This window comes from Sciurus carolinensis, chromosome 6, assembly GCF_902686445.1.
Source record: "Sciurus carolinensis chromosome 6, mSciCar1.2, whole genome shotgun sequence".
In the NCBI taxonomy this organism is placed as follows: domain Eukaryota; kingdom Metazoa; phylum Chordata; class Mammalia; order Rodentia; family Sciuridae; genus Sciurus; species Sciurus carolinensis.
Genome location: NC_062218.1, coordinates 5,100,040 through 5,170,914, shown reverse-complemented (window position 1 = coordinate 5,170,914; position 70,875 = coordinate 5,100,040). Strand labels below are relative to the sequence as shown.

Sequence of the window (70,875 nt, the reverse complement as noted above, 5' to 3'; positions counted from 1 at the left end):
GCCAGCTTCCTGCGGGCACACAGGGCCGCTCTTGATTGCATCCCCAGGGGTTGGCAGGTGGTCGGGCTGTCAGACAGAGGTGCTGCCTTCTGCTTCCCTCAGGCCTGAGGCCTCCCTCCCTCGGCCTTTCGTCCCAGGTGCACATGGTCAGGTGCTCCCAGACCCAAGTCCTCCTCTGTGCCTTGTGGACCCTGTCACTGAACTGCCCTTGTTAAAATCTCTTTGTTAAACTCTCCTCGGACCATCCGCATGTGTGGGGACCCTGACCCCATCTCCTCTGGCTCCATGTGCCAGTCGTGGGTAACCAGGAACACAGCCTGGCCCTGGTGCTGCCTGATGCTTTGGGGCTACCCAGGCCCTTGTTGGGATGTCTGCAGAGATCTGTGACCCTGAGAGGCCAGGCGTTTGGTTTGCCAGCAAATGACACAAAGCTGGGAGCTGAAAGCAGCGCTCCTCATCTTATGGGGCTGGAGTCAGAGACCCTCAAGCGGGGCTGGGAGTGCGGTTCCTGGGGTGGGTCCCTCCTGGCCTGTCCCAGCCTGGAGCTGCCCGTGAGCCTCGCTCCTGGCTCTCTCCTCATGTGGCTCCAAGCTCTTCTGTCCTGACATCTCTGGTTTGACCTCTGCCTCCCTCTCATGACCCCGACCTGATGCTGGGCCCTTGGAACGATTCAGCACGAACCCCGTCTCCAGCCCCGTTGATCCTCGTGAGGTGGCAGGAGTTCCATTAGGACATCCTTGGGGCACTGTGTTCTATTGCCACACCAGGCCAGACCTGTGTCCTCGTGACCCCGTGTTGGCCCCTGTGGTGGCCACAGTGTGTGCCCTCCAGTGGGCTGCAGGCCTTCCCTCTACTGGTCTCAATGTGGATTGTTGGGCATCTTTTTAGATTCATCCTGATCACGGAGAGTTCCACGCCTTGGTCGCCTGGAGAAGGACGCTAGGCCTGAGCCTCCTCATTGGTAAACGCGACCTGTTCCTGGCAGTCCCCGGGCCAGCCTGAGTCCCTGGTAGGAGACGGGGGACCTGACGAGGTGCGTTGCTCACACCTTGAACTGCACTCTTGGGACGACTACAAGCCCTCCCGGGGCCTCTGGGGTAAGGCAGCCGCCCATTCTCTGACGGCAGCGGAGCGGCTCGGTCAGGTGTCCAGGTGTCCTCGCCTCCGCTCCCCACCGTCCCTCTCTCCCCTCTATTTTCCCCTGTTCCTCTCACTCCCCTACCCTGCTTCCCCTGCCCCCTTTTAAGTAAAAAGTTGCTGGAAATCTACTGTTTTTCCTACTGAAATGGAAAGAAAAGAGCCCACATAAATAGAGCGTCAGGATCTCAAGTGGGCAATTCGGGCCCATTCTGCGTGAGTTCTCTCACGAGTTCTCTCACGCCCAGGCCCAGCAGCCGGCTCCCTGCGGGGTCTCTTTGTTACCATGGGTCCTGCCGTGTCCTGCATGAAATGCAGATATGGACTCTGTGACCCCAGGTAGGATCAGAGCCTTTTACTGATGCATCCCTATTTCCATCCAGGGTTCAAAATGATGGAAAAGGAAAAGGAGCTTTTGAAAGAAATGAAAAAAATGGGAGTGAAAGTAAATGATAGGTCGTCTCCTGTAGGCTATTTTTGCATAGGTCTTGCTTGTGTGGCTGCCTGGCTTCTACTTGTGGTTAAAAAATGCCAGTCTTCTGTTTGAGCCTTGGGATGAGAAGGCACCAGCAGACCCAATGAGCCACAGGCCTCCACACCCAATGACAACATTGAATGTCACTCAGCCTGAGCATGGGGTCTCTCCAGTAGAAACTGGGAATAGCAGTTCTGGGAGAGACTCTGATCCCACAAGTGGTTTGATTACTTGACATGATTCAGTGTCTTGTTTAGTCCTGGCCTGGGTAAGCTTTGGGAAACACTGCCCGGTGCCCGTGCCCGCAGTAACGGACTGCCAGCCTCAGCGGGCGGGGTGGACTCTCCCATCTCAGGTGCCCGTGCTCAGCTCCCTCTCATTGAGACGTTCCCTATTTCTGTTGAACTCTTCTCCAGGTCCTACGGAAGCTCCTGAGCAGGAGACAGGTGGAATGGGGCGGAGCCCAGGCCTAAATTCTGGCAGGCGGGTGAGAACAGACGTGGGTCTGTTCCAGGTTGGGGCGGATGTCACGTGCGGTGAGGGAGGGGGCTTGTGCTGGGAGAGGTTTGACCTGCTGTGGTAGAAAGAGGCTCTGGAGTGGCTGATCTGTGTTTGCCCCAGGCTGGTGGGCTGATGGGGAGGACCAGGGAGGCTTGCTCCTCAGAGTCTAGCAATGATCCTGGGGTTATGGATGATGCAGTTACAGAGCTTTGAGAAGACAGATCTTTTTATACCCGGACTCTCTTACCTGGTGCTCTAATTGCCCCAAGACATCTGCTCCCAGTCAGTCTTGGAGCCCACCCAGGAGGCTGATGAGTCAGGGCTGCCAGGAGTATCTGCAGGACCAAGTGGCAGGCCTGGGGCTATAGGCCTGTGACATGGCAGACATTGAAGTGCTTTGAGCAAACTAGCTAGAGAAAAACCCAGTTGAAGGGAGAAGGTGCACTGTGGCAGCTGCTGACTCACTACCCTCTGGGAAGTCACCCTGGGCCTTTCTAATAAAATGCCTCTCTGGGTCCTTAGACCAAGTGGAAACACGAAGTCCCCCCTACTATTTTCTCCCCTGACGAAGTGTCCAAGTTCCCCTTGGCCCTGGGGAACTGAGCCCTGAGGGGGCCAGGCAGGGCAGGTCTGGGTTCCTGCAGCACATGCTCGCCTAGAGGTGCCTCCTGTGCCCTTCCCCTCCCAAGGAGAGGAGCACTTTGAGATGGAGTCTAACTGGGCTTCTGGGATCCAGGCGAGATGCTCAGGGGGCAGTAGGCTCCTGGGGGTGCAGGTGGTCCGCAGATCACACAAGAGGAGGGGCTACTCTCTCGGCTGGAGGCAGATGGAGCTGGGATGTGGGCACTGGTGCACATGTCCTTGCTGACAGTGCTGCCCAGAGTGGCTTGAATGGAGACCGAAAGATCGATCCATGGCCTGAACTCTGAAACCTGTGACCTTAAAAAGAGTCTTTGCAGGAATAATAAAATTAAGGGTCTCCAAAGGAGCTTGTTCTGGATTTTCTATGTGGGTCCTAAGTCCAGTACCTTCTCTTCATCTGAGTTCTAGGTCTCAGGGTAGGGATAAATCAGGACAAGATCGTGAGGTTTGCCTGGCTCAGCCGGGTCCTTGCAACCAGGCATCAGCTGGGCTGTGCTCTTGGCTGGAGCTTGAGTCCTTATCCTAGCTCACGAGGTTTCTGGCAGAATACAGACCCTTGAAGCTGTAGGACTGAGGTCTCCGTTTTGCTGGCTCTCCTGGGTGCTGCTCCAAGAGGCCCTGCAGTGCCCTGGCATGTGGCCTTCTCATGACTTAGCAGCTTCTACCTTCAAGGACAGCCGAAGAATCTCTCTCTCTTTCTTTCAGTGCTGGGAAATGAACTCAGGCCTCATGCTCGGCAGGTGCTCTATCACTGAGTTACAACCCTAGCTCAGAACAATGTCTTTTACTGGCTCATCTGATTAGGTCTGACCCACCCATGGTAATCTCCCTTTTGACTGACTCAAAGTCACCTGATTAGGGGCCTTAACTACATCTTCAAAATTTCCTCATCTTTGCCATCTAATGAAATATTTTAGGTGAAATCCCATTATTTTTTCCATTTGCTATTGGCCTGCCCCACTCAAGGGCCGAGGGTTGTACAAGAGCATGTCTCACTAGAGTCACCTTCAGGTGTGGGTGTGACCGACACACCTGCGGTATCTGTCTTCCTTCCCAAGTTTGTTCTTGGCAAATTTTCGCTTTCTTTCTGGGCCCCTTCCTTCCTTGCCTAAAAGCATTGCACCATTGGGGTCTTTGCTCCCAACAGAAGAAAGTATCCATGTCACTAGGACCCTGGCACACAGAGTTGCAGAGCTTTAAAGAGAGAAGCTCAAAGAAATGACTTTCAGGTGACCAGATAATCTGCCCATCCCCAGGAAGGAGTTCTGTGGGATTTGTTCTTGCTTCCGCTCTGCTCACTGTGGTGTGGGCGGCAGTGGGTCACTTTGACCCTTGGACGTCTCTCCTCCCCCAGGTGTAGACACCTGTCTTCTTTGCATGTGGACACTTCTAGTGACCTCGTGTGAGAGGCAAACGGGTCAATGGGGGTCCAGCCTAACCTACCGCCTGGGGTGGCTCTGAGCTCCCCTCCCTCCTGTAGCCTCCCCACAGCCCAGCCTCTCGTCCTCAGCATGCCGCAGGGACAGGGCCACTTTGGAATGCTGTGTGCAGAGAACATCCAGTAAAAAGACCCAGTGTTTACCTGTGGCCTTCTGTCCTGAAGCCCAAGGACTTATGAGACAAGGGGTGCCCTGCTCTCTGCTTCTAAGGTGTATTTGAAGTAGAGCAGAAGTTCCTAAGAGAATAAATTTTAAACCCTGTTCTACTAGTAGACAATAGTGATATGTGGAAAGTCTTATTAAAAGAATAAGAATGAAAAAAAGTAAGGACCAAATCGATGCAGAAGAATAGTTATCTAGCAATTTCTATTTTGAATTAATTATTATTATTCTTGCCAAAACAGCATTTATTATTATTCTTTCCCAAACAGCATTTTGGCATGACATGAAGCCAAACATAGACATTTTCCATATGCCTGATAATTTTGGAGTTAGCAGTTCTCGTATCCTTCGAGGTGTTAGATGATGAAGAGTGTGACAGGTGGAACTGGACACTAAATTCTGGCCTAGGTCACCTGGACCCTGAGGGGGCATCCTCAAGGAGGACACTCAGGCAGGGCAAGCGGAGCTCCTGGGCTGAGCTTTGCCCTGGTGCACAGAGGAACCTCGAGGACTGGTGGGTGAGCTGTCCAGAGGGCTCCTGCGTGCCTCTGGATTGGATGCTTTGGAAGCAGGAGGAACTGCCTCTCTCTGTCCTTTCCCTGGATCTCATAGCCTAATGTAAGGCCCTGTGGAAGTACTGATCATGCCCCAAATGTGAAGGGAAAAAGAGAGAATGTTTCCATATAAAGCCATAGGTCAGCCTGAATCATCCATTCTCCCTATATATCCATCCACCATCACCCTCTACCACCCATCTACCCATCCACCCATTCAGTGACCCACCACCCATCCATCCACCTGTCCATCCAGTTCATCCCTCATCCATCCATCCATCTCCTACATCCCATGTGGTTTCTGTCTGACTTTTTCCACCCAGGCAAGATAAGCAAAAGGGTCTTCTTTACTGTACCAGCTCTATGGGAGAAGACTCTAAAGTAAGGCAAATCTGAACATACAGAAAAATAAAAAATGACCAACCAAATGAACCAGGAACCCCTAAGAAATTGAATCAAAAGAATTATCCCATTTGCTTCTTACCCCCAAAGACACACTCCATAGCAATATGACCCAAGAGAATCCAAATTTCCCCTTGACCATTGTTGCTATTTCTTCCTAGTAAGGGTTGGGAACTCCTTTGGAATAATACAGGAAGTGACATTATTTGAAGAGGTAGTGGTTTGAGTTGCCCTTTGAAAGTGGTTCAGTGTGTTTCGGATGTAATTCCCCAGCCTACTGACAAAGACCCTGGCTCATTGTTGTGACCCTGAGAGTAACTAATCTTCTGGTGTCTGTGATGGACTAAATGTGTGTGTCCCCCTAGCATTCAAATGCTGAAACCCTGCCCCACCCCCAGCCTGTGTGATTAGGGTGGGATACAGGGGCTTTGGGAGGTAATTAGGGTTATTCTGAGAGGGTTTAAGACTTGTGATGGGTTTAAGACTTGGGTCCCTTATAAGAGACCTAAGAGTGTTTGCTTCCCTTCGCTGCTTCACCAGAGGAGAACGTAAAGATGAGGAAGGGGGCCTCCACCAGACAGTGAATCTTTTGGCTCCTTGACCTTGACTTTCTCAGTTTCCAGAACTTAGAAATCAACATCTATCATTTAAGCCACCAATCCTTTGTACTTTGTTATAGTAGCCAGAACAGACAGAGTCTGACTAACAAAATCAGATTTTCAGCAAATTTATCTCCTCCATGGACAGACTGAAACACTATATGAGAGACCATAGCTTGACGTGAGTGCTTTCTGCCCACTGGGAGAAGTTCTCCCTTCCTTTCATTCTTTTTCCCGTGAGGTACTTTTTGGCATGGTGGTTTAAAATAACAGAAATGTGCCTGCAGAGTTCTCAGGAGCAACCCAGCTGCCATCAGGGCAGCCCTGGGTGTTCCTGGGCTGTGGACTGTCATAGTGATGTCAACCTATTTCCTGGGCCTTCCCACCTGTGTCTCTGCTTCTCAAAATTTCCTCTTTCTCTTGTAAGGACCTGCCTGCCACTGGATTTAGGGTCCAGACTAAATCCAGGGTGATCTTACCCTGAGATCCTTAATTATATCTACAAAGACTAATTTTTCAAATAAGTCACATTCACAGGCTCTGGGTTTTAGGATTTGGAAATATCTTTTCAGAGGCCACTATTCAGCACATGTATACGTATATGCACATACACATATAAATTACGTATTACATGTGTATCATGTAAATAATTACTCATTACATGTGATTCTTCCTTCACCTCCCAAGGTCATGCCTATTTCTTAGCTCCATCCCACATATGTGTTTATGTACATATATTTTCCGAGGCAGTAACAGGCCCCCATCTCTGCCCCAGCATAATATATTAGCTGAGGTCTCTGGACTCTGAATGTAACTTTCTGTACCTTAAAATATTCTGAAAAGTGAGGCCTTTGGGTTTCACTACGTCCCTCATCATGGAGATCCTTAGTGATAGCTTCATGAATAGGCTAGTTCGCAACCTTCCACGTGCTGGGATAGAAGCCAGTTAGAACAGGCTCTGAGCGGAGGCCTTAGCCTGGTAGACCTGACCAAATTCAATGACCGGCTTCTTCCCAGCTCTCTGGGGCCCTTTCCAGTTAGTTTATTTAATAAACAGTGACACGAAAATGAGATGTCAGAGCCTTGCTTTCTTCCTGATGCTCTAAGCTATTGTTTACCAAGCACAGCTTCTATTCCCAACATTCGAACAAGGTCCAGACCTGATCCTTGGATGCTGTGGAATCCAGGGCTCCTTGCAAAAGTGACAGAGGACATAGACCCTTCACAGGTGTGAGTGAGGGTCCCAGGAGACCCTCAGCCACAGAGAGGAGGAGAAGGAGACAGCACTGCAGGGAAGTGGGAGTTATTCTGGAAATTCATAGGCTTTGTGGAAAAGCAACACCATCAATTGCAGAAACCAGAATAAAGTGAGAAGAAAACCCTTGGAACAGTGAACATAAGATCACAAACCAGCAGAGTGTGCGTGTGTGTATGTGTGTGTGTGTGTAGAACTCGGTGAAAGTACGAAGAACTAGCTAATCCCTGCTATTAAAAAGAGGCAAATGTTGGAAAGTCACAGCTCAGAATATCCCTCTGAATTAGAGATTCAGACCTTGTTTTAGGATCAACTTAATGTAATGTTTTAGTGACAAGGAAAAGTAATTGACCATGTTTAAGTAAAATCAGATTAGAAAAATCAATTGCATTTACTGCTCGCTTCCCGTCTATAGGCTGCGGGCCACTGTCTGCGAGATCCATCTTGCCATGTCCCCTGCAGAGATGAAAACAGAAGATGGCTCCAGAAGGCCTTGGAGCAATTAAAGACTTAGCAAGTGTAGGAAAAGAAAGAGAGAAAGGCTTCCTGTAGGGAAGCTTGTTCATGCTGCTTAGAATCATGTCATTGGATTTCACCTTTGATATTATTTATTAGAAAATAATGACTCGAACAGTCTTTTAAAAATGCTCCGAGATAGATTACAGAGTCGGACTTTCAGACTTGCCATGTCCTGACCCTGTGGCCTCTGTCCTGGCCAATCACGGCACGGTGACACACAGTTCCTCCACCGGAAGACTGAGCAAATGAAACTCATTTTACCTAAATTCCCTTTTGGCAAACATTGCATGTGTACACCTACCTTAATCTCACCGCCATTCGCCCCTGCTTGAGTAACACTAGCCTGTTTCCAGGGGCACGTGCATTTGTGCGGTTGGAACACCAAGGGGCAGCGGGCAGAGCCATCAGTAGTGCGTGTGGTTTCCACCGCCGCTGTCCTACCAACTCGGGCACACCTTCAGTTGTCAGCGTCAGGGTCCAGGCTCTGCCCTCTCAAGTCCTTTACTGTGACCTTAAGAAGTAAATGTCCATGGACACAGTGACCGGGCCACCCCTGCCAGCTCCCAGGCGCAGTCGTGGCTGGATTTGCTCCGGGAGAGAGTGAGCGGGCACACTCGCCTCCATCACCCCTAGAGTTCAGAGTCGGGGCTCTGCTGGTGGTGGGCCTCCTGCCTCTGCCAAAGGAAAGGGTGTGAGTCTCCCGGGATGGAAGGAACAGCCTGAAAGGCGGCCCTAACCGGCAGCTCCAGGGGTCACCTCACCCACACCAAGTCTATCTCTTTACCACTTCCAAGATAATGCACTGAGTCTCAGTTGCACACAGGCACCAGACTGCAGCTTCCCAGAATCCTGTCTTGTGGCAGCAGCCTGACAGCAAGTGATCACTTTAAAACTCATCTGGGAAGCAGAAATGAGTGTGTGGGCTAAGCTCCTCACCCATCTCTGACAAGAGGAGGGGGATTCAAGGCTGTTTGATTCCCGACTGGTGCCTGAGCAATACTGAAATAATGTAGTCAGATTTTAAAAGAAACATGTGCTTTCTGTCCAGAGACTGTCCTGAGTATTGACAAGGGTTAAGAAATCTCTGATAAACAGTTTAAAATAAAAATTGAAACCAACTTACACACTCGTGTGGTACATGAGCTGAAGCGCCTTTGACGTAAATTATACTGAAGAGTTTTGAAAACTGTCACTTCCTGGAATTGCTACTCTGCACATTTTCCAAAGAAGTATCTCTATAATTCAGGAGCATTTTATTGTGCTAAGCAGAATATTCCAATTATGTTGAGAAATTTAGTGGGAATCTTGGGCAAACACGTTCACAAACCTTTACGGCAGCAGCAGAAGAGAACTACATCACTCAGTTCGGTGGCACTTCATTGATTTTTATGGAGAATCCCGGCGACAAACTTCAAAGTTTTCACTTGGCAAACCACAAGTGAATCAAAGCAGGAAAGATCAGAGGGCCCCCAGGGCAGAAGGCCACCCACCATGGACCACAGAGGACAGCACACTCGGAGAGCCGAGAAGTCCTGACAGTCACCAGGCAGAGACCAGGCAAGCACGCAGCAGGCATTCCACAGAAAGACATTTATTGGTTTTCAAGGCTGGCTTTCCAAAAAGGCACTTCCCAAGGGGCAGTACCTCGAAACGGCCGACTCATGCACCCACCGTCGCCAGATGCTAAACATTTCCTTCCTAGTTTACGGCACATGCATTTTGATTTCCCTCCTGCTGAGGATTACAGAGTGATAACTGCAGCAAGAGGCGAATTGGCAGTCTCAGTGTGAATTGCGCTGATGGCCTGAAAGTTGACAGCAACCCATGAGAGTTAGTTAGCATCCTACCAGTGTCAAAGTGACCACAGCATTCATGACATAGAATCACATGGGTGAACAAGGCAAGTGGCAAAGAAACCCAGCACGTGGGCTTACAGCAGTTTCTGCTTCAGCTCAATTAATGGCATTACCAGTGATTGCCCAAGATCTAGAGCTACAAAATGATGGTGTGTCTACAAGCAACACAGCTTTAACTCTGCAAGAGAAACAGGGCAAGTTGGCAGTGGGAAGCACCGGGTCCGTGTTTCCTCCCTGACCTGGCTGGTCTGCCTTGCACCTGACCTTTCCAGCCATTGCTGCTGGTCTAGCCCCGCTACGACCTTGAGATAAAATTCTGCTCCTCTTTGGACCTCGCTCTCTTCAAGCACTCTGCTTTGATGACGACTATTTGGCCAGCACACTTTGCTCCTGTGTTTCTTCTGGAACCAGACAGATCACTTATTGCCTTCCTGAATGTCAACAATGTTTGTTTGGCCATTCCAGTTCACTGGCCGTGTTCTCGGGCCAGATGGACCCTGGGGATGAGTGACGCTCAATACATGTGAACTGGAGGCTGCAAAAACTGGAAAAATAAGACCTGTAACTAAGGAGAGAGCCGCATATCATTTTAATGCCTTTGACTGCAGAGCCTTGGCACAGGCTTAGCTCTGAGCATCTGCTTGCGGTTTCCCAGGGTTGTTGCAGTGGGATCTATGCCTGTGTGCCTACTTGCTTTCGGCAGGGAATGGATCACCTCAGTGTTTCCCAGATAGCCTGGAACACCTGTGACTGCACTGTCCCCAGAGTGGGAGGAAGGTGCATGCTTGGGAGTGGTCCACAGGAACTGCCCAGTGACCTCATGAGGAGTATCATGAAGGACCAGCCACAGCAAGATGGCGACCTCAGTCACTTGCCCCTCTCTGGGGTTGTTTCCTTCAGTGTACAGTGCATGAAGTTTGGCCAAGTGGCCTTCCAGATGCAGTGGCTCTACCTTTCCTGTGGTTTAGACAGAGTTCTCCTTCCCCAGAAAGAAAATCTCATTCAAATCTGCTGTTCAAAGGGTTTTGATAAAATGGTGACATGTAGTCCCCACATATGGAGCCAGATGCCGCCGTCTCTGCCCTTTGGGGTTCTCTAGGGAAACCCCAGCCTCTCCCATTTCTGTACCGGCCCTTCTGCTTCCCTTTGCCCAGCTGTGGCTCCCATCTGACCCCCTCCATGAGGTCTTCCTGTGGAGGAGGCAGGGAGTCTCCGGGCCAGGGCAGCCGGGCACGCATCTCACTCACTGCTGTTTCCTGTGTGTCCTAAACTCCTCTGATTCCCCACCTCCGGCAGGGACTATGGACTGCGTGGAGAACCAGTCAGTAGGGACAGCTGAGTGACAATGTAGAGGTCTGCGGACTAAAAGCAAGAACGTAATTACATGGTAATTGCCTTTTAACCACTATAATTGTTCATCCTGAGCAGGTCTCCAAGTGTGCTCTAATTAAAGCCTGTTATCATGATATAAATGTCCTGGTACCATGAAGATAGAGCATTAAGTTCAGGCGGCGGCCTCTGCTTTCATGAGCACTTTGGTCCTATCATTTGAGTTGAGCTTGTAACAATCTTGTCGAATTTACAGCTGAGGAAACCAAGGTGCAGGCGGGCAGTGTGACCTGCCAGAAGCACACGGGCAGACTTCGGCTTCAGCCTCTCAATCCTGGGTCTCTTTCACTGGTCTGTAGGTTTATCTCCCGAAAAATAAGGTTGAATTTTGATGATGGGATGAACTTGGTTTAGGCCTAAAGCCTGGTGTCTGTGAGTAATGGATTTTGGAGATTGTGACCTTCATGGCAGTACTGTGTCATTTAAGGGGTGGGTAACAGTCCTGCAGCTTCCTGAGGACTTCCTAAGGTATAAGTGGTTCCTGACCTTGTAGACAGCCAGCTGATAAACCCATCGGAGGTTCCCCTTGGCCCTGGCAGGCCAGGGAGAACATGCCCAGGAGCCAGGCGGTGGCGGCGCGTGCGAAGGCTGTGGCAGGGGCTGGGGTAGGTGCAGCGGGAAACACTGGTCTTGGTGTTTTCTCTTCCTTTGGATCGGCAGGTTCTGGCTTGAGGCGCGTTCCAGCTGGCAAATGAAGATGGTGAGATGTGGACCTCTCCCTTGCTGTCTGTCTGAAGAGGGATCCATTTCTTGGCTTTATGGGAACATGAACCCAGGCCACAGGGCCTGACTCTCCTTTCCCACGGGTTCCACAGGTGGGCATGTCCCAATGTCCTGCAGAGGGGAAGAAGGAGGCTTGTGGCCAAATGTAACAGCCTGGGTCTGACCGGACCAGTGTTCTTGCCTGTCATGATGTAGGATGCCACAAAGGGAGTCAGAGCAAGGAGTGCTTCATGTTATTTGTCACTGCTTTGAAAATCTGAAATTCCTTCTATTTAAGTGAAAAATTGCTTTTCCTTCACCGAAGAATTGATTTCTTCTGTAGGTTTCCAGCAAACCTAATGGAAAGGCTGAGCAAAATAACCAAATTCCAGGTGCACCGAAAGGCTGAGCTCCAGCTCACATCTCCCTGCCTGGCTGTCGGCAGTAATGGAGCCCATGGGGGTGGGGACCTGTCTCCTGGCAGCACCTTTCTGTCCTGCCTACTGGAAACAACGGCAGACCATTTTCCATCAGCTGATAAAAAATAAATTGACTCAGCATTGGATATATACTTTTTTTTTTTTTTAAGTTGCTTTCAATATTATATTACCTGGACATTGCTAAACTCAAGTGCTCTCCTGAGCCAGGAAGAAGTCTCTGCCTAGGTCTTCAAAGTCCACAGAGTAATTCCATCCCAGCCAACAGTCCCAGGGGCCAAAGACCATCAGTCCCCCGCTGGTTTCCAGCCTGAAGAATTCCACCTCGGGGATCAGATAGGTAATGCCACAAGTGCACTGTCATCGAGTGTCCTGACCACGGTAGCTCACAGGGAACCTGAGCAAGAGGTCAGGTGTTCTCAAGTGTGTCATTTTAGCCTGGATGCTGCATTTGTGTATACAGGGCAAATGAGGAAGGGTAGGGAAATAAAAGCAACAATAAAGGATAGATTTTGTTGATCCCCAGTCAACCTGGGAGGAGCAGACCTTGTCAATTGAGGCGAAGCCTCTCGGGTCCCCCAAACCCTTGAACAAAGCGAACAGCAACCTGAGTAGCCAAACTTCCGGAAGAGCTGTTGGTGACCACCCAGAAGCAGTCTCTTCCTCTCCCGCAGGAGAACGTGAGTGGTCAGTGTCGGGTTCGACCAGTCCTCCTGCAGGGCTTTCAGCTAGAGTCTACTCAGCCCTCTGGCTGCCCCTTGGGACTGTATTGACCCGTGAGATTTTTGCAAAGACTATGGGTTCCTAAGACTGCAAATCCTGGCTGTGAGGTGCTGCTCCTGAGGCACAACTTTTGGTGTTCGCGGCCTTTGAGAAATTAAAATTTTATAAAGCAGATTAAATATTTTAGATGGAAGGCTAGCTCACAATGATTGGATTCTTGAGTCAGTGTATCAGGTATGCATGATTTTATTTAAAATGTGTCCAATCAGATTTTCCACTTGGAATGAACATTTTACCTCTTTCTGCAAGTAGTTATAAACAGTATTCCCTCATTTCATGGAGTTTCTTAGAAAGTTCTAAGTAACTTAACAGAAGAGAAAAATGGAACGGCGGGAGATTAAATAACAGGAGGTTTACACCACACGAGGTGCCCGCGTCTCAACCGTGGGGGACACACAGTGACTACTGGGGGAGGAAACAGACCCGGCCATGCAAGTCACGCACGATCACTCCTTTGGCAGCTGCGTCCCCGTCACAAGCGCACACAGTCCAGCGTGTCAGATGACGGCCGTTAGTGGGAAACTGCCTTTGCTTCTAGTGACAGGGGCACCAATGCACTGTCGCAGGCGGAAGTGCCTCCTCATCTCTGCCAACGCTGCCGTCTCTGTCACTGCTGAGCCCCAGGGGTGCACCTGGTGTGCCGGCCCTCGTCCACCCTGGAGGCTGCAGCGTCCCTGTCTCTCTCTTGTGGAAGGGCACTGGTTGATCTGGGAACAGCAGCACACCACAGAATCAGCATAGCGAGCAATGGTCACCAAGTGGGCAGCTGAAGTTTTAATTCACTAGAACCTGGCCACATTAAGTCTGTTTTCATGAGCCGAAGGTCACAGCACGGATGAGGTCTAAATGTTGTCGCAGCAGACCAGAGGCCACGGGAAGAAAGACATGTCTTCAGGTTGTGTTGACCTGCCAGGAAGAGGGACACAGATACAGAGCACAGCAAAGGGCCGGCCGGCCCGTCGTGGGAGGTGCTCTTGGGAAGTAGGAACGGCGCCATTGACCTGGGGCTGCAGCTGGCAGAGCACTGAGGGTCCCGCCTGCTCGCTGGAGCTCCGGTCATGGGAGGAAGCGGGGGCCATGTGCTGGGAAGGGCGGGGGGCGGGCTGGGAACGTCACCATCTGGGCGGTGGACAAAGCAGCTTGGAGATGACCATTCACTCATCACTGAAACGCCATCCTGAGCGGCCTTCGCTCCCTCTCTCTGTCAACAGGCCTGTTCATTAATGACCTAACGCCTCCTCGGCATTCGGGATGCAGTTCTGGCTGGAGTAGAAAAGGATGGAGGTGAGCAGCGGTGGGGGGTCCGGGAGTCGGTGCGGGGCGCGGACGGGCGGTCAGCCGTCAGACACGGGCGGGGTGACCCAGCCGTACTTTTCGTGAGTCTTCACCAAACTCTTAAAGGTGGCTTCTGCCTCCTTGCGACTGAAGGACTTTTTTGACTTGCCAGCTTTTCTGCAGATCCGTCCCTGTGTGAGGTGAGAAGAGAAAGCAGGTTAGAACTTCAGCCCTAGCTCCGGCTCCCCCAGCTCGGCCCAGAACACACACGTCGCGGGACCTTCGGAATTGGTGTGCCCTCTCGGCTGCCTCCGGGCTGGGCAGACCCGCGCGTTGCAGCCTTGGCACAAAACGGACGGAGAGCTCGGGGCAGGCCAAGCTGTAGGGCCTGCAGGCCATCGTCACAGACCCGCGGCCTCGGCTTCGTCCGAATATGCTCATTTCATGAGGCACGAAGGCGGCCTTGGCCCCTGTTCCCCAGACGGCGGGAAGGACCAGCCGTAAGGAGGGAGCGTCAGCTAGGACCCAACATGACCCTCAGCAAGTGAGCTTCCGGCTTCCTCCCCTCCCTCCACAGAAGGCTGGGAATGATGGTTCTAGTTCCTCTTTGATGGCAGTGGGACGGGTCCATTTGTGCACAGATGTGTGGATCTGTACATTCATAGGCGGATCTGAAAGCTCTGACTTTTAAAATCAAATAGTGAGTTCCTGTCACTCATGTCACTTTAGAGACATTTGTGTATTGCAAGGCCTGGGAGGTGGGTGAGGGGCAGGGGCAGGGGACCTCCCTGGCAGTGACAAGAGCATGCTGTTCTGAGGACCGAGAACTTGGTTCTGCAGGGGTGAGTGTCTGGTCCTACCTCAGGTGGCACAGGAAGGCTCTAGACCAGGAGAAGGGAGCTGTGACAGGGTCTTGGAGAGCCCCGGGGCAATGTGGCGTTTTGCATCAGCAGGCGCGAGCACACAGAGGACAGTCAGCAGCTGGGGCAGTGCTGGCCCTGCCTGGCTCCCGTTTCTCCAGCTTCAGTCACCCCTCGGGCAGCCTCTGGATGAGGTCACCTGAGTCGCCCCTCAGCCTCGGGGGTGTCCCTCCCCGCCTGAGCCTGGCCTAGGCTTAGGCTTCCTAGGGATCTGCGTGTTTCCCTGAGCGCCTCATGCAAGCATTCCACACAGGGGGCAGAAACATCCCGAAGACCTGGCTGCATCTCAGCAACTGACAAGGGCCCACGAATGGTCCCCGACCGCCTCCTGCTGTTTGTGGCCTTTACTCACGGCCTCCGCATTCCGAGTTATGATCCTGTGTGCGAGCGCAGCTGGGCTCTGAGGGGCCGAGTGCACCAGGCCTCAGCACTCCCACCTCCTACACCACACTGCAGCTTGCCGCCCTGGACAGGCATCGGCGGCAGAAGCCACCTGGTCCGTGTGGCCGGAGACAGGAGTGTCCCCCAACCCTAGCACTCCGATGACCTGCAGTGGGAGAAACTGGTCCGACTTCTGGATCCTCTGGCAAATGGTGCCCGAACTTGAGGCCCTGGGGACGGAGGGCTGTCGTGTGCATTTGACTTGGGCCCGGGCTCCTTCTCAGCAGCAGTCTTTGCATCAGTGGACAGACAGAGCCACTCCTGGCTGGGTGGGGGGCAAAAATCCAGGTGGGGAAGGGACACCTTTGAAGGGGCTGCTGAGTTCACATCAAACGTCCTGCGCAAAGGAGCAGGAAGAAGAGAGGAGAGGAAGGGAGTCGCTGGCTGCCGACGGCCGGAAGTGCCCCGTGTCCCACAATACCTGGTTTGGGTTTCGTCACTTTGTGCCTTGCTGGTTCTGCATCACATGTGACAGAGGGGACTGCTGAGAGGTACCACGTCCATAACCACCTACGTGTGGCTGAGAGGGGCCGGGTTGTGTCATTAAACACACTGGGGATGTTGGTGTCCACTCCCGCGTCCTGGAGGAGCTGGTAGCAAGGGCTGGAATTTTGGATAAGTGCGCGTTTTCAGCCCTCCGACTTTTTCTCTCAACGCTGAGGGTCTGGCATGGTTGTGAGCTGACAGCACCTGCAGGAGCTGGTCTGCGTGGCCAGGGGCAGGAGTGTCCCCTACAAGCAGCGGCTCACAGGGATCTCGGGTATTCTGCCACTTTTGGCAGGAACATACACCTTACCTGTCCTTTGTGAAAGTCCCAACTGTACAGAAGCAGCAAACAAGACCCAGAGGAATAGCCAGCTCGGCTGCCCTTTCTTCCCGAAGAATCATGACAAGCCCAGTTCCTGTTAGTGTGGCAGCCGGAGACAGAGGCTGCCCTGGCCCAGGACACTCAGCTGCCCGGGGGAACTCCCAGCCCGAGCTCCCCACACTTCAGTTCACAGAGCCCCCTTCGTAGACGCCTGTCCTCTCTGGAGTGGTCATTCCAACGTGGCACACGGTGTCCCAACCCTGTAGGGTGACTGAGCCTTTCCTGTTGAAATGCTCCCACACGTCCAGGGCACAAGAGGGAGACCCGGCCCTGGTGCCCAGGCTGCTGCTGGTGACCAGGGACTCTCCCTGCTTCACACACGGCCTCCTGAAATTTGGTCTTTTGGGGATTCACGTGTGGGCAGCAACCGGGAGGAAATGGGATGTGCGGACACAGCCGGCGAGGCTCTCTTGACATTCCCCCACCTCGTGCGTCCCTGAGTGTCCCTGAGCAAATGCTCGGAGTCTTGGACGCTTCCTGCGGGCGCTCCTGCTCTCCACCCACACACTGTGCTCAGCGCTGGGAGGAAGTTCCACCCCAAAGTGGCTTTGTGCCACCACTCAGAGTCACGGCACTTGGGAAGTCAGAGTCCTCTGGGGCCCAAGAGTCGGAGGGGACCGTTGGGTGCTGCTCCACTCTGATCTTCCATTTTCCCCTCTAGCCTTGTGGGTCAGCCACCATTTCAGGGTGACATTTCTCTACAGCTAACGCGCCGCCCTGGCCCTCATGGCTTGCTCGTTTATTCAGCGCCTCGGTGCTGGGGGGCCAAGCCAGGCTGCTGGTGGGCCCTCGGGGGGAAGAGGGCGGATGCACCCTAGCTGCTGGGGCTGGGCCTCTGCACTTGGGTACTCTGTGGCGGGCCCGGCAGGGGCGCCCTGAGCTGTGACGACGAACTCGTGTCCCCACGGGGGGCAGACTGTCACGTGTCCCCACAGGGGGCAGCCCCTGGCTTGTGGGGCAGAGATGGTACAGACCAGGGACACCCAGCCCTCGGCCTCTGGCAGGTACCTCTGTGGTGCCCCCAGGAAGGGGCTGGTGGCTGGCACTGTAGGCCTCTCTAGAGAAAGGAGTCTGGTCCTCACAGAACTTTGAGCCCACAGGGTAGGATGGGTCCTAGCTTAGGGCAGAGAGGAGAGGAGGGAGGAGGGCAGAGAGGGGCCTGGGGTCCGTCTGTCAAGAAAGATTTCTGTGTGACGGCACTTGAGCTGAGCCTGGAAATCAGCCCCCACTACAGGCTCAAAATAGTCTGCTACACTCTGGGGACGATGAGCAGATGCTCAGTGGGTTTGGGGATGGAATGTTAAGGCTGTGCGTTGTGTGCCAGGTGGGGGAGGAGTGGCAGAATTCAAAAGACCTGGCTTCGAATTGCTTTCGGACTGTGTGACCTTGGGTAACTTACTTAACCTCTCTGAATCTCAATTTCCTCATCTGTAAATTAAGTGTATTAAGAGTGGTATACAACACTGGAGTTTCATAAGGAATTGATACATTGAAACATGTAAGATGCTTGGCCCCTTGCCAGGCTTAGGGTGAACACAATAGACAGGGCTTTTCACTTTTTTTTTTAACTATCCTGGAGGGTTGTTTCCTTTTGTTAAATCTACTTTATTCTGCCTTCTTGAAAAAACACAAAATTTCTGACTTTTCATGTACTATTGTGATTCCATTTATTTGGTACCAAAAATGTCTCCAGGCAAATCCAATATATTGTATTTACATGTTTAATCTCAGCCTTGAAGTCTTGTCCATTTCGAATGGTTGGCATTCATGTGTCCGATCCCGTATCTCTCCCTGGATTAGATTTTTCTTTTACTCTCCTTGCGGACATGCCCTCTCGGTGTGTTTGAGTTTCATTTGCCTGTGAATTACAGGTGTGCCGTTTGGAGGTCCCTGAGTGTCCTTCCTGGGCCTGGATGCTGGAGTGGCTGCTGGTTCTGAAGTCTGACAGCAAAGCCCTCGGCAGCCCTGGCCCCGCGCTTTACACTCGGGCTGTGTCGATTCAGACTCGCATTCACCCTGGCCTGGGGAGAGACCGGGAGCTCCCGGCAGTGCTGCCAGGGGCTCCCTTGGGAAGACACTGGGCTTCCTCCTTTGTTTTAAGAGCACACATTAAAGCACACATGTGGCCACAGAGGTGACATTTGGACAGCAAGAATGGAAGAGAGACTGTCTGCAGTGCAGTGACCACAGACCAGAGCCCAGCAGTGGCTGGAGGCAGCCTCTGGCTCAGCAGAGGGGCCCCAGGTACATGCACCAGGTTGGAGGGTGGCAGTTTGCATGGGGAGAACTTCAGGCTGGGGCGCTCGGTGCCTGTCATCAGGACTCTGCCCAGCAGGCACCCACACTGAGGAGGCCGGGAGGGCAGAAAGAGGCAGGGACACAAGGACAGTGGGGCAAGCTCTGGAGCAAGTGTGCTGCTCTGGAGCGAGCATGGGGCTTGTCCACAGTCAAGTTCCCCGTGGTTGTGAGTCCCACCGCCTGTGGGATGGTGGCTGACCCAGGCTCAGCTCCTTCCTGCTGGGAAGTTGTCAGAGGCACCTTTGCACACAGACCAGTGCAATAGACTTTCATCCGCCTCAGGGCTTGCTGCACATCTGAGCTTCCCCTAAGTGACTTATGGAAGGCTGCAGAAGAGCTGGGGCTCCTCACTGGGGCCCCTGAAGCCAAGGGTGGGGCACCCACAACACCTGGCAAGAGCTGTGGAGCTGCCTAGAGCCACCAGGGCGGGTGTTCCAGGAAGGGCCGGAGGAAGGCACACAGACCTGGGTGGCCACTTCCAGGAGGGCCAGCCTCCCTGCTCTCTGGCCCCCTCCATTGTGCTGCGGTATGTGGGCTCTGGCCCTCAGTTGGTGCTGGGCGGAAGCCCCTGCCCAGCGTGACTTTGGTTTCTTACCTTATTTAGACATCCATAGCCCCACCGACAAAAGTTTCAGATTTTGAGGCATTTTCAATCTCAAATTTTTAGTTAGAAATATTCAACCTGTAAATTTTATGCAAATATTCCAAAGTTCAAAGATTCTGGAATCAGAAACACCTCTGCTCCAAACATCTTGGATCGGAATTTCAACCTGTATCTTTTTGGAGGATGCAACTCTGCCCGCATCAGGAGGGAGACTCAACAGAGAGCTCTGCACCCCTCCTGCAGAGTTCGGACCTGTCCTCTGCATAGAAGAGCTTTGGGTCAGTTTTCTTTGGGGATGAGTCATTTGGGAGGTGTTATGGCCAGTTGGGTTTGGTGGTTTGTCCAGTTAGGTTCTTGTCATGGTCCAGAGAAGGTGGATGGGGGCATGGAAGAGGTTGTGGGGAGAGTCCAACAGAGGTCACGGTAGGACCATGACCCAGCTGTTTAAGGGCACTGCTTAATCTTCAGGACAACAACAAAAAAATAATGACCAGCATGCAAAGCTGCTCCTCTCAACAGGAAATGTCCTTTGGCAGAACATTCTAGAAATTTTCTTTAAGAAATCTTAATCACAGATTCTCTGTTACACTCTCTAAAATATTTTCCTACTTATTAGCTAACTCATGTATTGTTTCTTAAATTTGTGAAACTTCTCAGATGACAAAGTCAGCTACCTGGTTTGGGCCAGCAAACAAGTTTTGTCTAGATTTTGATAATGCTCATTAAAAATGAAAGTGAAATGAAATCTTAGTTTTGATTTGCATTTCTCTAATTGCTAGAGATGTTGAACATTTTTTCATATATTTCTTGATCAACTGTATTTCTTCTTCTGTGAAGTGTCTGTTCAGTTCCTTAACCCATTTAGTGACTGGGTTACCTTTATGTATGATTTATCACAATGCATAAATGTATTCTACTGTCATGTATAAATAATTAGAACAAATAAAAATATATATTAAAAATGACAGTGAAGTCACTTTCCTTAATACTATCACATACTAGTCCTTAAGTACTAGCAGCACTGAAGGCACAGTTCACAGAAACTCACAAAACATGAGCATCTCTCCCCCATGCCTGAAAGAAAGTTCCAGCAATCGTCCAATCTGCTTTGAAACAGATGGCATTTCTTACAGGAAGCAGGCGGCAAAAGAAACTTTTTGCTAAAAATGTAAATGACAGCAAATGATTATTTCAAAAAAAATTTTTTGGAGGTTCCACTAATTCTTACACTTTTGCTTAAGCAACTGGACCCTAGGGAGTTTCATTGGCAGGACTGTGGAGTGACAGCAGAGGACCACTCAAGTGCACTGTGTCCCAGGCATGGTTCTCAGGACAGGGTGAATCCTCCCGCCTAGCACCCCAGGGCAACCCTTGGCAATCACCAGCCTGTTTACAGATGAGGAAACTGAGACACAGAGATGCACAAGAGGCCTGAAGTCACACTGCTAGCAATGGCTGAGAGCAGGGGTCAGCGCAGGAGTGTCTGGCTTCGGAGGCATCTGAATCCAATGTCAGGCCAGCCCTCAGAAGCAGGGGAAGGGTCGCTGATGGAAGAGAAGCCAGACAAGACAGTGACCGCATGCTTTATACCCTACTGCCGCCAGGCTTCTGCCCCTGCACGCAGGACCTTCCCTCACCAGGGAATTCCTTCTGTCCCTCTGTCCCTCTTTTCAGCATGTAACTCCCTCCTGCACCCTATTATTTACCAGTGGGGTGCACCTGGAACTTGTCGGGATGTTGAGTCTGCCTTTGCCTCAGCCTCTGGGCTCCTGCCGTGCTGCCTGGGCTTCCACGCACACCTGGACTGATTCTCGGCCGGCAGGCACGCCCTGGCGAGGCTCTGTCCACTCAGGGCCCTGTGCCGAGACAATGGGCAATCTGTCTTTCATTCTTCGAGGCACAGAATGCAAAAGGAAGATGCCCAGCCGAGGACACCGTGTTCCGTTTCCAAGGCTAAAACATTATCGAGCACAACACAGCTCCTCCTTCCGAGTTTTCTCCTTCAGAGACAATTCTGCCTGACATGGAGGGTTCTGGAAGAGTCCTGAGCACACCCCCTCCCAGGGGCAGACCCGGGGGATGATGCAGACGAGGCCCCTGGCATTTCCGTGAACGCTTGCTCCTCGGCTCGGCTGCACTAAGGCACAGTGAGCGCTCTCCTGGTGTCACCCTGACCCAGGTCGGCGCTGCCCGATCCCACGCAGTGATGTGCAAGGAACGAGGCGTTTCCTGGCTCCGCTGCCCTCCTGGCTCAGAATCGGCCCTCTTCCTGCACGCGGTCTTCCTCGGGGCACCAGGCCCTCCCTTCTCGTTGGAGCAGAGTCTGAAAAGGAGACTCGGGCTCCTCGCCCGCTGCCCCCATTCTTGGTGCCTTTGGCTCACTGCCGCCCTCCTGTTCCGGAGGGTGTGACTCTGCTCTGTCCAACCTGTGGCCACCTGTGGCTGCGAGCCCGTGGCACCACGGCTGCCTCCTACTGTCCACTTGCCTTGACGGAGGGGCGGGACACAGGGTCCCCCTGGGTGCTCTCCTGGAGCTGCATGCCAAAAGGCAGCAGGGTGCACCCAGGCCGGGCCTCCGTCCCTCCAGGGGACACGCTCCGAGGCGCCAGGGAAGCACAGTGGGCAGACGGTTGTCAGGGAAACGAGATGCTCTGAGAGTTACCCGCTCCCCGCATGCATTCCAGACAGAAGGCGTCTTCGCCTGCGAGGACCACTCTTCCCGCGTGTGGGCACGATCCACCTGCAGCCCTGAGTTCCTCCTGCCGTCGGCTGTTGACTCGACAGCTGTCCATCATCCGGCAGGTAGACACCTCTTCACTTCACGGTTCCCACTCTTCAATTCCCTTCATGCAGGTAACAGTTATGACAATGTCTTTAAGGGAAACACCTCCCCCCAAAATGAAGGAGCCCAAGATTGCACCAGGGACATGATGGGGAAGAGGGCTGGGTAATGAACGTGTCAGAGCAGAGGGAGCCGCAGCCTCCGCTCTGCCCCAGCCAGCAGGAGCCGGTGAGCCTGACGAGACTCCGAATGCACTCGTTCCAAGAAACTGCGACAGGAGGGATGAGCCTTCGCAGGTGACCAGGCGACACGTGCACGGAGCTCTCACTCTGCGGACGGTTTCCCTTTGGGTGACATTTCACGGCTTCCCTCCCCAAGCAATGGGACGTGTAATGACAGAAATTTCACACCGCGGATCGCAGCGCAGGAGTTGACACATGCAAAAAGAACTTCTGCAGCATCAGATAAACAAAGCTGACGAGACTGCAATGGGAAGTTTTGAGATCCGTGTTTGGGAGAAACTGAAGGGTGAAAATGTTATGAATTGGGCATCGACTACATAAAATTAATATCATTTTCCCTCGTGGTCTGTTCTGCTGTCGAAACACAGCAACAAGAAGCCTGCACGGATTACTGACTGCACCGACTTCACTACTCCACTGGTTTTCTGAAGAGGGACGGTGAAATTCCACTTCTGCCCACGACTTGCCGAACGGCGGGCTGCCTGGTTCCAACGGGAGGGCTTCTGGGGACAGAGCGGGTGACTTGAGTTTGGTTTCCTCTCTTCAGGCGCCTGGTACGGATGGAACCCCCGCCGTGGGGTGTGGAGGAAGCCTCGAGAACAGGCCTGGTATCGGCTGTTTCCCCAGAGCCAGGCGGATGCACGGAGCGCCCGCTCTGACTTTGACGCATGCACACCACGTTCCGGGACACTTGGCGTGCACAGCTGCAGCCTCTGCCACTCAGGTGATGCCAGCTTTGCTCAGCCTGATGGACACTTGCACCCGTCAGCCACAGCCGTCTCCAGTGGACACTGCTAAAGTCCAGGCTCTGACTTCCTGCCCCAAGCATTTCTTTCCTAACTCCCTAATTGTGAGCAGAGTGGAACCAGCTCCCTGCCAACCCTGCCTGTAAACTGATGTCATCAAGAGCCTGCAGACAGCTCCAGGGTCTTGGTTCTGCCAGTATGTGGGGGGGGGTTAGGGGTCAGCAGGGATCCAGCCACAGCTGTCCTGGTGGGAAACACCGGGTGGATTCCAGAGTCTCACCTCAGCCCACCAGAGTGGCAGCAAGTCTGCAGGGCTGAGTCCACGTCAGGAACTGCTTCTCAAGTCACTTGCTGAGAACCCCACTGTGACCGACAACGCTGCGGGCCCAAGACGGTGGCCAACTTCAGCACACAGGGAGGACCAAGGCGGGGGCCGGGCTTGGTCTCTGAGGCCCTGTGGGCTGGTTGGGCAGGGGCAGGAGGGCAGAGGGAGGTGGACAGGGGAGGTGGACAGGGGGAGGTAGGCAGGGGAGGTGGGAATTGGGCAGGTGGAGGTGGGCAGGGGAATTGGGCAGGTGGAGGCGAGCCTGTGGTGGGCAGGTCCTCACCTGGCTGAGGCAGCACTGTGGTCATCAGGGTCCCTCCCCAGGGGGTGTGAGTGGTTCAAGTTGGTGTGGGGGTGTGTGTGGAGGCTTCATCCTCCCGCCCCTGGTCTCCCCAGGGTGGTCTAGCCTCCAAGGACATGGGGACCCTCATGTGACCAAGGACCTTGGACGCTGGTGGCCACTGGGCCCAGGTCAGGTGGAGGCCAGTTCAGGAAAGCTGGGCTGGAGGTGGGATGTGTGAGTCCCTGGAGGGGTTGCTGGTCTTCAGGAAGCAGGGACCCCACCTGTCACACGAGGGGCCACCCTGGCCTTGGGAGTGGCACATCCTGTGGAGGGCACTAGTTTCCAGTGTGACGACTACCTTTCCTGCTGACGAAGTGAATTAAGGGCAGTGGCGACGCTGACGGACAGGCTGACGGGCAGCTGACGGCGGCCTGGCAGCGGGAGGGGCCTAAGGTGCTGCCACAGCACCTGCTGCTTTTCCGGCCCCTTCCCCACCATCACGCTGTGAGTCTGGGAGTGGTGTCGCTCGGGGAACGCTGCAGGGGTCTTTAGCTGGGGCTCTGCACCCCCAGATCGCCCGCGCACCAGCAGCTCCTGAGCAGCGTGCGCAGCGCCGCCCCCTGCAGTCCCAGCCTGAGGCCGCAAGGACACCCCGAGCCCCAGGGTGGGATGTTTCCCCCTGTGGGGAAATTAGACCTTTATGTGCTGCAAAACCTTTACTCACCCAATCCCCATAACACACCGGAACGTGCTCGGTGATCTGCCCTGAGAACACCGTTTTGATTGTTTTGTGCAGCGGCTGCTAATGAGGTGCTAATGAGGTGCCAGGGCTGTGGGTGCAGAAGGAAGCATCCATTCAGCAGAAAAATAATGACTGCCTCAGCACATGGTTGGTCCCACGCTGCCAGCAGGAAGAGAAGTCCAGAGCCAGGACCCCTGAGATCCCAGATATGCATCCTGTAGCCAAGCAGGCGCTGGCCACCTGATGTCCCGAACCCTGGACTGCTCCGAGCCACCCGGGGTGTGCCACCCGGCAGTCCTAGTGCACTTTAAACCCAAGTGCCTTCCCCGAGCCCTTCTTCTGCAGGACCTACCTGCAGTGTAGCCGCCACAGCAGGGGCCCAGCTCTGGAAAGTAGGGGCCTCTCTGCGCTGGGGGCCACCTTGGCTCTTAGTGACTCTCCAGCTCTCTGCACACCTGCTGGTCCACCTCCAGCAGGGCCAGATTCCAGTCCCTGCCACAGCAGCAGCCAGGGCTTCCTTCCATGACCGGAGGACCCTTCCTCCTGGCTGGCCGCCTCTGGCTGCAGCTCCCTTCACCCCTCCTCCACACTCCAGCTCTGCTCACCCTGGTTTCTCGTTAAATTGGGAGCTCTGAGCACAGGAGGCTCCGCACTGCCGGTGTCATGAAGGAGTGAAAAGGAAGAGCCTCACACGATTTCAGGGCTGTGAGATGCCACCTCACCCTTGAAAACGTGCAGCCACTCTGCACATGGTTCTGGTGCCCCTGGACCCAGGTCTTCCACATTTTCCAGGAAACTGGGCAGAGACACAGCAAGAAATAGCTTGGTCGGTGTTGCCAAAACAAGTTGGGGATCTTTGTAGAAAACATCATGTTCTAGTACCATAAAATAGTCTTAAGATTGTAATCAAGCAAAAAAGCTGATTCTAAATTCAAATTTCTAGACTCTGGTTAAAAAACTTAGAAAACGGAGGGACTGATTTTGTTTGACCTAATAAAATTAGAAAGAGATTTCCTATAAGCAACTGGGATGGCTATTATTACTTTTAGGTCATTACTCTGGGAGATGTTCTGATTTAAATTCTTTAATTTGTATGAGGGTGTTGCCACACAGTCTCTGTTTTTTAGCTAAGTAGTAAGTAGAGAATCCAATCACTGATTTTTACAAGCAACCCCAGAAACCTTCCAGCACCGCGTACGTCACAGTGCGATAAAGGTGGAGGGATGTCAGCCCCATCAAGGACTTTCCACGTCCAGGGAGACGTGACGAGGAGACAGAGGCACAGGCTGAAATCACACAAGGCCCTGCAGCTGATGCCTGTGGGACCTGGGACCTGAATTCACAGCACTGGGCCCCAGGGTCCATGTTCAAAACCACTCTCAACCTGTTACAAGGAAATCTCAAGACTACCTTCACTCCTTCTTTGGGTGGGCAGGAATTCAATGCAAGCATCACACAACTACATACCCAGCGCCCACTGGGTGCTCCAGCAGAGGATGATGAATCTTGAAGAATTACCACCCCCTGATCTGAGGGCCCTTATATCACAGCTGGAAGCTCGTAATTACGCAGATGATCAAGTGGAGAATTTGGGGCAAACAGCTTCCCATGGTAGTAGAGGTAGTAAGTGGCCACGCTTCTCCACAGCCCAAGCCTGCTCCTGGAATCAGTAGTCACAGGATGTAGCAGCACATGGTTGGGATTTTTAAACACCTATATGCCAGGACTTCCCAACCTTACTGTACCACAGGGTGCCCGGCTCCCATCACACCATGCTGAACTCGTGGTTGTCATTAGCAACCTGAGAAGAGAAGCTCCATGCTGGATAGGCAACAGGAAGTCACAGATCATGGCACGGCCAGCCCAGCCTGTACACGAATAGCACATGCATGAGCCACGGTAGCGTCAACCCTACGGGCTCAAAACTCCAACCAGCATTCCAGTTCTGATCACATCAACTACTGTTTTTAACAAGGCAAATATGTTCAGAACACTGGCATTTCAAAGCAAAATCTTTTGATTTTGCTCAAAGTACTTATGTAACATGTTGTTATGTTTGTAGCCAACAATTTTGTGGAAGCCTTGTTGTGGATGGTGCTATGCAAGATGTCAAAAGGAGTTAAAGAGTAAGTCATCAAAACTGGCCTTGTGCAAGTAAGGGAGAAGTTAATCCCAGGTGCGTTCTGTCCGTTGGCACAAGGAATTAATTTTCTTGGTATTGTTATTGTGGTATTTGCACTGGCCTGCACTAAGATTCAAAGATGACGAAAAGCTAGGTTATTCCATCTTCATATTTAAAGCTACAAAACAGTTTTGCTCTGGCTTTGTTTGCCTACCTCTGGCATTACTGAGTTAACTCGGAGTTTTTCTGAGGCATTGAGATGCAACATTATGTTAACTTTGTTATTTGCAGATGACAGAATTACCCACACATAAAATCAAAGGCTCATCTATTTTAGGGACCTTGATTTGATAGGGAGCATTTGTGTTCCCCAACTTGCCATGTGTTTCTTACATTTCTGCCTCTCTCAGAATCAGACTGCGGCCACGTTCCCGCCAGTGACTGCAAGCGGAAGCGTCACGGGTGAAGGCAGGTGATGCCTGCTGACCCTCCCTGCAGCTGTGAACTTGGAGGCCAGGTGCTCCAGATGGGGGCTACCCCAAAGCAGACTGCACTGGGCTAGCCTGGGATCGCAGGATCTATGGAAACTTGAATTTCTGCTCTCAGTAAAATTTGTAACATGGAGTGAAATCTTTTCACAAAAAGCTAAGACAATTTTGAAAAAGCAGAGCAAAGAGGAGGGTCCTGGTCTGTTTGGTATTTGACCACCAGGCATATGCCAAAGACAGTAGGATGCTTAGACAGGAGCAGGAAACAAGTGAAAGAGTCATTATGTGAATCACGACGGATAAATGCGGCAGCACGTAACTGCAGAAGAGGGCTGGGCGGTGCAGTGGGCGGGCTCAGGCACGGTTGCACACAGTGTGGAGGGAGGAGCTGGTCTTAACCAGCAGCACACAGAGAAGGGTCCAGAGGAGGGACCCAGAATGCCAAGGGCACAGTTTTGAAGCCAGTTGCAGAAGACAGAGGGCACCTCTGCAGACAGGTGAGGAAGGGGTCTACACACAGCTTTTACCATGAAAAGAGATGGCTGCAACTACTTCCAGGCTAGGGAGTTTGTTTATTTCCTAAAAAATAAGAGAGAAAATATTGGAAGAAGATATTGGCAACGTCAAAAACCAACACAAGTAAGAAAGATCTGGAAAACAGAAAGAATTCCTGAAAACTGATAAGGAAAAGCCAGGAAACCATAAAACTCAACATTTAAATGATAGAAAATCCGAATGGCTGACAAGCGTCCAGGGTGACATCCACATTTACCAGTAGTCAGAGAACACACAAGAGATGTTGCCGATCTCCTGCCGAGGGGCAGCACTGGAAAGGAGGATTTGGCTGGCTGTTGGCAAGAAGGTGTGGGGTTGGCCCTTGAAGCCCTTCCAGAAAGCTCTGGTCATACCTAGAGGAAGTCAGCACACACGGCAGATGAATCTAGGCGCTCCTGCCTGCACATCTATCCCCAGAAGCTGGGGAGTGTGCTCTGAAGACCTGCCACGATGCAGAGAGAGAGGGGGCTGGGCTTCCCGGGCAGCAGAGGAACAAACCTTGAGTACGTTGCACAGTGGAGCCACGTGCCAGGCGTGAGGAGCCACCAGCCACGTGGCCACTCGAAGGACTGAGCTGTGCGTGAGACATCTAAGAGGGAGGCCCAGGACACAGTGCTGTCCCCGTCACCGTACCCTGAGTATGCACACACAGAACAGCACTTCATGTTTCCCAGGGCCTCAGTGCACTGAAGAATGTCTGTCCCAAACACGGGGGGCCCTGGGCAAGAAGGGCCCTGTGTGAACCGCAGGGCCTCAGCTCTCTGTACCTGAGGTAAAAAGTAAGTTATGGGAAAAGGGAGGCTTAAATTAATATACGTGCAAAAATTTACTGTGCACACATGAAAATTAGTTTTCCTGTATGTCAATAACAGGTTAGAAAGGAAAACAAGGACTCTCTCACAGATCAACAAATGCCAGTGGCCCTGTGCAGAGAGCACCCAGGGTGTCCTCAAGGACACCTTAATTTCTTGCTCCCGCCTTGTTTGTCCCCTCCCCTCAGGGGACAGGACCTGTGACTTGCTTCTGTGGAGCAGAAGGTGGCAAGAGTGCTGGGGTGTCCTGTCTGAGATTGAGCAAGGAAAAGACTGCAGCCCCTGTCTTGGGTGCTCTCTGCTCTCCCGCTCTTCCCTCTGGGGGAAGTCATGGTCCACAGGCTGCCCATGGACACACCCATCTGCCAGTGACTGTGGAGCCTCCAGTCAAGAGCCACTCAGGAATGGAGCTGCCCACTACCCCTGATGGTCCTGGGGCCTTGGCTCTTGGAAAGCTTGGCTCAGCCAAACCTTCCCATACAACAGCAGGGCTGGCCCTGTTCGGCTCAGCTTCTGACAGACCCAGAGCTGGAGACGTCCAACCAAGCAGCCCAGAAGCTGCAAGACGGAGCTGTGTGTTGCTCTAAGCCACTGGGTTTGGGGGTAGTTCGTTACTCAGTAATGAACAACTAATGCAGAGGCCTCGGAATCAATTTAACAGAAAGTGTTTCTAAAGTTGTAAGAAATAACGATCACATTTAAAATGGACAGAGGGTGGAATAAGAGATTTCAGTGACCACCCCCAAAATATAAGCCTCAAAGAAAATAAATCCCAAGTATATGAAAGATGGTAAGCCTTAATAAAATAAAATATGTGTAAGTTAAAAAACAATGAGATGCTTTCCCAGTGAGATTAGGAAGTCCCATGATCTTTGGGTGGAGTGGCCGGGGGTTCTGCTCTCATGCTGTCGACAAGATAACCAGGAGATCCTTGACATGTGTCCAATGGGTTTGTGGAGTGTCCCCACCCTTTGCCCTACTTCTGGAGCATCCCTTGAGGTACTGAAGGCACAAGAGCAAACCTGATGTTCAGAATGTCCATGCGGGCTGCTGCCGACAGGGGGGACTGGGGCTCCTGACTGTCCTTAGTCATCCGTGGCACCCCATGCCAGGGGTCCTGGTCTTTTAGTTACCAGAAAGATGGCCATTGTACTTATGTAAAAAGATGTGCTCACTTCAGCCACCAGGAGGAGCAGGGCCCCGCTGCTGGACCCCTGAGGCCCGCCAGGACGTGTGTGCGCATGCCTCTGCCCACGCATGCAGAAAAGGCTGCTCCCCCACGGGCACCCTGGGACTTCTCAGTCTCTGCCTTGCCCTCTGGCACCGCGTAAACTCCATACAGTCAGGGTCACCTATTTTCTCTTATCAGAAAATGTCTTAAGGGCTGTAGACTTTAGAAAACCAGGTACACACCATTAAAATCTGAAGCATGACCACACGACCTGCTTTCTCAGTCTTTCATGAAACACCAAAGCAAAGGACATTCATGGCAAGAATTGTAAAACAGTAATGGTAATGAAACCTGTGCTCTAAGTAAACCTTTGGCTCATTGTTTCTTTGGAGGCCTGGACAGCAGTGGCCACCTGGAGATGGACAGAGGAGCCTTCGCAGAACTGCCTCCTGGGAAGGACAGGTCTTCTGAGAGCCCAGCACTCAGAGGTCCAAGACACAGTGCCACGTCCTGTCTTCTAAACAACTGCAGCCTTTGGTGTCCTATGCTCGCACTGGTCCACGTGCACAGGGCTGCGCCTTGACCCTGGCCTGCCTCACTGGCTCTGAGCTCTTGGACTACCACGCGTGGACGGAGGCCCGGATGCCGAGACCCGTCGCAAGCCATGTCCTGCGTTCACTCACTGCAGAAGGGCGTTTGATTCCAGCTGAACGGTGCCGGTTAAGTTGAGCCGAATGGGAGCCACCTACTTCTCCACAGAATCGCTACCATCAGAGGGCAGATCGAAGTCACGGGCAGCGAGAGAGAAACTCCCTTTATGTTACTTTTCATGTAAGTGGGTTTTGGGTGCATTTATAGGAGAAAAAACCCTACAGGTCATTTTAATTATGATATTATACAAGTCAGGGGTGTCATCCTGAAATTAAAATGTAAATATCTAAGTTGTGCTATTTCAATAAAAATTTTATATCAATACTTCAAACCTATTTTCAGTTTACAAGAGTCTTGGATCGCTCTATCTGATTAGGGTCTAGGCTCATGACACTTGGATAGACACTGATATTCGGGAAGTTCATGGAGAATCTCTCCACTCCGGTAACACCTGTAACTGCTCAGCCTCAGAGGCGGGGCACAGAAAGCAGGTTTAGTGCCCTCTGCCAGCTGTGTGTGGACCCAGGGAGACCACACGAGTGTTGTGGAGGAGATGCAGAGCTCCAGGGGCTTGGCACCCTGTCATGTGGGTGGATGAAACCCAACCAGGGCTCAGAGTCCCAGCGGCGAGAGGCAGCGACTTGGCAGCAGCTTGGCAGCTGAGGAAGGTGAGAGGCGGGAGGCTGAATGTGCGAGGAGCTCTGCCAGCCATGCCCAGGGTCCTACCCTGTTCTCGGGGCTCAGTGGCACACTGGTTGGTGGTGATATTTGGAGGCATTTAATGAATTTTCCCACTTCTGAGTAAACGAAAAACGCACGCAATGTGCAAACGGTTGAACAAGGTTCTCCTTAGAAATCTGAGACGGGTCTGGTGTACCTCCCGCTCACCTGTTAAATGCTGTTTCCAACCGGTTTGATAAATAAAATGAACCAATGACCCATTGTTCTCTGATGTGACTATAAATTGAATGAGTAAAATTACCACAAAAAGTGGAATTGAGAGCTTTCAGAAAGCATCTTACATCTAATTTGGCAAGGACATCTGAAATGATAAAAATAACTCGATTAAAAGCAGCTCATCAATTCGGGTGGATCAGCATAAAGACCAATTGCATAAAATACATTCACCATAGAAACTTCAGCCTCGGCTGGTCCACCAGAGCAGCCTTTAAGAAGCCCTGACCCCCAGGGTGCTGGTTAAAGATGACCCCGTCATCATCCTCGGCTCCCTTTCCAAGAGGAGCCTGGACACACACAAGCTGTGCCAGAGAGTCCGGGGGGCCCACACGACCAAGCTCTGCCACGGGCCGAAAGGGGTCCTCCACATCCCCCACATCTGTTGTCTCGGAGTCCCGGCCTTCCACTCCTCAGAATGCGCTGCATGTGGAAACAGACTCTGCAGAAGTGATCAAGTTAAGATGGGTTCTTGGGTGGGTCCTGACCCAATCCCACTGGTGTCCTCTACAAGAGCAGATCAGGACCAGATGTGCACAGAGGGACGGTCCTGTGAGATGCAGGGAGGCAGCTGGCTGCAGGCCAGCAGAGAGGCCGAGGAGGGGCCACCCCAGCCCACTCCATCTCACTTCAACCTCCAGAAGGAGAGCGAACCTTCTCTGTTCTTAAGCCACCTGGTCTGTGGTCCCTTGTTTCAGTAGCCCTCCAATATTCCTACAGACTAACAGAGGCTCCAACAGTCAAGCCACAAGCCAAAGGAAGGAGGGACGGGGTGGAGAGGGAGAGAAGCTTTGAGAGGATGAGTTCCCACATAGTGTAAGCCATCATCTCCAATCGGGAAAGACGACAAAGAAACAAAACAAAAGGTGTTTACAGAGTTTTTAAAACAAAACTCTCCACGATAAACTTCTCAATGAAATAAGTACCAAGTGCTGATCAGTAGGTGGACCAGCAGCGCGGGCGCTGAGCAGCCCCTTGGCTTCCCGTCTCTGCTCTAGGCCCCTCCTCTGCCCAACTAGCCCCTGCTGTATTTTCTGGCTGGCAATATCACGATGCTTCAAGGGTGCATGATTAGCAACAAAACCTCATAAAGCCAATTCTCGTTTGCTCAAACACCATGACCAGTGCATTTGATGTTCAGAGAAAAACAGAAAATTCCGATGACATGGGACGCACAGGGTGCTGGCAGTGAGATGATTCCGTGCTCAGTGTCAACCAGAAAACGCCCTTCGACTGAGCATTGCTTTGTTGCTAAAAACGTCCACTCTCCCCGCACTGCAATTACAAAGTACTCGGCACCCTCCATCTTCCTTTGATGATTCATGATCTTGCCGTGTCTGAAGGGCACCGACTCAATTTTGTCCTACAGTGTTTGCTGAATGCCCACTAGGAGCGAGGTCTGGGCTTGTCCTGAGGTCCCGTGTGGCAGGCCAGAAGCCACACTGCTTGCCCTCCCTGGGAGTGCCCAGCACTGCAGCTGGGAGCCAGTCTCCAGCGAGCCCGGAGCACTCAGGAACCCAGGCAGAGGGAAGAGCAGGTGCTTCATGGAAAACCTACATCCAGAGGTGCCTGGAAAGCTGGGTGGGATTCAGTGGAAGGGGGCCTGCAACTAGCTTGCACACGCAGAGGGCTGAGCTGAATGCTCCCCGGGACGCCCACCGAGTTCTTAGGAGGACTGGAGGTGGACTCTTGCTCCAGTGTTTGGAAGAGGAAACTGCTAGGACACTGTGAGCTGCACCTCCCAGTTCAAGTCAGAGACCCAGGCAAGGGGAGAGCAGGGACAGGGCAGGGGCCTGACACTGCGAGACCTCAGGGGAGCCCTGCACAGGGCCCTGCCCCGCCGTGGGACAGAGCAACCGCAGCACCAAGGAGCAGAAGCCAAGGTGGAGAACGACTGGGTCCTGAGATAAGTGACTCAGTGGCAGTTTCTCTTCCTGTCTCCCAACTTTCTCTTATGAGATAAAAATATTCTATTGAAGAATCTTCTCAATTGCCTGCCTCTTCACCTAGCTCTGAAATTTCAAGGTGAACACCTCTCAAGGAAGAGTCGGAAACCTAAGAAGGCAGGGCATTCGCACAGCGACGGGGCCTCCGCAGCCCTGTCTGAGGAGGGGTCGCAGCCCACCTCAGCGGCAGGAGGGGTGCCCTCCAGAGTCCGAAGGCCCCCCGGCAGGCGGTGAGAACACCCAGGGAGCTGTGACCCCGGGGAAACGTCACCAGGGCATTCACATCCTCCGGGGGTTCCCGAGGTGTGCTGAGCTGTGTACCCACCAGCGAAGCCCAGTGCAGAGGTGGCCCTCCCGGCCACGCCTGCCAGACTCCCCGCTGGCTGGCAGGGGGTCACCAGCTCTGAGCTCCTGGCTGGAGAGCAGGCATCTTGGCCACTCCCTGACCTCTGCATGACATTCATGTCTCCTCCAACTGGGAAATGCAGCCCGGTGGCCAAGAGCCCTCTGCTGTGCCAGGGACACCAGCCACTTCTGATAAAGACATTCGGAAACTCAAACAGACCAACGAAGGGGCAAAACAAACCCCGTGTGCTCAGCAGCTCCCCGGGAACCGACTGGGAGCGATTTCTCATTTCTTTTCTGTTCATGAGATAGCATCTCACCACCTCCAACTGGGATTTTTGTCTCGTGTGACTGTAAGGCTTTCGCAGCTTCATGGTTTGCACTGCAGAACTTAATACATCTGGAAGAGGGTTCAATTTGGACGACAGGAAATGCCAAATGTCACATCACTGAGATCTTGGTTTACAGGTGATCTTGTTCACTATGCCTATTTTCCTCAACTCTGCTTAATTATGCAATTCTAGCCCTTAGAATCTTCTGGAATGAAACCTATAAAATCACAGCACAAATGCCGAACCTGACTGAGTTTTGAGATCTTAGAAATGAGGAGGCTCACACAGTCCAGGTGTAGGGGGGCACACACCAGGAGCCAATGACCTTCCAGTCCCACAGTGGGGACACACGCCGGTGTCCTGTACCTTGCTGTCCTCCCCGTGTGGAGACCACTCTACCTGCCACTGCATCTGCTCCTGTGGTCCCCACGCTCCCCTTCACTGCTGTTTCCAAAACTCATACTCTTTCCCCAGATTTTCCTCAAAGTCAGTGTGTTATATATTCAGAATATGGCATGCTTTCATAGTTTGCAAAAAGTCACTTTTTAAAGAATTTACTTACTCAGTTCTGGAGTAAAACCTTCTAGAATATTCTGAAATAGTTTTTAAACATTGAACTCTAAGTATTGTGACATACTGATTTAAAAGTATAGCAGGAAACAGTGAAATAAGAGACTGAAGGAGAGGGAGAAAACTAAGATTTGTACAACGTGCTGATCATTACTGTAATCACGCAGAAAATACAACAAACAAAGGAAAAGAAAGTCAATAGTGAAGAAATGGATGATTTAGAGATCCATGTGGCCGAAGGGCAGATTGCCTATGAAACACGCTCCCTGTTTTTACCAGGCTCCCAGACTGGGTTTGACTTAGGGGACCAGTTAACATCGCTGCATTATTTTTGTTAAAGACCAAACAAACCACACAACAGCCTTTCAAGGCAGGTCTTGGAGCTGGAAGTGTTGACTTGCCTCTGTGCTGTGGAGATCCCAGCGTTTCCCTCAACTTGCCAGGGAACCGAACTTAATGGTGAAGAGGGAATTTCCATCAAACTCTGGTGGGATGGTCCCACAGGAATGTTGGGTGGGCTTGCTGTGCCCTGAATGCAGGCTAAGTCACTTCCTTGAGTCCTCTGGCGAGCACATCTGTCCAGCCCAACAGGGTAGACTGACCCCCTCTAACTAGAGGGTTCTCAATCTGGGGAACTCCGCAACTTGGACTTGGTGATGCATCGACATGAGACAACATGGAAAGAAGAAGATGCACCTTAGAAATCTGGCTATGAAGGAAGGAGGGTAAGTCAGGCCCAGGGGAAGGAATCACCTCCTTCAGTCACGACACCTCGAGAGTCCTTGCTTGTTCCTCATGACGGCCAGCCCCTCTTGTTCCTCCCACTCTTGGACTTCCAGAAACCCCGCACACTTTGTAGGCTCGAAGTTGAATGCACAGGAGGTTGGGGGTCCGCTAGCCCTCTGCAGCCCCCCTCAGTTACAGGCTGCCCCTGTGGCCACATCCTCCCTCTTCCTTGATGGAGACCTGTGTCACTGGGAGGGGGGTTTCTCTCTTGTTTTTAGTTATCAATGGACCTTTATTTTATTTATTTGTATGTGGTGCTGGGATCAAACCCAGTGCCTCACACATGCTAAGCAAGCGCCTACCACTGAGCCACAACCCCAGCCCCTGGGGGTATCTCTGACCTCATCTTCCCACACTTCCTCCCACAGTCAGGTTTGGGTCCTGGGTTGCAGGTGTCTTTTGAGCTTGAGTGCTAACCAAGAACCTGAATCTGGGGTCCTTGAGGATCTTCTGGTCATGGAGATGGTGCAGGGCCATCTGATAGACCCGACAGGGGAATGATGGACAGGCCTGCTTACACTTGTTTAATGTGTGGGCCCCCAGCAGGGCCACTAACTATGTCAAGCTCCGAGTGCCAGCTGCCATAGAGCGGGCTGGGTTCACCTCTTCTGAAAGAGCTGGCAGGGCCGAGACTGGGAAGGCCTGCAGCTGATCTGCAGTGGGGCTGGGAAGCCTCATGCGGCACTGAGACCTCTAACGGGTCTTGGATCTGGAGACCATGTGGGAGCCTCCCTGTGAGAACCAAGGACCTGCCCGCTCTTTCTTAGAACAGGGTGACTAAAATGGTTTCGACCAAGAGGTTATATGATAGTTAAATACTGCATTTAAAAGGAGTGAGAGAGAGACATAAATTTGAGAAAGTAGCCTGAGTTACTGGGTAGAACTGTTTCCATTTGCTAACTAAGATGCTAAAATCATTACAAACATAAAGAGGTAGTTACGGCAACATAGCCTAAGCCTCCAAACTGATGTAGATATCACCATGTACTCTGTTTCCATGTAAAAGACAATATTCCTTCTTAGAATAATATTCAGGGAAAGCTGAGGAACACCGGGGACAGGAGAGTGCTTTGTGCCTATCATGATCTCAGGCAGAAGTTCTGATATTGCTGAAGTGTGGGAACATGGTCACAGTACAATAAAAACTGCCAGAATCCCAGAGTATCAATGAACTGTGTGCCAGTCCCTCTCCTTGAAAGAATCCTGATTCTACCCACATGAGGCTTAAGATTTGGAAAGAACCCTAGAGATGACTATTCAGTCTCCCCCAAGTGCAGGAAGTCTTCCCAGATCCAGGGCTACCCCCCAGGTCCCAGCTGACTGAGAAACTAAGAGACTGTAAAGCAGCCATTGGCACTCCATTGCTGGTGAGCCTCTGACGGCGGGAACATCACCCATAACATCCACTTACATTCTGATGAGTTGTTTCATCAATTCCTACAGGTAAATTAGGTTTATCTTGAATTCCACTAGAGAAAGGGCTTTCCCCAAGAGTATTGGAAAGACAAAGTATAATGGGCCACAGTGAAGTTTTCTTTCAATTATACTGAAATAATTTATGTTCATTCTGCATGAGCGATGATAATTGCTGGAGTCCACAGCTTTGTACAGAATTTTAGATTAGATTTACCAACGAGTTTTTCACTATAAAACAAAATGGTAGCCAGAGTTTTTCAGTGGGCATTGTATTCTATAACAAAGATGTAATTTCAACAGTGGTTATGAATTATGGGAACACTTGGCATGCAGCTGGAGATCACAGAGCAAATTTTATAAATGATAATATTCTATGTAATTTTCTAACATAACACCAGCAAAAATTGAGTTAATGTAAAGATACTACTAATAGAAGGGTATTATTAAGAGAACGAAGCTGAGAAGGTGAATAAATCCAGCTATAGGTCTGTTGTGGGACAAGGACACCACCAGGATCTTTACCAGAAACAACTCCTGGTGCTGCAGAAGGATTGGACAAGGGGAAGCCAACAGAGGTGAGGACAGCCGTCCATGGAGGCAGCAATCTAAGAGAACAGAAGGGAGGTTGCCCTGAGTGTCTTGGGAATAGTTCTGAAGTTGTGGTCAGATATCAAATTTAAGCCAACGAGACGCCGATATGACTATGAAATACTAACAGTGGACTCTCCACATGGTGGATGCACACACTCTTTTTTTGTATATATTTCAACAAATATTCTGCTTCTTTTAAAGAGGGACATCTGTTGGTCACCTCCTCTCTCTGAGGAACTGGCCAACGTCATTTCCTTTGAGTGTTAAGAGTCCAGGTGCCACTGGTTCTTGCTTTTCCTGTTTAGAGGAGGTAGCTGACTGCCCAGTAATGAATGGCGCTGCCTCTGCCTCCAGACCCACCCAAGAACGACACTGCAGACCCGAGACACCTACTGGTCTCCCAAAGCTCACGCCTGATGGTTCTGGCCATGAGCTGCAGGATGAGCTGTGCAGTCTTTTCAAGATGGCCGTCACGCTGGGGAGCCAGGCACCACCTGGAGTTCCCACCCGGAGCCTGCGCATTCCCCAGGACTCATGAGCCCGGGTGGGGAGATGACCCTGTTTCACCTCTAGCTGCAGTTCCCACTTCTCAGATTGTGGTTGACTGTGGAAGACCCCAGCAGTATTAGAACGCCCCGACAGTTGGCAATGGACACCCCAGGTTTCAAAGTCACGTTATAGTTGTTGTTGATATTTAGAAAAGTTGATGCTCGTTACCACTAGATTAGGAGAGATGTTGAATATGTCTCCGAATTTCAATATTTAGTGTGTTAATAAAGTGCTTTTTATTTCATATTTTACTTCATCACATTTAAAAAAACGTGACTACTGTACTTAAGTATAATTTGTTTCCTATGAATCCAGTGCATTTTGTCTTGTGCTTTTAAAAGTATTATTCTGAGGCAGAATAATACTTTGTGGGTGTCAGATACAGCAGGAAGGGACTCCTGGGATTTCCCATTTCTCTGTTGCTCAAGAATAACCAAGAAGAGACCTCCATGTCTTTTATTAATAAAAAGGCAGATGCCAGAATTGCCTTTTAAGCAAAATTACTAATAAAATCATCACCCTGATTCAATTCAGTAGAGTTCAAGCTCACTTTTTATTAATTAGTTTCATTTATGATTATGGTAATGTCCTTTAAGTTTTACATGATTTTATGGGTTGGTTCAGAGAAACTGTCCTGTATGAGTTCTCTGGTTAGGATGCTTCACATTTTGAAAGAGATCAGAGGGAATCCAGTAGCAGGGCTCTGAAGGTCTGGATCAGGGGCCCCTACTGCATAATTCCCTGTATTCTCTAGGGATGAAGGGGCTCTCCCTGCTGTCCTCCCCTGGCTGTCCTGGTCTTCCCCAGCCAGCCTGCCAGAGGGGGAGGGGAGAGGAGGAGTCAAGGAGGAGAAGTGAGGGAGGCAGCCCTCCCATCTCCCCACCCAGGGGTGAGTTCTCAGACACAATCAAGTCTTGATGAAGGATGAACCACAGTCCCTTTGCAAAGGTGAAGTTAAAGAAACTGTGATTCACATAGCATTTTGATGACTCTTAACCAGTCACATTTTAAAGGTTTATAATAGTCAACTACTTACAATTAATGTAAGCTTGTAACAGATTCAGGTTTTGGTAAGTTTCTTCCCTGATATTTCTCTTTTTCCTTCACTGGGAAGCAGAGTTGAGCATGGAATGTCATTAGCCACCAAGAACCCCGGCACAAAAGAATCTCTGCAGTATAAGCAATTCCTGACTGGCAACTTTAAGGAAGCAAACTGGACACCCAGCCTGATACTCACACATCACCCTAACAGTATCAGTAAGGATAAAATAATCGTTTCTAACAATTGTGGGCATGAAATGTCCAAGTTCCTAAATATTAATAGCTGCTTTTCACTATCACTGCTATGTAATAAATTTCATAACTCCACGTTCTGAATTTTGGAAATGTCTGATTTAAGATAGAAAAATGGAAAGTACCTTTACAATATTTTTCTGGAAATTTGCCCTTCAATTCCCAAGTGAAATGAATGCCTTCAACTTCACATGGAATGATCCACCAAGTGATAGCATTTCCTTACCTCCCTCATCCAAAAGCTCAATAAAAATCATTGGGAATTCTTGCCAAATATTGTGACAGAGAATTGGTTTTTATTTTACGGAAATTATTTTTAAAGCAGTAATTTCTTCAATCTGAGTGATTTTACCAATGTAATAATTATGTTCAGAAAGCACTTTCTCGAGTTATTTTCAGAACCTTTAAAATGCCTTTCCCTTTTGTATATAGAAGAAACAAAATAGCAATAATTATCTTTCTTCTACAGTTTGAAAAAATTAAAGCATTCTTCCATTTCACACAAGAGATACAACAAGTTTATGGGGAAGTTGGACCAATATATTTGCCCAAATCGATCATTCAGGACCATGTGTCAGATTTGATGGGCACACCGCCAACACCCAGGCCCTCCATGGATCAGTTCCAATCCACTGTGATGTCCATGCGCACCTGTGGGGACCAACCAAGCTCCGGAGGCTCCCGGCAGGGTCTAGCACCAGACTGCTGGGGCAGCTCAGGTCTGGTCTTTTCACTCATGTGCCTGTGGCATGTGATTTAACCTCTGCAGGTCTCAGTTTCCTCCCCTGCAAAATGGGAGTGACGACAGCTTTAATGAGGCTTTAATGAAATGATCCGCCTACAGCCGCTGGCGAGCAGCCGGCCCACAGCGAGCGCCCGTGCATTTTCTCAGTTCCTGGGTCGCGCCTCAGGAAGCCTCAGAGCGCAGGGCACAGGGTCTGCTCCGGTAACGGAATCTCACAACAAGCACATCTGTTTGGCACACACAGTGTGTTGGACATTGTGTGCAGAGAAGAGGCTCCAAGGGTGCAGCCTTTTCCTGAGCCTCGCAAAATAGGCTCAGACACGAACAATTCTCTGCCTCGAGGGGTTTAGGGGAGGAAGCCAGCTCTTCATTTGGAGGAGCAGTGAGGGGCCCTTTGCGAGGAGCTGGGCGACTTGGCAGGGTTTGGAAGGATGGTCAGGGGCTCGCCTGGTGAACAGGACTAGAGCGCTTTCCAGACAAGAGGGGCTGGTGGAGGAGAAACCCCACAGTGGGCGCCATGGAGCACGGGCGAGTGCGCCATGGTGGGCAGGGCTGGGGACGTGGGCTGTTAAGTCTGCAAAGGTCATAATGGAGGATCTGAGAAAACCAGGTCTACAGGTTAGAGGGACCATGCAGGTGGCAGCAGGGAGGACGAAGGGGACAGGAAGATGGGTGGGGGCTCTGCAGGCATTCAGGCAGGTAGCCAGCTTCCCTCTGGGTAGGGCAGCTCAGCAGCTACTCTCCTGCTTCTGCAGCCACACTGGCCTGGTCTTCCAGCTTTGCCTTGATTGGTTCCAATCTGTTTCCTCCCCTTGCTTTGCAGTCAGGTGATCCTGGTCCCCACTCAGCTACTTTCCTCCCAGCCTCCCAGGATCCATGGGCCAGGGAGTAGACCAGGTCAGGACCAGGGACAATACACAGAAAGGGGAAGGATTGCAGAGGGAATGACAAGGGTATCATCGCTAAGGTGGCCAAATCATGGTACACCCTCAGCAAATGGGTGTTGAATGACCGAACGAAGGATGAGGGCAGCCGTGAGGAAGTAACCTGAACAGCTCACTTTACGTCAGCTCGCCAACTCACTAGGCAGGAAAGCATGGTCGTTACTGGGAGTACTTTTGGCATTATAACAATTCCTTGGTGGGTTTTGGGAAATGCATGATCTTTCCATTTACCGGCAATGAAATGCTAACAATGGCCAAGTCAACCCTGACCACCCTCAAGTAGAGTGCTCTCTCTGAGAGTGTTTGAAGACACTTATGACCTCAGGACCCCACCTGGCCCAAGTCCCCAGTGCACATCCAGGCTACTGCCAACTGTCAGGTCCATGGATAGCCAACAAATGGGCACTTCTCCAAATATGAACCAGACATGACTGGGGCCTGCATAATTCCTGAGGACAGTGGGCTCTCTGTGGCAGCTGCCTCCCAGGTCCCTCTCCACCATCGCTGCTCGTGAGTCCTGGTCTGCTGTGGCCCTCAGTGCATGCACTGTGCTAACCAATGGACTTCCACCGGTCTGCACGCCCCAGGCCCCGACCTCCAAAGCTGGGTCTGATGGAGGATTCAGTGAGCACACTTTCTCTCTCAGGGCTTACCCTCCCTCTGGTCTATGTTGTAGGAGTGACTTCAGGTGGTTTGGCTTGAGGTCGGTCTTCTCTACAGCACTGGGCTTTGAGAGGCTGAGTCAGAGCTGCCCCAGGGCAATGAGTGCCCTGGGAACCACTGGCAGAAAGGACAGGACCAACCCATGCTGTCACTTATCCTGTCTCCATTCCTCTCTATCTTAGGGTGGCAACATCTATGCTTCAAGGACACCAGGAATGTGACTTGAAGAACCCCTATGAGCGGCTGGTTGGTTTATTTTAAATGATCATTATTTTAATACAAAAGCCACGTAAAGTGGTCCCTTGTCCCCAACATGGCACTAGTACACCTGGCACAACTTGTACACCTGGATCCAGGTGAACTAACAGCAGGGGATGAGGAAGGAGACATGAGGTCTTGGGGTCAGGCTATCACAGGAGCTCCCACTTACTGTCCCATGGGGACACATGCCTGTAGACAGCAAAAACCAACCTATGCTGTCCCTTCAGAAGAACAACCCTTCCCACCTCTTAACCAGAAGAGTGACAAATACATACTCGCACCATCTTCTTACAGGTTCCTGTTCTCAAATGCCACCACTCAGGGTAACGGAGGCGGCTCCTATTATTAACTGTCCTAAGAGCAGGGGCGGGAGCTCTCCGGGGGAGCTCTCCAGGTTGGCGTGGGGCTATTTTAGGACACACAGTCCTGTCTGCGTCCTCCTTCTGCCCTACTTGATAGAAGAACAAGTAACTATTTTTTCTCTGAACAGTCAGGCATATCAATACCTCAGGCTGCAGAACCATGGCCAGTGGTCAGTATCTGTGCCCTCCACGCTGCACAGGGCAAAATGGCAGTGACTCATAAGGACACCACTAGGCCTGCTTGGGTGGATCAAACGGCATGGTCCCCCTGCCCCATGGATCGTTTCCACTCCAGCTGTCCCCAGCTCCCTCTGAACACCTGAGCTTCCCTGCTACCCCCTGCAGGTGAACCGCACCTCCTGTGCCTCCCCATCTAAGCTGGCCTTCACTGAGGACTTGCTTTTCAAACCAGCAACGCCTCCAGAGGAATCCACCTCCAGGGACGTGGTCTTGGCTAACACACTCCTGTTGGGGCTTGTTATAGTGCTGCTATTTCCTTCTTCCCAATTCATATGCTCGGCTCTCAGTCCTCAGGAGTCAGGGTGGGACTTAACTTATGGGGTCTTTAAATCAATGTCAAGCAAGGTCATGAAGGTGGTCCTTATCTCACAGGAGTGGTATCCTCCTAAGAAGAGGAGATCAGGACAGAGAGACATCAGGTGAGGATAAAGGGGAGCCAGCCCTGCTCACACCTGGATCTTGGATTTGCAGCCTCCGGAGCTGTGAGAGAATGAATTTCTGTCATTTAAGCCACCCAGTCTGTAGTCCTCCATTACAGCCGCTCTAGAAAACTAACACAGTGCTTTCAGAACTTTTGTGTCAGTTGTAGTAGGTTAGAAGCCCAAAGATTTCAGGAACTCAGAGGCTGACCCTCTGAGTTCTTTATGAGAGGTGGTAATGGTACAGTCATGGGTCAAGTGCTGTGTCCAGGTCTAGAACACGGAGGGCATTCTGCAGAAGGGTTTTTATGTCATCTGTGTGTGCGTGCACACGTGCACAGTTCCCAGTGACTCCACAGTGTAGACAAAAGCGCTAAAGCTGACCTTGGTGCTCAGGACATCACTGAAGAAGGTCGAGCTGCAGGGCCCTTTACTCATGATGACACTCAGATAAAGGGTGACATCTGTCACTTTCCTTTATTAATAAATCTCCAGGAACTAGCACTGTTAGGCAAACATACTGTCCTGAAATTGCTTACTAATTTTTAATTCAAAAACAGGACACCCGATGTTTTACTCCTGTCATTCTGTGAGCCTGCTGCTGATGGCTGGCTTGTGGCTCTTCTCTGTGGATATAGTGGATATAGTGATTGTCACTTGGGTCACAATTAACAAAGGACAGCCTAGAAACAGCCAGGTGCTTGGGAGACCTGGGCTTGACCACGCTTCTGGGCAGCTTTTGCTTCTGCTGGGCATCGGAGGCCAGCCAGCCACGGGAACTTCCAGCTCCAGGAAGTGCACCTGACTGTGTGGAGCTGCAGTTTCCTCCCTGTACAGTGACTGTCCTCAGAGCAGAACCCAGGGAGGCTGAGCACCCCGCGCACTCAGCTGGCCCCGAGCTTGACATGGACAAATGGAAATGCTAGCTGCTTACTGACACCATTGTAAATCCGCACTGTGTCAGACTGGTAGGGTTAGTTCTGAGGGGACCAGGAGGGGCGAGGAACTGTCACTCAGCTGCCATCTGGTTCCCTGCCACTGGCAATGTCTAATTAATTAAAAAGGGGGACACTCAGAGTGCACAGGTGAGAAAGCACAACAGTGAGTCAGTGCACAATCCAGTGGCCTTTTTTGGACCCTGCTGCTCACACAGCTGCAAGGACAGGGTTACTGGCCACTCATGCCGCCATCTCAGTGTTGCAACCCTGGGGGAGCAGCAAGGACCCCACCAGGCAGTGCTAGTTTGTCCAGGTTTACAGTTTGCCTTGGGCAATCTTGGACATGGAGCTTCTGTCGGGTCCACTATCTGCTAGTGTGGTGCTGGGCTGCTGTTAGTTTCCTTTAATTTTAAGACATAAATCCTACACTTTTCAATGTCAAAAATTCCACATAGGAACTATGAATTGTAATCTTTTGGCTCAGTAAATGATAAAAGATGCAAACAATGGTCTAAAAGTATTCTTTGAACATTCTCACCAGTTCATTTTAAAGGTCCCAGGATTTTTCATTTCATTGGTACAGAACTAAAATGCCTCTGTTTAGTGAAGAAGGTTTAGTCACAGACAGGAGATTCGTGTGGCTACTTCTACAGAGAAATTATCATTAGAAATTTATATAATCACTTAATTTACAACAGCTACAATTCATAATGCAATAGGAAAGAGATTTTGATAACATGGGGCAGAGATTCAGTCAGGTAAAAACTTCATGAAATGACTTGAATTTCTCATATCATGTGATAAATCTAAACTTTTGTACACAAAGCTGCTAAGCAGATATTTTTTATGGTATTATATGTGAAATCTTAAAAATTGTTTTGAGGTTTCTCTAAAGATAGAAAAACAGTGTGTCTTTAATTCAGAGTTGACATAAGCAGTGTTTTCCTATATGAAAAAGGCAAACATGCCTTTTCTAACTTCTCAGTTTAAGAGATTGAGTCCTAAAAAAGAAATCCCAACCAACAGAGAAACGTAAGAGGAATATTATGATTCTTAAAGTTATTATTGGTTGGGTAGCATCCGGTTCTCTTTCAACACTTGATCAGGTATTTTGATTGCTTTCCCAAAGCACATTACCTTTAACCATGGAAATAATTTGGCAACTGCTTTATGTACAGCAAACATCCTGCGAGTAGTGGATTTTCCAAGGGATGCAAAGGCACCTGACGCTTAGATTACCCGAGACCATCCAGGTCCTTCTGTGCATAGAACCCTAAAACATAAATGATGATCCCTTCTTCAATCCTTTCATTGCATTTGGCAATTTCATGTGTACCATACCTTATCCTCTTCTGGAGAACCCTGTATGTTGAAACCAGCATGGAAAATGCGAAGAAGTTGCATTGATATCTTTAAAAATGCTGAGTTTTAAACATCATTCCAAATGTCAATAGATAATGTAATACAATTTGCTAGGTGGGAGAAGCTGAGTTCACTTGAGATTTTATCAAATACATAAAAATGGTGATAATTGTTTTCAATAATGAAGCCTCCAATTTGCAAACTGAATGCATGACTCTCAATTTGGATTACAAAGAAAGTGAATGTGTACACCAAGACTTGCATATGTTAAGAGAAGCTTATGGGTGCCAAATACGACTGTTGCTATTCAGTGCAGAAATGGAAAAACACTTAATCTACTGAGACAGTTCTCTTTTAAAAAACAACTTCCTTATTTCTCATTTAAATCCTTCTTTCCCTGCATTTTCCAAAGTGAAGGCTGCCGTCTAAGATCTCTCCCAAGTCTAAAATGTTATGATTCGACTCTGTGAGTCTATAAGGCAAAATTACAGTTCTCTGCCTCTGACCTCAAAGACATCTTTGCTGTAAAGAATGAAAAGCGATGATAGATAAGTCAAAAAATTCTGATTGGCAACGATTTAAGAAATGAACAAACAAGGTATTTCAGTAGAATATTTTTCTACATCTTGTATATAAATCATGCTTGCTAAATAAACCGAGACCCTGATGGCTCGTACTCAATCACATGCACCTTGCAGTTGACCCAACACTTCCCCATAGGACGAAGAAGAGAGCTCTGACGTTAGAGCATCAAGCCTTGCTCAGTTAAAGGTGTCTTTCTAGAACGGCCATCCTATTCCCAACTCAAGAAATATGTGAAACAGGGGCCCTGGAAAAGATGGACTGGAAGGATGGTTCAAGAATTAAGTGACCTTCTCTGCTGGAGTTAGGATGCGATTTGTTTGGAATTCCAGGGGTTCCACCTTTAGTGAAATGGGCAGAACAAGCATCTTTTGATTAGCGTGAAACCCCCTGCAGTGAAAGGGACAGAGACAGGCAGGGGAAGAACTGATCCCTCTGATTAGGGGACTTGGAAAGACCAGAGGAGGTCATTCAGGGTCTTTTTAAGAAAACAAGGATTCTCCATAAATCTAAAAGATCTACAGAAATATAATTTTATCCAGTAATGTTTAATATCAATTCAGGAGGATGCCACAGAACGCGGCGAGCACGGTCAGGAACACATAGTATGGGAAGATAAAGCCGCGCTGTTCCTGCCTGCGGTCAGGAGGAGCACATCAGAAAATCCATTCTCTGCTCTCACCTACTCTGGGGCTTCTTTCCCACAAAGCAGTGACCTGGTGCAATAAGGGAAAAGACTCAGGTGACCTGCTCAGACTTCCTCTGTGTTAAAATCTTTAGCCCTGACGACACCCAACCTCCACCCTGGGGACAAGGAAGTAAAGGTCTGAAAGAGATCAAGACCTGGAGGGCTACCCCAGAGGCTCTGGAAAGGAGCAGTACCAGGCAGGAAGGGAGTCTGGCCAGGACAACAGACATTGCCTTGATGGGTTCTGGCCTTGTCACTTAAGGAAGGGCTCAAAACACACCTCTGCCTGTCTGCTCTCTAGAGAGATTTCTCAAGAGCACAAATTTCATCTTTACAGGGGATGCAGCTAAGGAGGAGGAGCAGGGGAGAGGGGTCACCTGCAGGCAGCTGAGAGGCCCGAGAGGGAAACCTGTGTTGGGGGAGGGGCAGGATGCCATGTGCTGGGACAGACACTTAGGTACTGAGCTACACAAAAAGTTCCCACCTTCATAGATTACAGGGGCAGGAGTTGGGTTGAACAGACAGGATGGAGAGGCAGAGAAAAGGGGAGGACAGGAGAATAGGGCGATTCTAGTGAATGGAGAAGGGGAAGGGAAAGCAGTATGGAGATGGGAGGGGGAGAACAGGAGCGGTTAAGGGAGAGAAGGAATAGAAGGGAAGGGAAGAGGACTTGGGAGGGTGATAAAGGGAAAGGGAAAGAGGGAGGGATGGAGAGACCGAGGGAGGAGGGGGCAGAGAAATATGAATATTAATATGAGCAAGCTAGAGAGACCAGAGACACCCGCAGGGCCAGGACAGGGGACCAGGAGCGTAGGGAAAGGGAGACTGTTCAGGGAAAAGAGGCAGAAGCGCTCAGAAGCATCCCTCGGCGGGAGGTTCATTCAGAAAGAGTCTGATCCCGCACGAGTAGCCCCGGGCCAGGAGCGAGGTGGCCGCAAGCCCCAGCCCTTCTCTCCCATCTGGGGCGAGGTGCACCTGGCCCTGCGGGTCGGATCGCCGTCCCGCACCCCCAGTCCCCCACCCCACTCCGCGGGCCTTACCTGGCCCTTGACCAGGCTGGCGGCGAACTGGCGCATGACGGCCTCCACTGTGTAGGCGCTGGACCATCCGCGGGGCGTGAGCAGCTCCATGCAGATGGCGCCGCCGTCCAGCACGTAGCCGTTCTCCAGGCGCGGGCTGAGCACCCGCATGAAGGGCGGCGAGAAGGGGAAGTTGTCGGGAAAGGTGAGGTTGAGCAGGATGAACTCGGTGTTGGTCTCCTTCATGTCCTGCCACAGCACCGAGTCCTTGTCCACCTGGTGCAGCTTCACGTTCCAGTCGAAGAGGCTCTCGTCCACCAGCTCCACGGAGATGAAGCGGTCGCTGAGGCGCGCGATGTCCTGCAGCTCCTTCATGAGCCGCCGGCTGCGCACCTGCGTGCAGTGCTGCTGGCGCGCGGCGGGCACCAGGCTGCCGCCCGCGGCCGCCGCCGCTACCGCGGGGCCCGGCCCCGCCCTGGCGCCCGCTGCCCGCTCCCGGGGGCCCCCGGCGCTCGCCGCCCCCGCCGCCCCCGCCGCGGGCTGCGGCGGCTTGTCGCGCGGGGCCAGCTCCGCCGCGCGCTTTCCCTTGCCCTTGCCGGGCCCCGGGCTCGAGTCGCCCGCGCCCCCGGGGTGCTGCTGCTGCTGCTGCTTGTGGCCGCCGCTCTTGGCGCCGCCTTTGCCGCGCAGCGACGCGCTCTGCGGGCCGCCGCCGCCGCCGCGGTGGTTGTGGTGGTGCTTGGGGTCCTCGGTGTCCCGGTTGTGCAGGCGGATGAGCCCGATTTTACGGAGCAGCGTGGCCATTTTAGGCTCGGCGCCGGCTGGGGGCTCCCCTGGGCTCCTGCCCCCGGAGCCCGCGAGCCGGGACGCGGGGGTCGCGGGGCGGCGGCTACGGGCGACCACTCAGTGGGGTGCGGCGCGAGTCACCCCAGGCGCCGGCGGCCTTGGCGCAGCGGAGCGGGCGGCACGGACGCTCGCAGGCTGCTGTGTCGCCGCTGTCATATGATGGGCCCCGCTCCGGCTCCGGCTCTGGCCGCCCAGGGAGGGGAGGCGTGGAGGAGAGGCGGCGCGGCTAGCCGTCCCTGGGCCGGCCCCTGGACGCAGCCCTCGGATTCCCAGTGTCCGCGGTCCTTTGTGCGCGGCCGCAGCCCGGCTGGCCCCGAGTCCAGCGCCGCGCCGGGGCGCGCAGAGTCGTCCGCAGCGCCCCGGAGGCAGCGAGATGGCCGTGGGCTCCGACCGTGAGCGTCTGCCCGGCCGTGGCGCGCTGGAGGCTACCACGGGGCCCGGGCCACTGCCGCTCGTGTCGCCGCCGCCGCCGCCGCCGCCGCTGCGGCTGCTGACATTGCAGAGGCGGCTGCTCCGTCTGAGGCGAGCGCGGCGCGGAGGGGGCGGCACTGCCGGCCGAGGGGGGGGGGCGCGGGGCGGAGCCGCGGGCTTGCCTGCGCCGTGCCACCCCCGCCGCCCGGCTCCCGCGGCGACACGCGCTCGGCCGCTGGGGGGAGACAGCGGTGCGCGCCCGGCCCGCCGGCTCGGGCTTGGGGAGAGCGGTGCGGTGGGCTCGCAGCCCCAAGCCCGCAGGGGCGGCGAGGGAGGGGCCCGGGGAGGGGGCTGCCTGCGCGCACTAATGGGGTCTCAGAGGCAGTGGGTCTGTCTGTCCGGGATCCGGTGTAGACCCCAGCCCGAGCCGCAGGCTGCACATAACCTTCTTAGAACAGCCCAGAGGGGAAGGGCTAAAAGCAACCTGTTTATTGATTCCTTCCGATCAGATGGTGACCAGTGTCCCCGCACAGCAGATTCGGGGGATCCGGCGTCAAAAACCAGTGGCTGGACACTTCATAAGGACCGATCAAAGAATCAGGATTAGCGGGGGCGGGATGCGGGAGCACGGCCCGCTGCAAACCTCCAAAAGAACAGACCCGCGAGTCATGACATCGGTAAAGGCGAACGTTTGGCCAATTCACTCCCCCGATCCCTGGCCCGCTCCGCTCCTCCTGCTGGCTGTCTCTGTGTTCAGTGGCAGGGTCTCCCGAGGAAGGGACCGCCAAGCAGTGCGCCGGGTGGCTTGTTTCCAAAACGCTGCGGAGAAGCGCATCAGACTCCTGGTGCTGGCCAGTGCCCCAGGCGCGAGCAGCCAGGTTTGCGCCCAGGAGTGCAGTACCCGCGCTGACCTCTGACCGCGCGGAACGGGAGGGTTCTGCCCTTCGTCCTGAGGTTCTCAGTCCTCCCTTTCCTCTCTTCCGTGGACGCATTGAAAATCTTATTTTTAATCTGGTGAAATAAAAAAGCGAGTTCAGGCCCCCAGAAGATGGAAGGTCTTGAGAATTCTAGGACATTCTCGGTGCACGTGGCTCGATTGTTCAAGGGTGAAGTCTAGGACATACAGGAAACATTATCATGAACCCCAAATCGAAATGACTTAAGATTCTAACTCCCACCTCTTTAGAGATTTTAAATTTTAAGATCCATCTGGAGAGTATGTTGACTTTTGTTCTTGATGTCTTTTGCCATTTTCACTTTTTCCAAATGATTAGAAAAATTAACTCTATAAGAAACCTCTTCAGGCCCTGGTGGAGACACAGGCCTGGAGGAGCTGGGGTCCCTTTGTTTCTTGGGGATGTCTAACAGGAGGGAGGGTTGAGTTTGTGGTGACAGAGAGGGAGGGACAGGAGACAGATGTGCTCCCTGGAAGCCTAGGCAGCCCCTCCATGGTCAGGTGGGTGGAACTGAGGGCAGTGTTGGAACCCAGGCTACCCAGATCTTACCTGAGGCAGTCCAGGGCCTCTGTCCGTGTCTCATGGGTTTTTAATTTTGTTTTGTGACCTTATTCTGTCCAACTTGTGTGTGTGTGTGTGTGTGTGTGTGTGTGTGTGTAATTTACGATAGGGAGAGAAGGAAGATGACAGTGTCTACTTGCAAAGTCCTGTGAATTCATTTGACATAAGGAAAGGGGGTAAGAGAAGGTTGAAAACTGACACTGAAGAAGGAGAAGCAGTCGTTCCATGCTTTATTATTTAACTTCCTCGGAAACACTCTCAGGTTTTACAGGCTCATATTATTGGTGAAGAAACTGAGTTAAGGAGGCCCAGCAGGTGGCCCACTGAGCCATGTGCTAGGAGGGGAGGATCAGCTTGATGGGCACTGGGGACCTCTGCCTCCAGGCCCTGTACTTGCCGTCTGTCAGCTGCCCCATCAGCTGCTTTGCTGGGCCTCAGATCCAGGCAAGGCATTAGCCTCATACAGGGGATGAGAAAGCCCCTGAATGGGATTGTCACTGACGAGTTAACCTTGGACTAGGACTCAGAAACTTTGTGATGTGGCTGTTCCCACCTGGAGCAGTAAGGTCACTGGGTGTGGTTTGGAAATGGCCTAGATGGCTGTCTATAAGGCCTTTGTTACTAACTGGAATGCTTGCTTGGCAGATTGCTGTGGCTTGGGTGTGGCATGTGTGTCCCCCAAGGGTCAAGGTGTTGGAAGCGTGGTCCTCCACATGGTGACGTTAAAAGGTGGTGGTGCCTGTAAGAGGTAGGGCCAGTGGGAACTCAGTACTGGCCCTCTCTGCTCTTTGACTTTCTGTCTTCCCAACCACTGCTGCGAGTGCTTCCACCAGGAGCCACCCACCGTGACGTGCCACAGCCAGAGGGCTCTCAAAAGAACTGGTGTCATGCTATCTGTACTTTCAACCTCCCAAACTGTGAGCCAAATAAACGACTTTTCTTTACAAATTGCCCAGCTTCAGATATTTCATTGCAGTAGTAGAAAACAGACTAAAAACAGTGATTATATAACTTCTTGTCTGGTTGTAAATATTGTTTGAGAGTGAAAGGACATGATTAATACTGATGCTGTGACAAGAGGCGCAATCAGGACAGGTTGACCCCTGGGGGACAGTGGCTTCTTACAGGTTGTCTCTCTATCTAAAATGCAGGGTCCTGGATCAACTCTTCAAAAGGCTAAAGCCAAATGTTAAAAATGGGAAATAACCAACATTTAAACAGGAAGGGAATTGTTAAAATTATTCCTAGTTCATTTAAGAGTATATTATACAACAGCAATGTTACAGTTATGAAGACTACATAGAAAATGGAAATATTTATGATCTACTTAATTTTAAGTGAGAAAGCAGAGTGCAAGATTGTATACAAACTGTTGCTACAATTATATAAAACTATGATATGCGTAGGGGAAAGTCTAGAAAGAGAACATTTTGAATGGTAACAGTTATTACTTTAGAACAGTGGGTTATTCTCAGCTTGTTCCCTCCTCTGTCCTCTCCAGCACATGAATCCAGAATGTCACTCACCTGCGGGATGGTCAGGGTAGGCAGAAAGGCCTGTGTGGTCCCTCAGATCCCCTCCTTTTCCTCTCTCAGAAGACTTCAGAGAGTTCTGTCTCGCCAGAGGGATGAACAGGTAAGTCCCTGGACCAACAGTGTGACAGTTACATTTTGTTGTAACCATTATTCCCTTTTACTCGATTTTCAAACATTTGTAAAAGGAACGTGTTGCCGTTATGATAGAAGATGTTGCCAAAATTTCTAAAAAGTAGTCACATTAAAAGTTAATGACTGTGGGGTAGTTGAAGACAGTGCATTTAGTTAAATAAAATAATCTCTATGGACCACTCTGGGTCTCAACTAGTGATGGGGTAGGGAAGAGAAATGGTTAGAATCTGTAGCCAGAGGCTGATCCAATCCAGAGGACAGGAAGAAAGGGGGGAAGGAAGGTGGTCATCACAATAGGTAGATCACCTGAGTCTTGAGTTGCATCTGCCAAAGGCTTCTCCCATGAGCATTCACAGGTACTAGCTCTCTCCAGTTGTAGTTGCAATTTTGATAAAGAGGCAGAAGTTGTGATTTTCCTTGAACTTTGCCTCAAAGGAATATCTCCCAATTATTTTGGTTCATCCTGTTTCCAATAAGCACCAATCTCATAAGGTCACCAAGACTCCATTCCACCTCAAAATATCTGACTCAGAGCTGGGCATGGTAGTACACACCTATAATCTCAGTGACTCTGAAGGTTGAGGCAGGAGGATCAAAAATTTGAGGCCAATCTGGGCATCGTAGTGAGAACCTCAGCGTGATCTTGTCTCAAAATTAAAAAAAAAATAATGTAGTGGTAAAGTGTCCCTGGGTTTACTCTCCAGTATCAAAAATAAAACAAATAAACAAATAAATAATTTGCCCAATTTGTTTAAAAAAAATCTGAACAAAATTCATGCACATAGTTTTTTTTTTTTTTTTCTTGAAGTAGATTGTTAAGGTCACTGTCAATGTTGAAAAACATTTTATGTGTGTATCTGTGCCATTACAAGGTCACAGGACCCATTATACCACTCACTTCTCCATCAGCAAAGCCTGTGCTTGCAAGGCGTGTTCTGTATCTTAAGTGTCATCCACACAGACCTGCTTATTTTCCTGACACCCCTATGAAGTAGGCTCTTTGTCTGTCTCTTCCTTTAGTTCTGTAAACGGAAGCACAGAGAAATTAAGCTGGCCTAAGATAATGTAGCAAATACATGGCCATCATGCTTTGGGACAATTTGCTATGTAAGGGTGGATGACTGATACAGCTCCTATGATCCTTGCCTCCAGGAAGCCGGGGAACTCACTTTCCCAGATGGCCTTGCTGCGGGGCACAGGCATGTGATCTGTTCTCAGCCTGACAGAACTTGGAGGTGGAAGATGGAAGCCTGCAGAGGCTTGTCCTGGGTGAGTGGGTAGAGGAGCCCTGCCCAGCTTCCTAAGGCTGCTTTGAAGCTCAGGGTTCATGGTTCCATCTAGAGGTTGGACCCTGGGTGGAGCAGGCTTCTTCACAGGGACGGTTCAATGTTATAATCTGGGTGACATTCCAGGCTATGTGGCAGCCCCTGAATGGAATTTCTGACCTCCTAGAGATTCTTCATGTGACGTCGGTACGTTCCCTCTTGGTTGCAACAGCTGGGATGACCTCTGTTGCTTTTAGCCAAGGACTTCGGGCCAAGTTAACCTGCCCTTGCTAGGAGTAGTGCCGTGCACACTGTACTCGCTCCTTTCATTTTGCTATCGACCCCCTTCCCTAACTCACTGTGCCCTCACGCTGCACCTTGCTTCTCAGAGTCTTTGCTTCGGTGACCACCTGTTTGCTCTCTTCCATCCAAACCTAACTCAGCAGGGAAAGTGGGTTTTCTCTCCTCACCAGCTTGGATTAGTTAGCCAAAGCTGGCAGCAGTGGGGTGTGGGGAAGGATCGGTGCTGGGCTTAGAGGAGGGTGTGATCATCAGTTAAGGAAGTCTGCCACATGCACTGGGCCAGGCGATGGGGGAGTAGCATCCCTAGCACCAGCTGACCTTGACTTAGCTGCAGGGAGTCTGGAATAATGTCATTTGGTTTAGCTGTCTTATGAGATTTTAAATCTTATATGGTTCCCTAGCACTATTTATGTTTTAAAATAACATGACTCATATTAGTTAGAGCCCCAGCTAGTTTGCTGTAACAAAAAGTAATCTAGACGATCAAGTAAGAAGTTTATTTCTCTCCTATGTAATAGGACAGGGTGGTCCACATGGAGCCTCCATGGTGACCCTGCCAATGCCTTTCCCAGATTCTAGAAATAACTATAACTAAATAGCCTGGAAGTTGCATATGATGCTTTACTCAGACCCCAGGTCACACTTAGATACAAAGTAGCCTGCAGAATGTCATCTGTGGCTGAATAGCACCTGCCTGTCTTAAACTCACTAGAAATAAACAGGATGATGGATACTGGGTGCAAGCCCAAGTCTTCACCCCATGTACTTCCCTAAGTGAGATTTTAATAGCTTGATTTTAGTAGATGGATTTTAGAGGCCCATCCTGTAAAATGAACTTCAGATCACTCGTGCATGAGCTTTTCATTGCACTTTTCCTTGGCCACTGCCTGAACAGTCCTCCCCTCTCTCCTTCCAGCTGGGACACAGGTTACCGACAGAGCTCCTTAATGCCACCCCACTATTCCTTGGGTGTATGAGCTCTCTGCCTCTTGGATCAGACATGGTGTTTGGCCCCTTGTGGTGTGTAAGAATTCTTTGCGAGGCGTGTTCCTCGGGTACACTTAGCACAGGATCTTTTAAGCAAGGGAGGGCTATGTTTAGTCGACCTTTTCTCTGCTGTGGCCAAAAGACCTGACCAGAACGATTTTAGAGGAGGAAAGGTTTATTTGTCAGTCACAGTTTCAGAGGTCTCCAACCATAGATGGCCAACTCCACTGCTCTGGGCCCAAGGTGAGGCTGGACATCATGGTGGAAGGGTGTGGCAGAGGAAATCAGCTCAGGACGCGGCCACCAGGAAGCACAGAGCACTCCACTCACCAGAGACAAACATGCTGCAAAGGCACATTCCCATTGACCCACCTCCTCCAGCCACACCCTGCCTGCCCACAGTGACCATGCACTTACTCCCTTCCAGGGAATTAATGCACGATTAGGGTAAAACTCTCATAACCCAATCATTTCACCTCTCAGCTTTCTTATATTGTCTAATACATGAGCTTTCTAGAGACACCTCATATCTAAACCATAATAACTGGTCATCTTAATCCCAACTCATTTCAATTCCCAGGGTACCATTTATTACCAGTCAATGCTAATTCTCACAGGAGAGATTTGAGTTGGCTGTGAATTCAAGGCACTTTATAATTCTGCAACCTCAAGAATCAAATTTTGGGTTTTTTTTTCCAGTCGACCTGAGAGTTGTGATCTTTGAGGGCTGTTACAGGCTATTCACCTATTCTGACTCTTCCTCCTACCCCAGCTCTCTCCTGGTTGCAAGATGGCTATAGCTCTGTGTCTCTTCTTTCAAAAAAATTTCTAAGGTTACTGTCAGCAGTGGCCCACCCCCCACTCTCCATAGTTGCCATCACTGGTTCCTCAGCAGTCAAGTGCAGAAGCTGCTTGCTCTCTCCAGAACTTTCCTTCCAATATGCCTGTCACCCCAGGCCACCATGGGTGGTGCTAATTATGGCCTGGTGAGGCTGCAGCTTTATGCTAGTGACCATTTTCCAATTTGCTACTGGCACTGACACCATGACCCAGGTCAAAGTCGATTTATGGTCTTGATCTTCGAACCCACTTCTGGTATTGGGCTGTGGATTAGTCAGGGTCCAATCAGTAACACAGGATAAGTTAGGTGTTTCAGTGGAAGAGATTTAATCCGGGTGAGTAGTCACAAAACACTGAAGCACTCAAGGACCAAAGAAGAAAAGGAGTGCTGAAGAAGCCAAGGCAGAGGCTTATTGTGTGGAGGGTCAGCTGCTCACATCTCACCTGGAGATGCTGCAGAGGTGCTCACCCCGGGCTGCACACGCTCGGCCACTGCAGCAGCTGCAGGAGCTGGCAGGGACGTCACTGCCCCTCTGTTCATTCATGGTTCCAGCATCGGGTGGTCAGGTTGGAGTCTGTGGATGGGGTGTGAGCTCCCTGGAGGACCCATGTAAACCATCGCTGTGATGGTATCTGAGCAGGTCCTCTTGGACTGTCCTGAGCTTCTCTCCTGGGGGAGAGAAGGGGGATCTGAGCTGGCTTTGGTAATGACGGAATAGAGATTTTCTCTGGCAGTTGAAGGAATTCTTGAGTGCTGAAATGAGTCATGCATTCCTTCCTGAAGAAGAAACTGTTTGGTCCTAAAGAGATTTCCAGAGATAATAATCTCATCTTGCCTGTCCTTTTCATCTTTGCTTGAGGCAAAGACAGCGACTTTCTGGTTGTGTGGAAGTGTGAAATGACAGCTGATTTTGTGCCAAGGTAGTGTCTCTATTCAATGCGACCTTCAATATTAGGTCTAAATATAGGTCCCAGCTAGAACTCTGAGGAGGGGAGGTGGATTCTGCCTTTTGGCACCATTGAGGGATGGTGAGTGCAATATCATCCTTCGTCAAAACCAAGAACATGTATTATATTTCTATTGTGCATTTTCAAAGCATTAGAATGTAATAGAATCATTTGAATCATTTTGTTTATCTTACCAGCAGTGTATGACAATAAATGTCTTATTGCTCCCATGTCAGCTTTGAAAAATTTAATTAGGAATAAATTCTCCAACTATGGTACTCGAAAATAATATCTAATTTTAAAACCATTTTGAATAGATCTTAACTGCACAATTCAGTGGGTTTTGAAAAAAAATGTGTGCACATTTATAATTTGCACCACAATCAAAGCACAGAATATTTCCATCATTCTGGAAGGTTCCTCCACATTTCTTTCCTGTCAAGGTCATCCCCTCCCTCCACCAGAGACACCCTGCTTTGATTTCTATCACCATAAATTAGTTTTGCTGGTTTTCTGTGCGTCATGAATGGAATAATGCAGTATGTACTGTCTGTATCTTGCTTCTATCAATCACTATATCATCTCATGTCAGACTGGCCTGTGTGCCATGCTTTCTCTTGGCAGGTAGCATTCTTTGTGTGTGTATGCCACATCTGCTTACCCATCTTCCTGCTGAAGGACACTTAGGTTTCTTCTGGTTTTGTCTATTTTACCAGCTTCTAGGAATGCTCATGTACAAACTTTTTGTGACATACATTTTTACCTCTCTTGGGTAAGTGCCAGGGAGTGGCATACCTGTGTCAAAGACTAGGTACCTTCCTACCATACAGAAGTCATTTTATAAGAAACTTCCACACTGTGTTCCAAGGTGACTGTGGCATTTTTCATTTGCAGCAGCACAACTGCTACAAAGCCTGCAAGAAGACCATCTGTGGGCCTAGAATTTGGAGGAATCCCTGAAGGACTGTGCAGATAGGAGCAGACAGTCAGAGGATGCAGCCTAAAATGTCCGCAGCAGGAGACTTCTGCTGCTGAGGTCAGAACTACTCCAGAGTGAGTGGAGGCAAGGAACAGGACAGAGCAGGACTTGAGGTCTCCCCAGGTGCTCCTGGCTGTGCTGGCAGGGGGCAAACCTGAAGATGTACCCACACTTACAACATGAGTGTCACTAGGCAGTCCAGGAAGAACTGGAAGCTGCTGACCACATGTCAAAAATGGGCTGGTTCCCTCCTTCCAGAAGTGTGCCCCACCTCCATAGTCACGGACGAGAAAAACTCAGAACCAGCCTCTGGCAACTGTGAGTAGGGATCCCCACACACACAGATATCCACAGAAAACAAAAGACGGCAATGCAGCCGAGGAAAAGCAACATTAACCAAACACCTGACACCGAAGGAAACAGTTAAAAGGAAAAGGAATTGAGAAAGAGAGGATTTTAATATACACCAGGAATATCTTCAGGAGAGATGTGAGATAAAATTTTCTGTTATCTTTCAGTGCATAGCATTTCTGGATGCATTCTCATTAGATGATTGGATACATGCCTAAATGAATTAATCCAGGAATGAATATTTAAATAGAAAAGTCTTTCCTGATCAGCACAACCCCCACCAGCCAGACCGTTGAGAAGCAGCTTTCCTTGGGCACAGTCAAGCCTCAAAAGGGAGGACCTGGTCTCACCGGTTCACCATCTTGCTTTTGTGGGTTCTGTTACATGTGATCCACGCGGTCCTGCGTGTCTTCCTTGTGAGTCTCGAAGCATCTCAGCTTGGGCAGCCTGCTTCTACAAAGCCCCTCACTGTTTCAAGGGGTTGTGTTCCCACAGACACTGGGAGTGTGTGGGAGAGGAGCTGCCACCGGGTGCCTGCGGTGAAAGACTGTGACTGTTGTTTGTCAGCAGAGACCATGGCTTCCCTGGCTCAGGTGTCCCAGAAGCCCATGCAGAGCTTAGGGAAGAGTTCTATCTGGTGTCTGATATGAGTCCCTTGGATGGACATGTCGGTGTCTGAGAGTCTGGCATGGAATCTTTTCAAACACAGCGAGGGTGGCAGAAGAGTAAAGCAAATTCCAGCTTGATTTAGATTGTTAACTAGGAAAAAAAGATGGAAAAAAGTTAATGTGTCAACTATGATGGCAATTTCAACAGAAGGGAGAGTCATGCTTAGGGCGTTGGACTGTTCCTGTCCCATTGCCATTTTAGAATCCGATAGTTTGCCAAAACTCAGGCATATTTGCATACTGAATGAGATCTGGATAGACAAGGGTGCAAGATGCTGATGTGGTTAGAGATTCACATACTTATTTTAGGAGTAAATGATATTTTGGGTTGCCTAAGTTGAGGCTGAGCTGCCTCTGTAACTCTAAACCCATATTTGTGTTTCATTTTCCCCCTTTATCTTGCTTTATTTATGAACATTTCTGCAAGAAATGTGTGTTTTGGACCCATGGCACATGGGAATGGGCTCTAACATACATGTGCATGATTACTAGAAAAATCCGTAGAATGGCCTCTTTCTCAAAATGTCCACAGGTGACACACCTCTCCTCTTTGCCTCACACTTGCGTGACCTATTATTTGAAACCAGCTCATGAGATGACAGAGCCGGGTTGACCCGTTTGGTGTCTGTGGGCCCCTGAGCACAGATATTGCTGTTTTAGTATGTGATCCTGGTCACCCATCCAGTGGAATTTCCTGGTCCTCCCAGGGGTGTGACACTTGCTTGTCTGGATGTCTATTCAGGTCTTCCCGGACCCTTTTGTCTTAGCATCTGGCAGTTCATCCTTTCTGTCAGCAGGGTGGGTGTTGGGTGAACCCGCAACAGACTTGTTTAACCCTGACAGGGCCACAAGTCTTCCCCCCCTCTGTGAGAGCTGTCTGTCATGTTCTTTGTCATCTCCTAATCCAGTTGATTCCATAATTCTGTTTTTCAGAAGATGCTCAATTGATTTCACTCCCTCCTAATACTCTTTGATCTGCAGTGCTAAAATCCTACCCTACATTATCTTCCACTAATCAGAGTAACCTCTTTCCCACACATGCATAAAATATTTGTTTTTATGAAGTATTTTATAGATAGGGGAATATTATTCTGGGCTATAGCTAAAGCACTCAACATGAAGTCATTTGAAAGAAAGGGAATTGTCCTGGTAAGACCTCAGGAATAATCACATTAAGTTATTCCTAACATGTGTGGGACTCTCTTTTACCCTGGGGTGTGGGCTAGTCTGCACGGGGTGTGTTTACACACAGGAAAATCAAAAAAACTTCATTTTGTTCTCTGCATTTACAAGTAGCTAGGAGCAAAAGCTTAGAATCCTCCCCTCTGAGTTTTGTCACTTTGCAGTCTCATCTTCTCTGAGAAAATATTTATTTTTTTCTTTACTTTCTTTCTTGTTTTTTTTTTTTTTTTTTTTTTTTTAGTGCTGCTTTTTTGTCTAGGCCAGCAATATTTTACTGAAAAGATATTTTATTTAGAATTAGTCTTCGCAGAATACAAAAAATTAGGCAATTTAAAAAGATAGATATTACTTTCTCAAAACAGATAAGACGTGAGTTGTATACACATACACACATACACACGCACATGCATGCATGCACATATTTAAAAGCAATTACCATCTGCCTGATAGAGAAGAATAACTCTGTTGGAATTGAGGTTTATTGTGTAGCTTTATAATTAGGATGCCTTGGCACAGAATAATATCCTTATCAGAATTCATGAAGAATGCCTTCTAATATTTTCAAACTCATTATATAAACAGCATTTTGGTTTTCAACCACAGATTTAGAATATAGAAGGTTCATGGTAGGGCAGAGAATTTGAGAAGATATTTATATTTTCTAAAGGGTTTTGAGAGGTGGAGAAGCTGTCAATTGAGACATGGGCCTTTTTTGATCAGTCACATCAAGTACACATGCTGAGCTGCCTACTTATTCCTGGCCCCAGGTCCAGTCCAGAGTGAATCAGAAGCAGCAGATCCACCCCTACTTCCATACCCTGCCCCCCATCGTCCCTCCTTCCTGCAAGTCTCTTGCATGCACTCAGTTACACCCGACCCCCACTAGGCTGAAAATGACCTACTCAAGATCTCAAGAGTCACTCTTCCTGCATGGCCTTGTCTCAGCTTCCTCAATCCCCTGTGGTGGCCTAGAAGTACTGTTTATTTGAATAATTCAAATAAATTAAAAAATGAAGACCAACTCAATTTAACAGTTTACTTGGACAAGAATGAAAGGTTCTAGGTTCTGCATCATTTTGGACCAGATTCTGTTTATAACCAGAGAAAAGAAAGTGATAGAGGCAACACGATTGGCTGCCTTGGGAGTTTTCCTTATATGAACAGGATCTGATAAGTTCACAGCCTGTGATTGGCTGAGATGCAGTTGCTTGGTGACAAGACTATTCTCTTAGGTTAGCTTATAATTTGTTTACACAGCCAGCAAGGGGTGAAGTTCATTATGATAGCCTGCTTTGGGCCAAACTTATCACACAAGAATGGAAGCTGATTTAGGCCACGTGTGCTTCAGCTCAACACAACCATGTTGAAATGAGCATGAGTGTGGTCAGGAAAATGTATCCCCCGCTTGCTGCCTGAGACACACAGTTTTCCCTTTGTGAGATGAATTGTGTGCCACTGAAAATCTCTGGTTGAAGTCCTGAACCCTAATACCTGAGAATGTGACTGTGTGTGGAGAAAGGGCCTTTGAAGAGTCCATTAAACAAAGTTACCTAGGTGGGTCTTACTCCAAGCTGACGGGTTTCTAGAAATAATGGAAACTGGGATACATACGTGCACTTGAGGACATGGGAGAAGATGCCATCTACATGCAAGGAGAGAAGCCTCAGGAGGAACCAGCCCCACCTCCACCTGGGTCTTGGACTTTCATCTCAGGACTGTGGGAGAGTAAGCTGCCGTGCTTTAAGTCATGCATGTGTGGCCCTTCGCTAAGGCAGCTGCAGCAAACTACCCCTCCCCTGCGCAGAGGTTGTTAACCCAAGGGCACTTTGTGCCTCTGGCATGCATCCCCGTTGGCCCTAGATGGCTGTGGCTTGGTTTTAAACTTCCTTCCCCGTGGGTTCAGCTGAAGATGTAAATGCAGCAGGCCCAGCTTTGGGAAGGTCTGTGTCCCCAAGGTTCCCTTAAAATTCTGTTAGTCCTAATAATACTCCTATGCACAGGATTTAGGTCCCCAGACCACACATGGTGGCCTTGTACACCTTAATACATGGCATTCTGTCCTGGCTACCTGAGGTGCTCTCTCTCAGCCCATCAGACGGACGTACTCCAGCCCCAGCCCCAGAAGGCTGTTGCCCTCTGCTTGGCTGGTCCTCTGGTGGCATCCTCTGGGCCAGGAGAGGAGTCACGACTTTCTTCATCCATCTGTTTAACAGCGTTCATTTAACAGCTGGTCTTACTTCCTTTTTACCCCAACTGGGAGGCTGTGCATCTCCTCTGCATCCCTCAGGGTCCAGTGGTGGCCCACCACTTGTAGGTGCTCGCTGAGGACCTGCAGGCTCGTGCTGAAGGGGACTGTGCTGGGGAAGAGAGGGGAGAGGCCCTGGCTTCTCGTCCTTCCCAGAGGACCTTAGAGCAGCAGCCAGTGAGAACATCTTCCCGCTCTGTCCCCACCACAACCAAGGAGGGGTGGAAAGTCAGGCTTCCAGGTCTCTGAAAGAGGGAGGAAGGAAGTAGCCAGCTCACGAGGGCATGGCCCAGCCACTGAGCCAGCTGCCCAGGGGCCGCAGAATCTGTTCTGGGGCCCCAGCAGTTGCTCCCCATCTCCCAGCTAGAAGAGCCTAAAAATCTATCTAGTCTACTGCTGGATTCGAGAAACAGGCTCCTAAGTGACATGCCAGGGAACAGCTTCAAAGGCTGTGACCCACGTGGTCCACGCAGCCTTCCTGAGCCTTGGGCTCTGGGACGGGCTCTGTCCGCAGGCTCCGGCACCTCACAGCCTCCAGCCTGGGAACCTCTCCAAGGCAATGCCAAAGCAAGGATGAGCTAGCTCTGGCTTGGAACCCAAGTGGGCTATTTTTAAGTTCTATACAAAAGCTGTGCTGTGACATAGAACAAGACTGCGTGCAAGGAGGAAATGAGATCCATCTTGTGACGTTCGTGAAATGCCACCAAGTGTGAGGTCAGGAAGACTTAGGGACGGTCAGTTTTTTAAAGGTCTACAATTTGTTGGATTTTATAAAGGTGAAATTTATAAGTATCCTGATTTGGGAATAGTATTAAACTAGGAATGCATAAATGAAGGAAATTTTGATAATGAGCCTGAAAATATTTCACTGTTTTAAGGAGAGTTCCCTGAAATGATGAGTCAGATTTGTTTATCTATCAAGGAGTTGATTACCAGTTTCTTATCACCTGATCTCAGCTCAACTGGAATCTGTTTAATTTAACTTCCCTCTCTCTCTCTCTCTTCTCATATAAGAACGTCTGGATGTAAAAATTCAAACCTGGGGATTGTCTTTGACCAGAGCATCAAGGATTTCAGATCCGCTGGATGAGCAATTGTTGCTCTGTGACCCAGGATGTGGCCTGGTCTCGCTGTGCCTTCTGGAAGGACCTGAACCTCCCTCAGATACCAGCATCGTGATGTGCGGACCGTCCGCGTTCCCACAAGAATGGCGCTGACCGCCGCCCGGGTGATTTACACTCACCCGCGGCTGCCCTGGTTCCCCGCTCAGGTCAGCATCTGGAGTACGGTTTCCTCACCACAGCGAAGTCACCCCTCCTTGGCCTGGACTTACGCCTCTCATGCTCAGGGGAAGGGTTTTCATCTAAGTACAGATTTTGGTGAACCATTTGGTGGATTGATTATCCTGGCACCACCCTAAGAGTTACTTAATTTGGGGCAAGTTATTAGCTTCTGTGAAATTTACGTGTCTTCGGCAATAAAATAAGGGTGATACACAGTCACAGTGATTGCTGTAGGCGTTAGATATAACATTTCCAAAATAGAAGCCATATTAATCATTCAGTATTCGTGTGTCCCCCAAGTGATTTACAGGACATCAGTGATGGTCCTCTTACATTTCATTTTCATTTGAGATGTCTAAATCTTCAAAGATTCAACCCAGGGTCTTCCAGCTTTGGCGCTATTTGCCTTTTGAGTTGAGTAATTCTTGGCTTTAGCGCCTGCCCTGAGCATCACAGGCCTTTGGTGGCGTCCCTGGTCTTTACCATTTGCTAGATGCCATAACACCCTCCACCTTAGTCGTGATGACAAACCCAGCTACAGACAATGCTCAGCCTCCTCTGAGGATCTTAAATGTGCCACAAAGGCCGTATGCTGAAGGTTTGGTCAGCAGCTTGTGGCACCACTGGAAGGTGGTGGAACCTTAGGGAGGTGGGGGCTAGTGAAGGGAAGGCAGGCCACGGGGGTCTGTCCCCAAAGGGGACATGGGTCCTCGACCTCTTCCTCCCTTTCCCTTTGCTTCTCAGCTGCAACAGGGGAGCAGGTTTGCTGCCCCTCTTGCCCCTGCCGTGACGCTCCGCTCTGCCACAGGCCTGAGACAAGGCAGTTTGGCTGTGGACCGAAAGCTCAGAAATTCAAGCCAAGTAGGTATTTCCTCCTCCCAAGTTGTTTAGCGCAGGTGTTCCAGCACAGCGACGGGAAGCTGTCCGACCTCTCAGGTGTGAACCTCAGGTGCCTGGTGGGCAGAGGTTCTCCAGAGGCTACACTTGAGGCTCCTTCTCTGTGAGCTATCTTCACCAAGAGAGGAAAAGGCAATTGAGTACTAAAGATGCCCTTCCCGGGGTGACCTTGGAGTGTTCCTTAGAAATGCAGGTAAAAGGTTTGTGGTTTGGGCCTGGCACAGTTGTGCACACCTGTAATTCCAGGGACTCGGGAGGTAAGGTAGGAGGATCGAAGTTCAGTCAGCCTCAGCAACTTAGTGAGACCCTAAGCCACCCAGCGAGATCCTGTCTCCAAATAAAATATAAAGAAGGGCAGGGGATGTGACTCAGTGGTTAAGGGCCCTGGGATCAATTCCTGATACCAAAATAAATAAATAAATAAATAAGGTTGTGGTTGGGGAAGTGACACCTGTACAGAAGATCATTGGCACTGAGAATCTGCTGTATCCTTAATTCCTTTGACCCTTCTTAACTCTCTGCCTCCAGAGGAATGTTGGAATTATTTTATAATCTAACTGCAGCAAACATGACAACTTTTATGGTGCTTCTATACTCCAAATGTTGTTAGCTCATGGTCCATGTGTGTATATCAACAGCTCCTCTCTTCCATCCATCTTTCCATCCATCCATTTGTTCATCTGTCAAAGGTCCTTAGAGACCATCTAGGTAAAAGGCAAAAGGCCACATGTGTCTTAGCCAAGTGCAGAGAGACTTAGGGTCTCCAACACGATCTACTTTTATCTGTTAGACATGTGCTCACACATGCACACATATGCATGTGCATGCTTCAGTGTGGCTAGGCATAATGCATGCAATGTGCAATATTGCCTATATGTCATATGCATACATACATGTGTTATCATGCTGACATAAGTAGAACCAGGCACTCTGGGTGTATGTCCCCTAGGAAACCAGCATTGTCCCCTGTACCTGCATCTGTCAGGGAGAAGGAAGACAGGTCCTGTTCTCAGATCATTTAAATCCAGGGAGAGGGACATGTGAATTTACAGTGCAGGTAATCAGAAAGAATTGCTGAAAATAAGAATATTGATAAACATGTATTTGCTGGTGAAGGAAAAAGATGGTTTGGTAACCAGGAGACTGTCACTACCCTTATGAAAACAGGCTTCCCCATGTGTCCTCATCCTTTGTGGAGTGACTTGACTTTAAAAATGTTCTCACTTCCATGGATGTCTTTGCTAGGTCCCTCCCACGAGACCCAGGGCTCCTATGCTGGTCAACATCACCTAGTCCATTCCTTTTCCATTACCTACACGTCTTCAAAATCATTTCTTAATCTCTTGCTTGTCGGAAGGGCTTTTCTTCTCTACTGTGTAAATGTTTGAGTCCAGTTGGTGGAATTTAATGAGATGTTGTTTGCTTGAAGCTTGAAAAATAAGCCATCATTTAACCCTGGCTTTTACTGCCGAAGAATGAGAGAGTTGATCAGCCTGGGCACTGCTCTCATCCACGGCTCTCTGCATGGCTGCCACATGCCTGTCTGTCATAAAAGCCCTTCCACTCAGTTTTCATCTGCTTCCCATGTTTACAAGTCCTGGCTCAGGCCTGCAACTCTGCATTTAAGCCAATTCCAGAGTCAGATCATTTTTGTTTTATTCGAGTCAAATGAGGCCTGCTGTTCATCAGTTTTGCAGGTGTGAAAAACACATTGTTCACTTTTCACGTAGCATTCCCCTTTCACGTCGGATGTGAATTCTAAAGAAACCAAATAGGACAGGAAAGCAACCTTCATCCTTCTCCACTCGGAAGAAGCAGGTCCCTTATAAGCGCTTCCTTTTAATCCAAGGAAGGCACTTGAAGGTCACACTCACGCATGCTTCCAACCTTTGTCAGATACGACAGAATTCCTGGGCTTTTATAATGAAAGGGGGGAAGAAAGGAAAGAGGAAAGAGAAGGAAAGCAAAGGAAGAGGGACTGACAGGCGGCCAGTGCTTCTGGGCCTTCTCTTCTGGCTTGGCTCCTCTCAACCTGGGCCCTGCCAGACTCACTGCCTGGGTTTGGGCTTGCCGTGCAGACATCTGACCCGAGAGCCACTCGGCAGACCCTCTGGGGGAGGCTCAGACGTGGACCCGCTGGCCTAGTCAGTGAGGAGAGGCGGCCAGCGGGCCTCCATGTGATGTGCTGAGCCAAGGCAGCCTGGGTGCTGGGGACGGGAGGAGGAAGCCTCGGTTCTGCTGGGTGGGCTCAGAGTGGGCAGCTGTCGGGGAGGCTGCACAGAGGCCGTGGGGAGGCCACTACGCCCATGAGAGCTCTGCTCTGGGAGCACCGGCCTTGCCAGTGCATCCCTGCAAGTCCTCCCGTGGGACAAGCCTCCCTCGAGGCAGCCAGTGGACAGTGTCCTAACGCCCAGAGGGGCTGACTTGAGGGGCCTGAGTGTGCACAGATCCCTCCTCCAGCGCGGTCGACCCGCTCTGGGGGCCCAAAGGCAACTGACGGGGCACTGGGCTGGGCTCTGGGAGGGGCCCGTGTGGTGTGGCAGTCCTGTACAGTCAGAGCTCTGACCAGGTCACCTGGGGTCACGTCCCAGTCTGCATCTCTGTCTGCTGGTGAGTCAGAGACACATAGTCCTGGACAGGGACAGATGGTCTCTTCCAGGACTGACGTACTCATCTAGGACAATGCAGGACCTGCCCACATTTGCCCCTGGGACCTGGGACTGGAGACAGGGGTTTCCACCAAGAAGACAGGAGGAGGGAGACCATGTCCTGGGCGGCGTGAGATACGCAGGGCTAATCAGAACTCCCTCCGTGCTGTTGTTCCAAGATGGAGCCAGCTGGGTGTTAAGGGCCATTATCAAGGCGCGTGGGCGGGTCTGCTCCTCTCCAACAGCCCTGCCAGCTCCTTGCAGAGGCCAAATCTTCTGAAGGTGCTCCAGAGGGCTGGGGAGCCTGCCAGCAGCTCCATGCCTCTGGTGTCAAGGGCGCTGTGGTCTCTGGTGGCCTCCTCTGGGTCCCTCTTTGCCTCTCGGAGTGCGTCCACATCCACTTTCAGTGCCCCCCACACCCCCCGCACCAGAGAGCTTTGTTTTGAAAGAAGGAGCTTCTGTGCTGTGGGTGCCACGGTGACTCCAGGAGGGACCATGGGTGCTGCCCCGCCACCTCACAGGCACGACTCATCCACAGTCCTGGCTCCAGGACAAAGAGGGGGTAACCGGGAAGTGGCGGGGACTTTGTATTTCCCCTCGAAGCTGAGGAATGACCCATTTTCAAAGGGGTTGGTTTTCCTGAGCTGAATTCAGCTCCTTACCAGCAGCAGTTCCTTGCGCCGTTCTTCACTGAGTGGCCTGCGCCTCGGGCCGGCGCCAGCTGGGTCAGCTCAGAAGGCCACTAAAGGAGCCACACTGGTCTCCTGGCTGCTGTGGTGAAGAGCCACAGCCACGCACAAATGTGTCCTCGCAGAGTTCTGGAGGCCAGAGTCCACGACCGAGCTGGTGGCAGAGCCACGCTCCCTCGGAGTCTCTAGGCAGAGTCCTCTTGCCTCTGCCTGGGCTCCATGGCTCGGGGATCCTGGGTGTCCCTGTGCTGCAGCTTCAGCACCCGTGTCTCCCACCACGGTGTGGCCTTCCTCCTGCGTGTCTGACTTCACGCGGTGTCCCTCTCTTAAGGACACCTGTCATCGGGACCTAGTCTTAACCTGAGCCTGTCTCCAAATACAGTCAGGTTCATAGGTAACATGTCCTTGGGGCCACAATGCCACCATGACAGAGAGCAGAGGAGACAGACAGCAGTGCTTGTGCAGAAGTGGCCAGCAAGGAATGAGGGCAGGCAGCGCCCACTCTTTTGAGACGCCAGCAGTGCAGGCTGCCGTCCCCCGCCGTCCTCCCGTGAAGCCTGCCCCAGTTCCCCTTCTGGTCGCTTCTCCCTGTGGACATGGTATTATGTCACTGACAGCATTTCAGTGGGCAGAATTAAATAAGTTGATTTGTGGGGCAAAGAACTCAGTCTGCCTCCAAGTCCAGGACGGGCTTGACCGGCAAGGGGAGCTGGGTGGAGTGAGCAGGAGCCACAGAGAGGAAGCAGTGACTTTTGGAGTTTGGCCTGGGCACGTGCCTCATGGTCAGGGCCCAGCACCATGTAGCCCCGGGGCCATGGCCTCTGAGCTCTGTGTGGTGAGGCCACTGCGCTGGGCGCTGCCCTGGCTGAGATTCAGTGGGAATCGACTGCCTGGAACTGTGGACGTCTTCCTCCTGCTGCACAGGCCAGGAATTCTGCACGAAGCGAAAATGGAAAACAAATAATCAGAGACAGGATCTCTAATACCATAATAGCTCGGCTTAGAAGACTAACTACAAAGCCGAAGGCTTATACTTGACTCCCAAGTTAAAAATATAAAATTGTAGAAATGAGTTTCCCAATGACACGTTTATGGCCCACGAGGGTTTTCTGGTGTTCTCTAGAGGAGCTGTGGGGCTCCGCGCAGGAGCTAAATTAAGCCTGGCTTACTGTAATTACAAGGGAACGAGGAGCAGTAGGAAGGGGCAGAGAGGCCTGGGAAGGGCCTGAGCTTGGCCATGGGTCAGGCCCACCTTCCTGTGCTGACTCTGCCACTTCCAGCTGTGTGGACAAAAAGGGAGGACATTTAACTGATGCCTGGGGTTTGTGGCAGGATCACGTTGGAGATATGTACAGAGGCCTTTGCCAGATGCCTGGTGCTTCATGAGCCCTCAGCAAATGTGTCTGCCTACTGTGCGTTGACCAAGGAGCAAGCCAATGGAAGAAGCGGGGTAAGAGTTGAGTTGTGTCCCCACCCCCACAAAGAAGGCAAGTTGAAGTCCTAACCTCCCATGCTTCAGAATGTGACTTTACTTGGAAATAGGGTCTTTGCAGAGGTAATAAAGGGAGGTCACTAGGGTGGGCCCTAATCAGTGTGACTGTGTCCTTGTAAGAAGGGGAAACTTGAACCCAGAGACAGACAGGCTTAGAGATGAGGAGACATGGAGAAGATGCTGTCCTCAGAGGCCCCCGGAGGGGCCTGGCCCACCGACACCTTGGCCTGGGTCTGGGCTCCAGAGCTGTGAGATGCCCTTCTGGTGTTTGAGCATCCCAGCGTCACCAGCACACGCGGGGTGGTGGGGGCCCAGACTCGGGGCACACTGCGGGGTTGGGCTGAGTTCACCGCAGCGTCTTTACCAGGCTCAGCACAGACTCTCGTCAGCTCCAGTAAGTGACCGCTGGAAGCACAACCCTCAACGGAAAGGAGTCCTGTCAGTGGCCGCCTGACTGTTTCTTTCTCTAGTCTTATTAGTGAGATCTATAAACAGACTGGAACATCTCGAAGTGCGGGGAAGCACCGGAGAGCCGCGGAGCTTCTGAAGACCCCCCCGCGGAGGGGCTTGAGTGCCTCTGTGACATCACATGCTGCAGCAATGTGTAATTATAGGAGATATTATTAAATCGTAAAATGGGAAGCTGGGAAAACATGTAATTTGGGCAGCTCTGTCTCCCGCCTGGTGTAATTACACGCCTCTCCTTCGGCCGACCTTGTGTGCACAGGGCCGATGGTGTCTGGGCTCCTGCCTGGGTTGCTAATGTGAGACACGTCAGGGAAAATGCCAAGGTGACAAGTCAGAGTCAGAAAGAACACTCAGCTTATTTGGGACCCAGCTCTTTATTTACACGGACGAAGCGAGGCTCACGGGCCTCCCTGGAAGCCGCTGGCCGGCTCTCGGCGCCTGCCTTCCCTCCCGCTTCTGTCCGTGGGCTTCGTCTCTGACTCCTGAGGCCTCTCAGCCGGCATGACGTCAGTATGTAAGGAAGCCGTGGCTATTCTGAATGAATGAGCGTGCAGCTTGAAAACACAGCAACAGCTTAAGACCTGGATCTTAAGGGGCTCCAGCAGGTCTCTCCCCCTGGCCACTGTTGGTGTTGAGGGCAGGTCATCGCCCTTGGGAAGGCCGACTCATGCACTGCAGACACTGGGCAGCATCCCTGGCCCTGGCCACTAAATGCCAGTGGCAACAGCACCCCCCCGCCAGCGGGATAGCCGAGTGACCCTTAGAGGCACATCGCCTCTGGTCAGGGCTGCGGAGTTGCTCCCCTCCTTGGTTCTCCCAGTTTCCCGTGACGGAATCAAACTTCAGCAACTCAGAATGAAGTTGAAGCTGCCACCCCCCGCCCCATTTCCAAGGTGCCGTCAGCCCAGGGACTTGAGAGATGGACCCCAGCCTCTCCCCGCCCTCCTGAAGCCAGGCCTTCTCTCTCCAGCACCTCCTCACTCCTTAGGTGTGCTAATGAAGTTTCCTTCGGGGAATCTCTGATCGGGGTGCAGGGTAGGAAAGAAGTCCATGACATCAGGGTTCCCCCAGCCTTAGCCAAGAGCATGCAAGACCCAGGCTGTCCTGCTTCCATTGGGTCTGTGTCCCCAGCCTACCTCGAAATGAAGCCTCATCAAAGGATTTGATGTGTACTTCAAAATGCCCTCCTGGAACTTGAGAGGGTAGAAAGCTGTGCTCTCCGTGAAGCCAGGGTGAGGGCTGCTCAGAGGAAGCAGGGAGGTTGGGAACCGTCTCTGTCCCCAGCCAGCCTCTCTGGCTGATTCACCCACAGGACCCTGTCCCGGGCCTGGTCATCTCGAGCAGAAGCAACCCCCCAAAAAACACACCCGTGCCGAGCAGCACCAAGGTGGTGTGCAGTCAGCCACCTTCCTGAAAGGGAAGCATTCCTTTGCTCTCGGTCTGGAACTGTCTTGCGGAAAGTCACGTTTCCCGTGGACGCTCCTGACTTCATAAGGAGTCTTTTCCACCTTGCCGGAGAAAACAGCCAAGAAGGGAAGAGGTTCCATGCTCTTCCGGGGAGGAACAGCATTCTGCTTACTTGACCACAGTACCAGTCCCTTGGGCAAGTCCTAGGATGAAAGAGGAAGCCACGTAGCCCTGTTCTGCCCTCCTGAGACAGAGGAGTCAACTCCCCACAGATCTTTGGCTGTTAGGAGACAGGAGGGGAAGGACTCCCAAGATAGGAGACCTTTGAACAGGAACTTCACCTGTTTTGAGAGAAATGAGGGAGGACTTCCTGGATGGAATGAGGCTGAGCTGAGGAGTTCTTAAATGCAAATTTGCAAGCTAGCTTTAGAAACTTAAAGGGAGGCCTTGATTTTCTCTAGGCCATTTATGTCCACCAGGACATTTTAATTACGGTGAAACTGGCTATGCTAAAATGCAATTTGGGACTATTTATTTTAAGGATTTTCATAAAATTGCCCTAATTAGGGATGCCCCTGAATGCAAACAAGGTGCATTGAAGGA

General features: G+C 50.9%; 1 protein-coding gene across 2 annotated transcripts; it reads right to left on the bottom strand.

The window, feature by feature from the left end:
* Nucleotides 1–12,149: 12,149 nt before the first annotated feature.
* Nucleotides 12,150–47,983, bottom strand: Ube2ql1 (ubiquitin conjugating enzyme E2 Q family like 1). Of its 2 annotated transcripts, XM_047556734.1 has the most exons (3): nt 47,204–47,983; nt 46,648–46,733; nt 14,243–14,318 (listed from the first exon to the last, which is right to left on the bottom strand). In XM_047556734.1, the coding sequence occupies exons 1-2, from the start codon at nt 47,981–47,983 to the stop codon at nt 46,650–46,652; spliced, it is 864 nt and encodes a 287-aa protein (XP_047412690.1). In that variant the 3' UTR covers nt 14,243–14,318; nt 46,648–46,649. The 2 variants fall into 2 exon arrangements, with proteins under 2 accessions (XP_047412688.1, XP_047412690.1); XM_047556732.1 differs by lacking the exon at nt 46,648–46,733 and having other exon boundaries at nt 12,150–14,318.
* Between the last annotated feature and the right edge of the window lie 22,892 nt (nt 47,984–70,875).

Bases quoted from the DNA above. Each gene is read 5' to 3' on its own strand.
- Ube2ql1 (XM_047556732.1), bottom strand. From the start codon at position 47,983: ATGGCCACGCTGCTCCGTAAAATCGGGCTCATCCGCCTGCACAACCGG. The intron at 14,319-47,203 runs GTAAGGCCCGCG...CACCTCACACAG, and splicing joins CCAGCCTGGTCAAGGGCCAG to GGACGGATCTGCAGAAAAGC.